Source organism: Camellia sinensis, chromosome 6, assembly GCF_055761805.1.
Source record: "Camellia sinensis isolate YWXY chromosome 6, ASM5576180v1, whole genome shotgun sequence".
NCBI lineage: Eukaryota > Viridiplantae > Streptophyta > Magnoliopsida > Ericales > Theaceae > Camellia > Camellia sinensis.
Window position 1 is genome coordinate 140,504,284 of NC_138966.1, and position 72,089 is coordinate 140,576,372.

At 35.4% G+C, this 72,089-nt stretch overlaps 2 protein-coding genes and 1 non-coding gene across 8 annotated transcripts; all 3 read left to right on the forward strand.

Annotated features, from left to right (window-relative positions):
* Nucleotides 1-10,277: 10,277 nt before the first annotated feature.
* On the forward strand, nt 10,278-21,547 carry LOC114283896 (putative disease resistance protein RGA1). Of its 4 annotated transcripts, XM_082874859.1 has the most exons (7): nt 10,278-15,431; nt 15,824-15,915; nt 16,165-16,278; nt 16,644-16,752; nt 18,473-18,610; nt 18,718-18,790; nt 21,130-21,547. In XM_082874859.1, the coding sequence occupies exon 1, from the start codon at nt 10,498-10,500 to the stop codon at nt 15,424-15,426; it is 4,929 nt and encodes a 1,642-aa protein (XP_082730985.1). In that variant the 5' UTR covers nt 10,278-10,497; the 3' UTR covers nt 15,427-15,431; nt 15,824-15,915; nt 16,165-16,278; nt 16,644-16,752; nt 18,473-18,610; nt 18,718-18,790; nt 21,130-21,547. The 4 variants fall into 4 exon arrangements, with proteins under 4 accessions (XP_082730985.1, XP_082730987.1, XP_082730986.1 ...); XM_082874861.1 differs by lacking the exon at nt 18,473-18,610; XM_082874860.1 differs by lacking the exons at nt 18,473-18,610; nt 18,718-18,790; nt 21,130-21,547 and adding an exon at nt 17,402-17,541.
* Nucleotides 15,827-18,327, forward strand: LOC145793633 (uncharacterized). Its single transcript, XM_082876498.1, has 4 exons — nt 15,827-15,915; nt 16,165-16,278; nt 17,370-17,963; nt 18,102-18,327. Exons 1-4 carry the CDS (start codon nt 15,827-15,829, stop codon nt 18,103-18,105), a joined length of 801 nt encoding a protein of 266 aa, XP_082732624.1. The 3' UTR covers nt 18,106-18,327.
* Nucleotides 21,548-23,344: 1,797 nt separating the features above from the next.
* LOC114282258 (uncharacterized) lies at nt 23,345-32,178 on the forward strand. 3 transcript variants are annotated; one of them, XR_014333152.1, is made up of 5 exons: nt 23,345-23,937; nt 26,349-26,398; nt 27,202-27,384; nt 28,268-29,260; nt 31,621-32,178. It is a non-coding gene; the product is annotated as an uncharacterized LOC114282258 (transcript). The 3 variants fall into 3 exon arrangements; XR_014333153.1 differs by lacking the exon at nt 31,621-32,178 and having other exon boundaries at nt 23,350-23,937; nt 28,268-28,310; nt 28,485-31,579; XR_014333151.1 differs by having other exon boundaries at nt 23,356-23,937; nt 28,268-28,310.
* Nucleotides 32,179-72,089: the final 39,911 nt, after the last annotated feature.

Consider the following 72,089-nt stretch of genomic DNA (forward strand, 5'->3'; position numbering starts at 1 on the left):
ATTCCCATCAACAACAAATATACCGCTAGTGACAACCGACTATAACATTTGAGTGAGTTTCCGAAAGGGTGATCACTGGGTCACCAGCGCTCCAACAGATGGGAACCTCGATGTAAGACACAAAAGGGTGCTCAACAAAACTGAGGCAAAACTATCGCCACTACGTCCCTTCCTGAACTGGATCACCTACAATATATATATATATATCAAAACGTGAGCTAGAGCGCAGTGAATAACAACTGTGTAAAGGAGTTCTAAATGATGATCATAATGTAAGGCAAATCACAAGCTGAACAGATTCTTATCTTATACAGAAAGCATAAAAGTATACGTGGTACATCCCATAACAAGCTGATACAGGCGGTCTAGAAGACCGAACAGGCTGTCATAAAGACCGGTATTTAGATATGATGGCCATCAACATAATAAATAGGAGTTCCAAGAATTGGAACTAACAGAGATCTTTGGAACAATACGGGCAGGTGCTAAGGACGCCACGAAATACAATGTAAGAAAATATAATCATCATTTGTTATGCATAAAAGAAACACGTCAGAACAGAAAATAACATAAAGTAGAAATGAGATACTTTAAATTTAAATATATCTTTACAACAGTGTTACTTACAGTTGGCGTCATGAATTACATGGCTGGAATGTGGCGTTTGACCTACACAAATAGATACAAGCATAGCACACTTAATAGGTTGCAACCAACTAACCGTTTTCATCGTTTAATGAGTGATTCTTTTTAAATGCTCATGCAATGCAAAAGAATGTCAACTGCATGTGAACACCATGTTAACGGAGGCCCGGAAGAGTGACAAATGTATTAGAAAAATGAAATCAGGACGCACGTGTGGAGTGCCCCGCCCGCATGTGCGGGACTCCTACCGCACGTGCGCTGCACGTGCCCCAGTAGGTGATTTTATTTCAGAATGCACTCATTTTCTCTCTTGTATTATATATAAAAAAAAAAGGATTTTTAACCCACAAGTCTTGTGGGAGCTCCAATATTCCAATCCTAATTTTCTAATTTTTTGATTTAAAAAAATAAATAACCTCAACATTTCTTGATTTCTCCCAACCCACAAATCTTTTTGACTTCTCTCATAGTTATTGCAGCACCATTTTAACTTCTCCCATACATTTTGGTTAATGATGAGATTGTTAAATTATTTTTATAAAAAATCTAAAAAAAATAATTTGTATATTAAAAAAATATCCAAAACAAATATAAATATCTATATTTATATATTATATAAGAAAAAAAGAATTTCTAATGAGAAGCTTCCTAAGAGTTCTAAATTCTCACTCAAAAATTATTGAACTTTCAATTTATAAAATAGATTATAAAAACCTATTGACTGATTTATTTATTTAACTATTTTAGAAATAATAATGGAAAGATAACAAAAATATTTCATAATCTCTCTCACCAATTTAAAAAATAAAATAAAAAAAATTAAAACTTGCAATCATTTTCTCTCCTCCAAAAAATCATATAATATTTTGCATCAAAGTTGTGGGTATCTGTCTATATCTTATATATTATATTATAACATAACAAAAAAAAAATTAAAAATCAGATATACAAACAGATAAAATTAATAAATTAGATTTTTATTTATTCAGTTAAAATATTTCTTTTGCCTCTTAATATCCAATTTTAAAAATCTATAAAGTCTATCTAAACAAATCTAATTTGAAAATATCTTTCACTATCGTACTTTAAATCAATAAACTCACATACCTATTACATATTTAACTCACATTATAACTTATCTAAATAATAATAATTAAAAACAAATAGAAACCAGAGATAAATTAAATAAAAACCCACAATTCCATCTAAAATAAATTGAAAAAAAAAAATCGAAACCACACAAAAATAAAGAAGATAAGAATTTAGATGTGGATCTCAAAAAGATATAACAATATCTAAATTTGAATTATGATTTAATAATATAATTATCTATTTTTTTATGTATATCTATCAAAATTTTAAATTACTTAATAGGACAAATTAATTAATTTTCTAAAATTATTAATTTTCCAATTTATAAAATAGATTTAAAAAAACTATTGACTGATTTATTTATTTAATTATTTTAGAAATAATAATTATCCTTTAATTTATGAATTTCAAATGGAAAGATATTAAAAATATTTCATAATCTCTCCATCCTAATCTCTCTCACCGATTTCCCAAAAAAATATTAAAACTTGTGTACCTTCTCTCTTTTCCAAAATGTAGCACTTGTGCCTTTTAAAACTTTTGGAAAATGTATTTGGACCCTTTATTCTATTTTGGGAACATTTAGTGTTGTTGTACTTTAGTTTTGGAGGAGTACGAATTGATTTAAACTTATTGGGTTTGGTTGTTCGCACTTATTCTCGTCAAAAGTTCCTTGGAGACTTAGAAATTCCATTCTAGGGTCGACACCAGCCTTCCTAGGGTCGACCCTTACCTGTTGATGAAGTTCTGGAAGTGTTGCTGGAACATAGGGTAGACACCAGACTGGGAGAGGGTCGACCCTCTTCTGTCTATGTGTTGGTTGCTGGAACATAGGGTAGACACCAGTCTGGGGTGGCGTCAACACCTGCAGTGCAGTCAAAGCTTTCCCAGATTTTTTTTCCTCTTTGGTGTCGACACCACTGTTGCAGGGGTCGACACCTGCGACTTTTTCCTAGATTTTTCCACCGGTTTGGGCCTACTTTTTGGGGATATTTTGACTAGATATTTTGGGTTGACTTTGGGGCTTATTTCTATTTTGACCTAGTACTATAAATAGGTTCCCACTTAACCCTTTTCTTTATTTCTTCTTCTCTTTTCTCCCTCTAAACCGTATCACTCTCTCTCCCTCTCCAAAATCACTTTTTGCTCAAAGATCTCTAGATCTACTCACCTAGAGTGATCTTTTCACCATGGTCCTTTGAGATGGATTGTAGATCTCGTCAAGGATTTCCTTTTGGTCCGAGTGGTTCGTGGTTTCGGCGCTGGTGATTTTTGGGTGGTTTTCTCTCCTAAGCTTGAAGTGGGGATTTCTTTAATCTTTTTCAATACTACTTTTATAGATAGACATGTGGTAGTTTTATTGCATAAAAACCATATTCACTATGGGTTTTTCTTGAAAAACATGAAAGGGGATCTAGGGTTTGATACTCATGATTGGTATTGTTAAGTTGTTTGTTGTTGAGTTATTTTGGAAATGATTTACTATATTTATGAAGAAAGGGAGGAAAGCCCTAGTTTGTTATTGTTGATATAATGGATTTAAAAAGGGAGGGAGTTGAATAATCTTTATATTTTGCTAATATGGGTTGGTTAATGGTGTTCATATCAAAAGAAAACAAAAGAGAAGTAATCACGGTGTTGGTATTGTTTCAGACTAATCACGTGATGTTGAGTTGAGTTATGATTTGGGTACTATGGAATTGATTTTGTAAAATAAAGGTGATGGATTTGGTTTTGGTTTTGTAAAATGACGAGAATGAATTTTTAGAAAATGGTTGAGGATGTGTGGTTCGGAAAATAACGAAAAGTGGTCTTTTGAAGGAAAATGAAATCATCACCCTTTGTAAATCGATAATGAACTTGAGGTTGGATTTTGGAATTCCTTCACATATTATTTTTACTATTGGACTGAAAGTCTAGTGAGAATTGGGTTTGTTTTCCTTTCGTGTGAAATGTGGATATGGATGGATATGAATTTAAATGGTGGAGTTGGATATTTGAAATCTCTCACATATGAAAATATGAATAGTTTATCTATTTGAAAATTACATATATATGTTTAGAAATATATGTTTTAGGCTATCGGTGGAGGATAATCATGATTGTTGTAGAAACTGCATGATGATTAGGTGAATTGAAACTAATCATTGAAATATGTCATTGAATATGACGGCTGGAATAATACAGCAAATGTATGTATTGATTGATCATTATATATGATAAATATTTAAATACATTATATATGTATATTGTTTGGGAGGAGATAAAGGGATGTACTCTATGGTTTGAGAGGAGATAGGGGATGGACTCTCAAACCTGCTTGGGAGGAGATAGGGGATGGACTCCACTAATACAACAAATTTGTGAATCACTTGAAATATGGAAGTGTTGAAGTGTTAATGATATGAGTTGTAGTCTCATTTTGAATTGATTATGATTGAAGTGTTAATAATATGAGTTGTAATCTCATTTTGAATTGATTTTGATTGAAGTGTTAATAATATGAGTAGTAATCTCATTTTGAATTGATTATGATTGAAGTGTTGATAATAGGAGTTGTAGTCTCATTTTGAAATGTTTAGATGATAATGAACTATATCCTTGAATTGGTGAGTTGTAGTCTCATTTTAAAATGTTTAGATGATAATGAACTATATCCTTGAATTAGAATTTTGTTATGAAAATGATGTATCCTTGACTTGGCATTTTGTTATGGGAAGGTGTATCGTTGACTTACCTTGCTTAAGGTAGATAGAACAAAATTTATTCATCATTATTGTCTCAGTGTTTCTGGGTATATCATGGGTTGTTATGATTATTGTCCTAGAAGGCCGTGTTGCCTAAATTGTTGAAGCAGATAGCTATTGATTGCTTATTGTTTTCCTTATTTATTAAAGGCATATTTGTATAGTTAAGAATGTGTTAGAACGGACGGAAGTATTGTATTGAGATTGTGAAAAAATGTGAAAGACTTTGAGTACTTGTGAACATGTTTTGAAAAGGCAAATCAAGTGTAAGTTTGGAAGAATGGAAGAAAACATAATGGGCTTGCGGAATCGTTTTCAGGAACTTGTCATTGTCATATGAATTTTGGGAAAACGAGTAACATGAAGAAAGAAAAGTAAATTGCTAATGTTGTTGAATGAAAAGAATATTTTTGAGAAAAGTTCCTGTATAAGTATATTATATAAATCGCCACATTATGTATATGATATAATTTGTAGGGGTGCAACTCGGGCGGGCTCAACCCGAGCAACCTGAGCCCAGCCCGAGTTTTTTTAGGGCTTGGGCAACTATATCTTGCAATCTGGACGGGCTTGGGCAAAATTTTGATGCCCGAATTGCAATTCGGGCCGGGCTTGGGCAGAACCAATGGCCAACCCGAGCAACCCGAACCCGAATTGAATATAATATATTATATAAATTATATAATATATATAAATTAAGTAAAAGAGTTAGTCTTAATTTTTATTTTTTATTTTTTTTTTGGTTAGTCTTCTATTAAGTAAAAGAGTTAGTCTTAATTTTTATTTTTTATTTTTTTTTTGTTAGTCTTCTACCATTAGATTAGCATCTCTTATGTCTACCCTTAGATCTATCTACAGGTTTCTGGACTCGGACAATTCGGGTAATTCGGGCAATTCGGGCTAACCCGAGCTCAAAATACAAAGCTCGGGCCGGGCTTGGGCAGCAATGCTCGGGTTCATGGTCGGGCTTGGGCGGGCTTGGGCACTGCCAAATACAATTCGGGTCGGGCTTGGGCAGACCCCCAACCCGCCCGAACCCGCCCGAGTTGCACCCCTAATAATTTGATGCATTCATGATCATAGTTATCTGTATGTTACTATTGTTTAGGATCATGCTGAGATCCCTACTGGACTTTATGTTCATCCCACGTTGCTAATCCTTTTTCAGGTGAACGTCGAGAGGTGTTTCAAGATTGAGGATCTTATTTATGTGTTAGCCACGGGGCCTTTTATTTGTAGGTGGAATGCCATTGATGTAAAAGGGTTGAACCCTTTCTTTTAGTGTTAAAGATGTAAACCTGCGGGCGATTTATTTAGTTATGTGCATGTTGCATTTTCGGATGAGAGAATCTTTATTTATTCTTACAAATGATGTAAAGGGTTTCCGCATGTTATCTTTGTAATTGAATAAGCTTAATGAATTTGGTAATTGATTCCGAGTAATAAAATGTGAGGCGTGACACAAAAAATCAGATAATATTTTTCATGAAAGTTGTGAATATCTATCTATATCTTATATATTATATTATAACATAATAAAAATAAATAAATAAAAATCAGATATACAAATAGATAAAATTAATAAATTTGATTTTTATTTATTCAGTTAAAATTTTTCTTTTACATCTTAATATCCAATTTTAAATTTTAAAAATCTTTAAAGTTTATCTAAACAAATCTAATTTGAAAATATCTCCTACCATCATAGTTTAAATCAATAAAACTCACATGTTTATCACATATCTAACTCACATCATAACTTACTTAAATACTAATAATTAAAAACAAATAGAAATCATAAATAAATTAAATTGGAAAAAAAAAATAGAAACCCACAATTCCATCTTAAATAAATTGAAAAAAAAAAACAAACAAACCACATACAAGCCACACAAAAATATGGGATTAATAATAGAAACATCATATTAATTATTGTTATTGTTGGACAATCTTCACTGTATGTGTGGTTGGGTTGGGCTTCTAATCTTTTTGGGCTAAAAACATTTGAATTTAATTTTATTTTTTATTAAAATAAAATCCAAAATTCAAATTAAATTGGTTTGGATTTTTTGTTCATCCAAACAGGGCCCTTCCCGTTTTCAAACAGAAATAAACTGTTTTGGAATTAGTGCACACCCAAACAGGGCCCTTCCCGTAATTGCTATCTGTTTGAAATGTTGAATCTGTTTGAAATTCAAAACCCAACAGGTATCATACCTGTTCAATTCAAAACCAAGAGCCACATACCTGTTCAATTCAAAACCAACAGCCACCTTCACATCTATAAATAGGACCACCCTCATTTGATGTTTTCCATTCGGAAATTTCGTATTTCACTTCTGCTAATTATGTTCTTTATCTTGCTGCATTTTATTTCCGAAAGAAAGAGTGTAAACACTTAGTGTGTTCGTAAGGCAAACAATTTGTAGTGCTGCTATTGTTTGTGGTAGATCATTTCATCCTGGGAGATAGACGTCCAAATTCTGAAAGCACCGTGGAGAGGACGAATCTGTCTTAAGGACACAGTGTTAAACACTGGACTTGATCAGAAAAGTTATTTAAATAAATTAACCAAGTAAGTTGTTTAATTTTATTCTGTTTTTTATTTGTTTATTTAATCAGATTTTAATTTTGTTTTTGTAACAAAATAAAATCTGTGGTTTTATTTATTTATTATTATTTCGAGTTTGATTTTTGTAATCAAACAAATTCTCTCCTTTTATCTATATCTTTTATTCTTGTTGTTGTTTTGTACACAACAGAATTTAATCTATTTAAATACAGTGAAGATTGTCCTACAGTTAAATATCACTTCACTTCACATTTAATAATAAAATTGTATATTTGTCTTAATTATAACTTTTAAATTTGTATATTTTCATAATAAGAAAAGGTATGTCATAACTCCTTTAATCTCATTTAACTTTTTTTAATACAAATTATCAAAATTGCACTAATTAGACTTATATATATATATATTTAATTTTTTTAAACTAATAATTAAAAAGTTATAAACATAAAAGTTAACCTATAAATTTTATATACACCACAAGACAAAATATTAAATCATTTCAAGATATTTATAAAATCTTGTGTATAGCACGGGTTACCACTAGTTCTTTTATTATAGTGAAAATCATAACAATTATGGATGTAATCTTAATTTTGGATTGAACAACGTAAATTATTATTTTTTATGTTTATGCGTGATTTATAATATAAAAAATAATTTTATAATAGTTTTAATATAAAATTAAAATAAATTTTAATCATTAATCGATGTGAGATTAAATGAGTTTAAATTAACAACAATTTATGACTTTCTTTTCTTGTTAGTTTGGAGTGTCAATTCCTCGCAGGCCGGAACAAACCCATCATTCTTTTTTATTTGAACACAACAAACCCATCATTCAAGTATCAAAGATTGAGGTTTCTCTTTCGGCTATGCTATGGCTGACTTTTTTATGCATTGTACATTTCTAAATATTTTATATTAGAGCGTGAGTGTCATTCATGTAGGGAAATTATTTGGAGTACCACCTGGTTAGGATGACGTGGTTGCCTTTGATTTTCTTTATCATGTAGGCAAAGATTTCCATCTTCCTTGTGGAGACTTTAAAAAAAAAAAAAAAAAAAAATTAATTTAAGGTAAACTTGTTCAAAAAATTATTACAATTTAAAAATAGCACTTGAAAGATTAAAAAAAAAAGAAGGTAAATTATAAATATATTTTTTGAAATTTACTTAAAATACAAATTTCATCTTATTATTTAGAAATTACAAATATCCATTGTTAAAAAAAATTATTTAAGTATTGAATCAGATTATTAAACTAAAAAAAATTTAAACTGAATATTTTTTTTATTATTATTATTAATTTTTTGGGGTAAATTTGAAATTTCACCAATGGTCTGTCTTATCCTTGTAAATTACTACCCCAAACAATCTTGTCCTGTTTATTTTTCCCAATAATCAACGAATTGTGAATAGAATATATCGAAACATAGATAGCACCAAACACCCCCATGTTCTCATCTTTCAATTATTTGAGAAATTACCATAAAATTCATGTTATGTATGAGATTAAATAAAAATTAATAATTTATTTAAAATTAAATAATAATTATAACTTGTAGGAGTTTATAAAAAAAGTTATCTTATTTAAAATATAATAATAATTATAACTCGTAGGAGTTTATAAAAAAGTTATTTAAAGATGGCGAGTTAAGCAACTTTGTACAATTCTATCCCTATTTCTCTTTATTTTAATATTTTAGTAAAAAAAGTCGAATTTGAAAGAAAATTAAAATTTTAGAGCTAGAAAGGGAGTTAATTTTTGCTGTAGTGAAAATTTGATATTGAAATTTTAATAGATTTCAGTTGTGGTGCGAATTTTACACGGTGGCAGTGGTGAATTTTGGTGCAAGGTAAGGTAGGTTCAAATTTTTAGTTAAGAAGATAAGTGAGATGTGGCCTAAACTTTAGTTTTTTTTTTTCTTTTCATTTTTCATTAAATTTCACACACACATATATATATATATATATATATATTTAATCTTTTAGTATTTAGAAGAATAAGTGACAAATATTAATGACATCATATTTAGAAGAATAAGTGACAAATATTAATGACATCATTAGTAAAATTTGGTTTATAAACTAAAAATACACTAATAAAATAGGATAAGTAAAAGTTAAATTTTGGTACAATAAGTTAGGTGCATTTTAAAAGTAAAAAAATTGATTAATATATTTAAAAATTTTACTAAAAATAAAAAAAATATGAAATTTAAAAATAACTCAATTAATAAAAAATTTGAATTAAAAAATTAGAACCAAACAAAGTGATTCTTATTTGAAAAATTATTAGATAATTTTAGATCACCCACAAAATGCCAATGCTAGCATCCTGCTATTTTCTGATGCACCAATACAAATAGTGACTTCCACCCTCTCAATTATGAGAAAAGTTAGGGATCATGAAAATTTTTTCATGAAAATGATCATGAAATATTTATGATCCTTAGATTACCTTGATTAGTGTGTGGTGATTTATTCTAAGTGTAATCCAATGGTCACAAAACTTTCATGATTATTTTCATGAAAAGTTTTTCATAATACCTAGCATTACTGCTCAATTATTAGCCATTGTTTGGAATGAGCTAATTTAGTTTGATTTTTTTAATTTTTTTTGATTATTTTAGACTAATTAAAAAAGTTTCGTTTGGAATAATATTTTGATTATTTTTTAATTTGAATGTGAGGATTGTAAAAGAAAAAATAAAATAATTATGATTTAATGTAATATTTTATCTTATTAACTAAATTAATCTATTTTATCTTAATTTAGTCCAATCATATTGCCAAACCACCCTAAATTAAAATTAAATACGAGTGTTGCTATTATCACTCCATTAATTATTTTAAACCTTCTATTTCTTTGGACCTCTACTTATAAGTTGTAAAACTCTTAAAATTTATTTTCTTCTCTCAAATAATATTGAAATTATTCTTGTAAAAATATTTTAGGCGTTCAAATACACATCCCACACCCCAAAAAGCCTCTAACCCACAACGAGATTTGCCAATTTATTTGATTTTTTTTTTCTATTACCTATCTTCATACACACAACACAATCTACTTTCATACTTCGCTAATTGATTTTATGTCATTCATCCATAACCCTATTGTACTTAAAATTATTATTATAATAATAAACATTAAAAATTAAAAGTCTAAAATAATTGACGAGGGCTAATTGCAGGAGTACTCCAAAAATTTACTCCCGTCGCTCACTTCACTCCACCAATCACAGACATTCTTTACACGCCACTTGACCTGACCGGAGGACCAACGAAGAAATAACTTCTCCTAGAAAAGGCACAGCCCAGCAGCAGAGCACTCAAAATCCATCTTTGTATTTGTTTCCGATTAAGCATCTCTCTTTGCTCCATCCATCAATCCATCTATCCATCGAAGCTTATTTCGGAATCATTATTAAGCAAAAGAAAGATGGCTGAGATATCTACCCTCATCTCCGATGCTGAGGGGATCATGGATTCCTTGATTTCACTATCGGCTGAAAAGATCGAACTGGTTTGGAGTTTTGGAAGGCTTGGAGGCAGGTTGGAATTGATCCAAGCTCTGTTACATGATGCTGAGAACCACCGAGGAGGAATAAGCCTGGAAACCATGCAAATTTGGCTGAAGAATCTCAACTCTGCTGTTTACAGTGCTAATAACCTGTTAAATGGTCTTGCGGCTGAATTCCTGTCACCAAAGGTGCAGGTGTGCAACTTCTTCTTCTTTTGTCTCTCAAATCCACTCCCATTTCGTCTCAAGGTGGTTCATAAGGTCAAGAATATCAATTTATTGTTGGACAATCTTTACAAAGAAGGAAATGGAATTGGTCTTAGATCAGCTGATCAGCCCTTAAATGCTGGTTCTGTTGGACCTAGAAGTTTCAATTTCAGGGTGACTCACCCCTTTGTAGATGATTCACAAGTTGTTGGAAGGGATGGTGATGTATCAACGGTGGTAGACATGTTACTTGCCTCCTATGACACTGGGGATGATTTATCAGTCATTGCCATTGTAGGAATGGGTGGGATGGGTAAGACAACCCTTGCTCAGTTAGTTTACAACAATGAGAAGGTTGTGGAGAATTTTGGTGACCAGAGAATGTGGATTTGCGTCTCTGCTGATGATTTCAAAGTTGAAAGGCTATTGAACGTGATGGTCGAGTCTCTCACTGGACATAAATCCGAGACAGAGAATGTTCAAGGAATAGTGAGGAAGCTTCGAGAAAAGCTAAATGGCAAAAAATATTTGCTTGTACTAGACGATGTTTGGAATGAAAATCCAGACAAATGGGAGCTCGTGAAAATTTCTTTGCTAGGAATTGGTGGCTCCAAGGGAAGCAAAATTCTAGTCACAACCCGTAATATGAACGTGGTATCTACCATGGGAACGGCTCCATCTCTCACTCATAATTTAAATGGACTATCAGAAAATGATTGTCGGACCCTGTTTAGAAAAATAGCATTTGCAAATGGTGGAACCAATGAAATATGGAGTTCAATTCAACCGACATCTGACCTCATCTCCACTGCTCAGGGGATCTGGCATTCCTTGATTCTACTAGCGGCTGAAAAGATCAACCTAGCTTGGGGTTTCAAGGACAACCTTCAAAGGCTTAAAGAGAGGTTGGTATTGATTCAAGCACTGTTGCGTGATGCTGAGAACCACCGACGAGAAAACCTAGAGACCATTCAAGTTTGGCTGAAGAAACTCGACTCTGCTGCTTGTAGTGCTGATGACGTGTTGGATGAACTTGCATTTGAAGTCCTTCGACAAAAGGTGGAGGTACAAAACCTATTAACAAGGAACAACAAGGTACGCAACTTCTTCTTCTATCTCTCAAATCCACGCCCATTTCGTCTCAAGATGGTTCATAAGGTCAAGAATGTCAATTTATTGTTAAACAATCTTTTCAAAGAAGCAAATGGCATTGGTCTTAGACCAGCTGATCAGCTCTTACATGCTAGTTCTGTTGGACCTAGAGATTTCAAGTTCAGGGTGACTCACCCCTTTGTAGATGATTCACAAGTTGTTGGAAGGGATGGTGATGTATCAACGGTGGTAGACATGTTACTTGCCTCCTATGACACGGGGGATGATTTATCAGTCATTGCCATTGTAGGAATGGGTGGGATGGGTAAGACAACCCTTGCTCAGCTAGTTTACAACAGTGGGAAGGTTGTGAAGAATTTTGGTGACCAGAGAATGTGGATTTGCGTCTCTGATGATTTCAAAGTTGAAAGGCTATTGAACGAGATGCTCGAGTCTCTCACTGGACATATATCCGAGACACAAAATATTGAAGGAATAGTGAAAAAGCTTGGAGAAAAATTAAATGGAAGGAAGTATTTGCTTGTACTAGACAATGTTTGGAATGAAAATCCAGACAAGTGGGAGCTCTTGAAATTTTCTTTGCTAGCAATTGGTGGCTCCAAGGGAAGCAGAATTATAGCCACAACCCGTAGTATGAACGTGGTATCTACCATGGGAATGGGACTGTCTCTCACTTATCATTTAAAAGTAATGTCAGAAAATGATAGTTGGACCATGTTTGCGAAAATAGCATTTGCAGATGGCGGACCAGCAGAAACTCAGAATTTGGTGGCTATTGGCAGAAGAATGGTTGAAAAGTGTAAGGGTTTGCCAATAGCGATAGAGTCACTGGCAGGTTTAATGTACTTGCAGCAGTTTGAACATCAATGGGTGTCAATTGAAAACAGTGAAATATGGAGTTCAACTGGAATAAAAAACGAAATTCTTCCGACATTAAGACTAAGTTTTGATCACTTACCATCATCATCTTTGAAACAATGTTTTGCGTATTGTTCTATGTTTCCAAAAGGTTTTGAATTTCAAAGGGATGAGTTGATTCAGCTTTGGATGAGTCAAGGATATCTTCAACCTTCTTCGGAGAGCAATTTGGAAATGGAAGATGTTGGTAATGATTATTTTAATATTTTGTTGCACAATTCTTTACTTCAAGATGTTAAATTGGATGAGTACAATAATATTACTAGTTGCAGAATGCATGACCTTGTGCATGATCTCGCAGTGGATGTCTCAAAGGGCAAATGTTTGACTTCGACTTCAACATATATTGTTCGTGACCTAATGTATCATCCTGAGCTTCAACATCTATCATTGGATTTTATGGAAAAAACAAATTTTGAAATCCCGAAAGAAAATGTTGGAAAATTAAGGACACTATTTTTAAAAGTAAATCTCCCTAAAAACATTGCAGAAGTCAAGTCTATACGTTCCCTGAATTTGGTACATTGTGATTTCAAAGAGTTGCCAAGATTGGTAGGGAAGTTCATGCACTTGAGATATCTTGATCTTTCAAGGTCATCTATTGGGACACTGCCAAATTTTATCTCCAAGCTTTACAATTTGCAAACATTGAGACTTCCATCTTTTAAGCATTTGGAAAAGCTTCCAAAAGAATTCTATAAGTTGGTTAGCTTGAGACATCTTTATATTGATGATACAAAAGAGAACAGGGAATTGATGCCAATGATGATAGGGAAGTTGAAGTCTTTGCAGACATTACCATTCTTTGTTGTTGGTGAGGACAAGGGCCATAAAATTGAAGAGCTGGGTAGCTTAAGCGAACTAAGAGGTAAATTAATGATTTACAATCTCCAACAGGTGAAAGGCAGGGAAGAAGCAGAAAAGGCAGATATGTTAGGAAAACCAAACATTCGTGAGTTGGGATTTCATTGGGATAGGGACAGCACAAAATCTGATATCAACGAGTTGCATCTTTCAACAGCTGACATTAACCACGAAGATGTGTTGGAAGGACTTGAACCTCACTCAAATCTCAAGGGTTTAATACTCAACAATTTTAAAGGACGAAGTTTTGCATCGTGGGTGATGAGTAGAGATGTGCAGTTGCTTCAAAATTTAGTGAAAATCAAATTAACAAACTGCACAAGATGTGAAGAAATCCCACCACTCGGACACCTTTGGCATCTTGAGGTTGTTGAATTGGTTGGATGGAATAACCTAAAATGTATTGGTCCTGAATTCTATGGTCACAGTGTCGTTGTTAATCAAGATAATGAAGGCATTGTCTCCGGTAGCTGTAGTGGAGCAGTAGTAGCAGCACGAGCACCAGCAGTCGTATTTCCAGCACTGAGAAAACTCTATCTAGATGATATGCCAAACCTAGAAGAATGGTCTGGTCCTCGGGGATCACCGTCATCATATTCATTGCCCAACGACACCACGATGTTCTTTCCTCGGCTTGAGGGGTTGTATATTGGGACTTGCCCTTGCTTGACTGCAATTCCAGGTCATTTGTTATCCCTGCAAGAATTGATTTTTGAAGGAGATATGCAGCGACAGTTTTGGGATGATGGAAAGACGTATAGCCCTTTCTTGAGTGTAGAGCTATCTTGGGATTCAGAATCGAAAAGTGATGTTTTATTGGTAGATTTGCTTGTAAAAAACATCAGAACAGTAAGAATGCTGACAGTGAAGGAATTCTATCAGCTATGTTATTTGGCAAATAACCTACAAAACCTTGAGTCTCTCAAGGGCTTAAAGATGGACCGTTGTCCTAATCTAACGTCTTTAATTAAAGAAACAGAAGTGTCCAATTCTAGCTGTTTAACATCTCTTCAATGGCTTTCAATTTCCCGTTGCTCAAATTTGACATGTTTACCAAAGGGGCTGCTACAACAAACCCTGGTAACATTAGAGATAGAACGGTGTCCGAATTTAATAATGGTCGATCCAGATGAATTATGCAGCCTCGCATCCCTTCAGAAGTTGATAATTCTAGAATGTCCAAGATTGGTGAATTGTTGGGATGAGAGGCCGCTCTGCTTAACAAGCCTTCAAAAGTTGGAGATAGGTGGCTTCTTAGAACAGCTTGAATATTTCCCCTGGCCCTCCACAAGTGCTGCTGTTACTTCTACTAGTACTACTACTACGACAGAGGTTGATGATGATATGAAGGACACCAAATATCACCCCCACCCCCAACATTACCCCTTCATCTCCTTGGTGTCTCTGACTTTGTCAGGGTGGGAAAAGCTCAAGTATCTGCCTCATCAACTTCAGCACCTCACTAACTTGGGAGACTTGTCAATTGAATTCTTTGATGGGTTGGAAGCTCTGCCGGAGTGGCTGGGTAACCTTTCATCTCTTCATTCTTTGGAGATTGAGTATTGTCAAAACCTAAAGAATCTTCCCACCCCAGAAGCAATGCAATGCCTTACCAATTTACGATCTTTGAAAATTAAAGGTTGTCCCCATCTACAGGAAAGATGTGCAAGGGAAAGCGGCCAAGAATGGTACAAGATTTCCCATATTCCATCCATCAACATATCCCACATTGAAGATTATCCCTGAGATCGGTAATTTATTTCTCCAATTGCCAATATTTGTGATTTCTTCTCTTCTCTTCTCCTCTCACCCCTATCCCCACAACCCCTTTTTGTTTGTTTCGTTTTAGTTTATTATTTACATTATTTTCTTCTTCTACAACTTTTTTTAATTAAAAAAAATCTTCTTACAATTTTATAAGTTATGGGCAATCTTATCAGTTGTAATTTCCTTCCCACCGCCCCTTTCTTTAATTCTCCATAAGATCTATTCTCACGATTTTAAAAATGATAAAATCATTCGACTGTTACTTTTATAATGCTCTACTGAACCATACTCTTTGTGTGTATGGATGTGTTAAAAAAGTAACATATTGAAATTGTTATGTAAAGTAATTCCATTGACATGATTTGTTGGGTTTCAGGTTATGAGACATTTGTGTGAGCTCAAGTGTAACAGTTTCCTCTGCAAATCTACTTCTTCAAGATCAAGCATGAAAAGTCTTCTGCCAATTATGTAATTTCTCTCTGTCTCTAACCAAACAAACAATTTAATTAACTCCTGAAAAAAAATTAGTTAACATCCTCTCTCTCTCTCTTTAAGGTCCATTAGCCATAATCCAGCTTTTTTGTATATTAAAATTATACATTTTATCTGATCTCAAGTATGTGATTTATGGTATCTTCACATGAGTATGTAATAATTTATAATATTTTTCTTATTCTTTGAATCTTTTACATTTATGTTTTCCTTTTCTGTTTCCAGGTTTAACTATATCTTTGTGCTCCCACAAATTGCTATGTTACTTGGTCATGGACTCCTATGCCTTCTTGGGAGAGGTCATCTTCCTAAGCCTCATAATAGAAAGCATTTTATATGGTAATGACTAATGAGAACACCAATATGATTTAATTTTGTTGAAATATCATCAAGTTTGTTTGATTTAGCATATCATTATTGAGTAGTTCTTCAAATGAAGTTACCGGATCCATAACTGTCTCTTCTAAACTCAGCATGTTCAGCTAAATCTCATAAAGTTTCTATATCCACAACTAACTTCTTCAACTCAGATTGAAAATTTTTAGATTTGAATTTTTATTTTAATAAGCACTGAACATGACATGCTAAAATATTTGCCATCAATAATTGCAGTTCCATATGCTTTAGTGTCTTTTATTCATTCTAATTCTAACTTCTAAGAGTGAGATTATAAATAGCCTTGTGACATTGTGTAACTTCTACAGAGTCTACAAGTAGTTCCAGTTATGCTTGAAGTGTAAGTGCTGGATTTATTGCCTGCCAGCAGTACAATCAATAAGTGCAAGCCATTAATAGTTGATGTAGGGAGAAGAGGTAATCATTGGTGCAAACTTCCTTGGTTGTTCCTTGAATGTTATTAGTCAGCTAAGTAATCTGTTTTAAAGAATCAGATCTATGTTATGCAAACTTCCTAGGTTGTTCCTTGAATGTTATTAGTCAGCTGAGTAATTTATTTTGTAATTTTCAAGCTTAATAGTTCCACTTGTCAGTTGAAAATTCTTTCATCAAGTGAAAAACTAAATAATTTTTTAATAAAATTTGTTCAAAACGATTTCCTGCTTAGCTTTGAGTCAAACTATGATTTTCTATGTTTGCGTTGCATCCATCTTTATGACACGAATGCTGTTATTATTGAAGACATATGAACTGAATGAGCTGATTTTTGGAAAATGGGGAGAGGAAAATGACTTCCTACATGTTGCAGTCAATTAGTTTTAGAGTTTGATTTTATACTTTGTTTTCAGAACATTATTATGTTATCTGCAATAGGCCAATTTTCGGTATTGTCAAATTTTAATTTTATGGATTTTTATCTATCCTAAAAAATCTTCTATATATTTTATTAAGATGGCTGCTACAACAAACCCTTGTAACATTTAAGATAGAATGGTGTCTGAATTAATAATGGACAATCCAGATGAATAATGCAGCCCCACATCCCTTCAGAACTTGACAATTGTAGGATGTCCAAGATTGGTGGGTTGTTGGGAGGAGAGGCTATTTTTCCTGACCAGCCTTCAAACATTGACAATAGGTTACTTCTCAAAGGTGCTCAAATATTTCCACTGGCCTTCCACCGTAAGTGCTGCATCTGCATCTGCATTTGCTTCCACTTCAGCTTCAGCTACTGCAACTGCAGAGGAGGTTGATGATACCAAATATCACCCAAACCCCAAACACTACCCCTTCATCTCCTTGGTGTCTCTGACTTTATGCGGGTGGGAAAGGCTCAAGTATTTGCCTGATCAACTTCAGCACCTCACTACCTTGAGACACTTGTCAACTGATTTTTTTCATGGACTGGAAACTCCGCCGGAGAGCCTGGTTACCCTTTCATCTCTTCATTCTTTGAAGCTTTACAGTTGCGAGAATCTGATGAATCTTCCCACCATGGAAGCAATGCAATGCCTCACCAATTTACGATCTTTGACAATTAGTGTTTGTCCCCTTCTAAAGGAAAGATGCGCGAGGGAAAGTGGCCAAGAATGGCACAAGATTGCCCATATTCCATCCATCCAGATCTGGTAGATTTTTATAGGAACTTATTTCTCCAATTGTTATCCAAATTCATGATTTCTTCTCTTCTCTTCTCTTCTCACCCCCACCTTCCCAATGCTGTTTGCTTGTTTCCTTTTATCTTACAACCCCTTTTTGGGTTTCAGGTGATGAGACATTTGTGTGAGCTCAACTGTAATGGTTTCCTCTACAAATGGCGAATCTTCTTTGGCAACTAGTAGTTTATTAAACAGAAGTCGATACAAAAGGAGTGCATTTGCTTTCTATTTTCAATTTTAAGTTCATTCGATCTTTTGGTGGTTGTTTTGTGAATTCCATTTTGCATTTACTGTAACATGTATATACAAACATGATGATGTTATTTCTCCTTTTTATGCTTTGTTGGTTGCTGAACCACAGGACAAAACCTGGGACAGATTAATATAAATATTCATTTCACCCAAGTGTGTTTTCTGTTCTTAATCCCTTGTTTCTTTCTTAATGAAAAACTGATGCATTCCCTATTATATATATGTAGTGGTTAAAACCAAAATGCTTGTCTGCAAGTATACTGAAAAATGTAAGATTCAGACTTTCCGAACTTAGATCTGGCCTATTGTTTGGCCACCTCTATCTAGAGCTACAAATGAACCGAGTTGTTCACGAGTTCGATTCGGTAAGGGCTCAATTTGGCTCAGTTCGTTAAGTAAGAGTCACCTGAGTTGAGTTGACATTTCCAATTATAACACTTTGGTTAATCATATTGATTTGTTACATGTGCAGAGGTAGTTTGAGCAGGAGGCAATTAATCTAACGATGAAGTTGCAACGACAATCTACTTGGAGGATTGAATCATGTATGTAGTTCTTGTTTGGAGTTCAAATTGTATGATTCAGTTCAATTCAATTTTAATTTTATCTGTTAATGCCTGCCTTTTTCTGCAAATGGGCTATATATGTCAGTTTCTTTGTTTTGAGACACTTCAATATATGATCTGTTACTTGGAGCATCTAACAAATTACCTATAGCATTCTGTCACCTTTTCTTTGTTTATTTTATTTATTTATTTATTTTTTGCTGTTTAATCTCCAAATCAAGTTTGGTTCATGTACAGAGTTAAATAACCCATCAAGTCATCTCTAACTCATCTGGAAATGTGTATTCATGTATCGATTATTTTGCATGTGAAGCCAAAAGAATAATTTTGTCTAAAGTTTTGGGTCACAAAGATCAAGTGCAGCACAAGATTTGCAGGTGGTATTCTCCCTCTATCCCTAATTGATTGACTATGGCATTTTTATAATTAGCAAACGCTAATCTTTCTTTATTGAAAGAATTGGCTTAATCACTATCTGATATTTGAATTGAATGAAGGTAGCTTGCTGGAAATGGGAGCCAATAAAACATATGAAAATTGCATATTTGATGCCTTGAATTTTGAATTATGTGGAGCTTACTCTAGGAATGGCAACGGGCGGGGCGGGGCCGGGAATCACCCTCCTCATCCCCGATCCCCGAGTGCCAAAATCTCCCCGGCCCCGACCCCGATCCCCGATGGGAAACTCATCACCTCCCCCGCCCCCATCCCCTAACGGGGATCGGGTTTTCCCGACCCCGAAATATCCCCAACAGTTCTCAACACACACACACACACACACACAAGAATTGTTCAGATCAACAACCATCACCAACAGCAATAGATACATATATATATATATATATAACAACAGATGTATATATATAACTTTAAAAAAAAAAAAATTGTTCATCAACAAGAGAGAGAGAGAGAGGGCTTCTGCAGATCGAACCACGGTCTGTCCAGATCCAGATTGTTAGCTTCAGATCGATCGGAGATGAGAGAGATCGTTCCATTGGTAGCTTCATATCACAGTCTGTCCAGCAGATCTGTCCATCTTCAAACTTGTCCTATATACGGGGCTGCGACACGGTGAGATGAGAGAGATGAGAAACATGAGTGAGGGAGAGAGAGACGAAAGAGATGAGAGGCGTGAGAACAGAAGCAGTGAGGGAGAGAGATATGGGAGAAGCAGTGAGATGAGAGAGATGAGAGACGTGAGTAAGGGAGAGAGAGACACAAGACATGAATGAGAGAGAGAGAGAGAGAGTAGATGAATCAAAGATAAAGTATATATATAATATATAAATCATTCGGGGGACAAACGGGGCCGGGCTCGGGGTCGGGGCCGGGGCGGGCCGGGACTGAAACATGTATCCCCGTCCCCGGCCTGAATATTATCGGGGATTTTTTTTTATCACCATCCCCGGCCTGTCGGGGGTATTTTTCGGGGAATAACCGTTATATTCGGGATCGGGGGGTCGGGTCCCCATTGGGCCGGTTTCAGATTGCCATCCCTAGCTTACTCTTGGGTTCTTAGTTTAAAGTGATTGGTCTAGGATACTTCATGCAAAAAGCATCAAAGTTTGTAGACACTTATAAATCAATTTGTGTCTTTAGGCAGTGTCCTAAACCAAGAACTTTAAAGTTTTTAGACATTGATAAATCTATTTGCAAATGGAGGAACAACAGAGACTCAGAATTTGTTGTGCTCATATTCTCCCAGTCAATTCCTGCCTTTTTCTGCAAATTGGCAATCCAGCATTCTGTTGCTTTTTCTTCTTTTTCTTCATTTCCTTATCAAGTTTGTGTATTAATGTGCAGAGAGTATCACATGTGAAGCAAAAAGAATAATTTTGTTTATAGTTGTGTCACAAAGATCAACTGCTGCTCAAGATTAAGTCGTATTCTCTCTCTCTCTCTCTCTCACATTTGATCTAGTTATCTCATCTTTGGCAAAATGCAGGCTAATAACCTAATGTTCATGATTGGCTATCTTATCCAAATTAAAAGAAATCAGGTGAAGAGAACTAAAAGAAATGAAAATTTCATTGCAATATAGAAGAGTTTTAAACTTTCAATTGTTTCGATGGTATTATGTTCTTTTCATTTATTCTGTACTTCAGTCTCTTTCAGAATCTAATTTTTGTGTTAACAAATAATTCTAATCTTACCATTTGAATCGGGAGCCAACATATGAAAATTGCTTACTTTAATGCCTTGATTTATGCAATTATAAGCCTACTCTTGGGTTCTTAGTTTAAAGTGCTTGGTCTTGGGTTCTCCACCCGATAAGCATCAAAGTTAGTAGACATTTATAAATTGCTTTGTGTCTTTAGGAAGTAGCTGCTTGATCAACTTCAGCGCCTCATTGCCTTAAAAGTGTTATCAATTGAAGATTTTGATTGATTAGAAGCTGTGCCGGAGTGTCTGGGTAACCTTTCATTTCTTTCATTCTTTGAAGCTTCAGAATTGCGAGAATCTGATGAATCTTCCTACACTGGAAACAATGCAACGCCTCACCAATTTATGATCTTTGCATACTCATAATTTCCATGATTTCAGACAACAGCAGCTGTCCTGACAGTGTCTTAATACAATTTGCTAATCATTCATCACAGTGGCAGCGCTAAAAAGATGCATCATTGAGCTGAGGTTTATGTTGACAAAGAAAATGACAGTACTATTAATAATTTGTAAACATTTATATATTATTAATTTGTGAACATTTATAATAATACTATTCTGTGAGTCATCTGAGGCCTCTAGATCCTATTGTGAAATCAATTCTATATATTTTTTTTAGTGACTTTAGTTTATGAGAAATGCTATGCATCCCTAAAAAGCTACTAAATTTTCTACACACTAGTCACATTTAGCACTGCTCATAATGGTCGTTACTTGTTGGCCGATTTCCTGTCATACAATTGATGTGAAATAAATAGGAAAAATGATTTATTTTTATTTTTTTTATTATTGTTATGCTTTTATTGACGTTGAATCACATTATATCAAAGTTTTTAACGGCGAATGCGTACCTCGAGGCATTTTACCCTTATGAGGCGAGACGTAAGCCTCAAGGCATTGAGGCGTAAGCATTTCAAATTTCAAATTTTAATATTTAGTGAATAAATTAAATATTTTAAAATAGTAAAAAAATAAAAACAAAATTAAATATAAAAGTGTAAATACTTTTCACTTTAATGCGTTGAACATTTTACTGCATAGAAGGAAGTTTTCCTTCACTGAAAGTGAAATTGATATTCTTAACTTCAATGATTGAGCTTCTCACTTGACCATTAACTATATTTTTTCTGAATTGATCATTTACTTAATTTTTCTTGTAAAATATAGTTGCAAAAAGGGATTTTTTTTATTTTTTTATATTTAAACAATCCAATAGACTAAGTTTAACAAAAGCCCAAGGCAACCTTTGCATGTGCATACTCCTCACATGTTTATACGCAAAAAGCGTACAAAGCGCACCTAATGCGCATGTCTCAAACTATGATGCGCAAGCCTTTGGGGAGTAATGCTTAAAAATCAAAGTCTTGATGCGTTTTACTTTAGCCTCAAGGCGAGGCGAGCCTCAGGAAAGCCTTTTAAAACTCTGCATTATATAATCAATTCTCTGTTGTTGATTATCCATGTTCTTGTACCAGGTTAAACAATTACATATATGCTTTTGTACCAATTTAAGTCATTATGCCTTGTTCTTGAGATGATAAAACTACATAACCATTCTAATTGTAATTTGGTGTGCTCATATTCTCCCAGTTAATGCTTGCCTTTTTCTGCAAATTTGCAAATATAGCATTTTGTTGCCTTCTATTTTGTCATTTCCTTATAAAGTCTGTGTATTCATGTCAGAGAGTATCACATGTGAAGCAGAAAGAATCATTCAGTTTATAGTTTTGTGTCACAAAGATTGAGCGCTGCTCAAGATTTGCATGTGGTGTTTATTTTCTCGCTCTCTCTTTCTCACACACATTGATCTAGTTATCTGCTCTTCAACAAAATGAGAGCTGATAACCTAACGTTCATAATTGGTTATCTCATCCAAATTAAAAGAAATCAGGTGAAGACAAAACTAGAAGAAAGGAAAATTTCATTGCAATATGGATGAGAGTTCTAAACTCTCAATTGTTTTGAAGGTAAGTTTTCTTCATGTGCTCCATGTACTTCAGCACCTCATGGCCATAAAGAGTGTTGTCAATTGAAGACTTTGATGGATTGGAAGCTCTGCCGGAATGTCTGGGTAACCTTTCATGTCTTCATTCTTTGAAGCTTCAGGATTGCAAGAATCTAATGAACCTTCCTACTCTGGAAACAATGCAACGTCTCACCAATTTATGATCTTTGCATACTTTATAATAATCTATACAACAAGAGAGGGAGGCTTTTGAATCTTGATAAGACTTTTGTCTATTTGTCAAAATATACACCATTAGATTGATTTAATCCAATGGTTGAAAATGTCTCTCTCCTTTGGACATTTTAATGGTTGAGATTAGTTTGGGTAAATATCAATGCTTGAGATCAGTTTGGGTAAATATCAATGCTTGGGTGAAAATGTCTCTCTCTCTCTCTCTCTCCCTCTCTATCTCTCTCCTTTTTTCTCACCCTTAGACGTCTTCACTGTTTCTCTCTCTGATTTTGATTTCAAAATTTGAAACTCTATTCTCTCTCTCTACAAGTTTGATCTCCCATGGTGCCAACACATCACATACCCATACCCAACAACACCACAACTCACCTCTCTCTCTCTCTCTCTCTCTCTCTCTCTTCACAAAACCCATTTTTTGGGTATCTTTCAATTCTATTTAAATTCTTTCATTTCTTGATTGGGGAGTTTTGCCATCTCTGTTTTTGAAGTTTATTGTGAAGTTTGTGAAGCGGTGGAGGATCTTCCTTTTTTTTTTTTTTTTGCAATCGATTTCTGGTTCCAGAATTTTCGGCGATTTCAGGCTTGATTTGGGTTTTCAACGGCTTTGATCGCTGTTTTTGTGTGATTGTAGTGAGAGAGAAAGAAATATGTTGGGTTTATCGAGGTTTATCGAGATATGTTAGGTTTATCGATGGCTGAAGGGGGATCTCATTGCTGCTCTAAAAAGAAGGACGATATTTGCGGTGATGGTTGCGATAAGGTATTATATATATATATATATATATATTGTTATTACTATTAATTGTTGTTATTGTTATTATATATATATTTTTTCCATGACATTGTTGGGATTTGTTACTGTCAACAATTTTTGTTGATTTTTGGGTTTTGGGTTAGTCATGGTTTGTTTGGCTGCTGAGAAAGTGTGCAAAAACAAAGGACTAGATGATTTTGACTTTCCAACTTTTTCCTTATTTGGTTCCCTCAAAAACCCAGAAAGAAAGATGAAAAAGAAAACTAACCCATTTTATTTTATATTTTTTGGAAAGCCTTCCGTGATTGTGTTGGTTGAACCCTAACTTTCAATTGAAATACTATTCACTTACATTCTAAGACACATGTACATTGATATATATCATATATATACATACTTACATACACATCTGTAAACCATGTCTTTCCAATTTATGTTTTCATGTAAAAGCTTAGAATCTGTTATTATATATGGAGAATGAGAACTCTTTTACATCTCAAAGAAATCCATCAAGAAATGCAAGGTACGGGTGAACAACATATACCCCTTTCAAAATTTCTGCATTGTGTTGTTTGCTTACTCAGATTACAAAATCCCCCCGAGTTTAATTTTCAATCTTGGGAATAGTTGCAACCAATGTCTCAATTTCGGTTGATTTGTGCTTTTGGGTCTGTCATGCGTCATTTGGTTGCTGAGAAAGTGCAAGGAAAGTCTAGATGATTTTGACTTTTCAACCTTTCCAAAACTATGCATTGTGTTGTTTGCATACCCTGATTACAAAATGCCTTCAAGTTGTATTCATATTTTTAAGTTAGTCCCTAATTTTTATACTACATTGATTATGGTGAAAAAGTTCATTGTCAAATTCAAAGCTCTGTACCAATCCAAAAAAAAAAAAAAAAAAATTCAAAGTTGTGTGTATTGTATTGACTTGGACAGTGTTTGAAGTATGTCTTAATAAGGGAGGAAGGTTTTTGAATCTTGGAAGGTTTTTGAAGTATGTCTTAAAAAAGATTTTTATGTCATTTGTTTCTCATTTGGGTTTGATTGTGTTTCTCATTTATATTATGTGATTTGTTTCTCATTTATATTGCCTCAATTAAAATTTTACACATTTCAACATGATACGTATAAATTACAATTATGTCATTTGTTTTTTTTGTTTGAAGCCACAGAGATCATCAATTGAAGAGTTGGTTGCACATATTTTTCTTTGTTTTTTTTCTTTGATTTTGAATAATTAATAACTGTTGATTTGTTGATTACAGTTTAACTGTTGATTACGGTTTGATTTTTCTTCGATTTTGAATAATTAATAACTGTTGATTACGGTTTGATTTGTGGAAATTTGTGGAAATTTTCAAGAATTGAAAACTGTTTTCATTCACCACCTTAAGAGAAAAACTTCATTCAAGAATTTAAAAATCAGCCACTCTTTATTTATTACCAAATACCTGTAAGTATAATAGTCTGATATGAATCATGATTATTAGTTGCCAACAAAAAAAAAAAAATCATGATTATTTGTTTTTTTTTTTTAAGCCTTATTTTTTGTCCTCTTACATTTTATTATTATTCATAAGGTTGTCAATATCAGCAAAAGTGCATGAAAAAGAAAAGATCATATGAATTCATCTAATATTCATCAACTCTTAATTTTTTCTTTGTTCAGCCACAGAGATCATATTTTTCTTTGTTTTTTTTTTCTTGAGTATTGTTTTTCTTTAATTCTGGGTGCACTTTTATGGGTTTTGTTAATTTTGGGTGCACTTTACTTTAATTTTGTGCAACTATTGTATTGAGTTACTCTATTGAATGGTTGTTACCAAAATGTTCGAAACCCATTCTTGGTATCTTCTCTCATATTGATTTAGTAGGAATTATTGGAAATAAGAAGAATGTTCTGCATTTTTTGATAATGCAGAACATTTCTGAGTGTTTATTCTTACTTGGACATGCATGTTGTTTATTCTTAATTTTTGATATTTTTCTTTTATACTATCTGTTTTCTGTTTTTAACCTGATGCATATGGATAGGTAGATGGAACTTACATAATATCGAAAATTTGGTTCACAAAGTATGTACACTAGCTTGGGACTCCACAGAATAACATGAAAAAAGCTGCTTGAGGGCATCAAGTTTGCAGTGCCTTTGATAGTTTGATTTATTTTTCATGGTGCAATTAGTGATCCAATTTTGTAAAAGAATTCTTCTACCAGATTTTGGAAATTTAATAGTTCAATTTATTTTTTGTGGTGCAAATTAGTGATCCAATTTTGTAAAAGAATTCCTTCGCTATATCCTTCGATTAAAATTGCATTTTCTACTTTATTTGTCTATTGTTTCCTTTCTATTTTTAGAAAAATAGACTTTCTAGATGTAATTCTATTTAATGATTAGCTTTTTCCCCTTGCAGGTGTGGTTTATGGCAGGGTTTTCACACATTTTTTTGTTGATTTTTATGAGGTCAGTCATTTTTTTCCCTGCATTACTTAAAGCTATCTGTTGGCTTGCTGAACTCAATAGGGTTTCTAAGAATCATTGTGGAGTTTCTGAGAATAGTCAATTAAATTTTTTACGAATTTTACTTCAACAACGTAAAACTTAATTACAATGGATTATTTTTATTTGGTAAATTACTTTTATAAGTTTTATTGCACAAAAACAACAAAGCAAGGCATACCCCATAGCAAACAAAGAAACAACAGTATCAAAGAACCTTAAAAGCAATCAAGACAAGAACACAAGTAGAAACCATCTAATCAAAGCAATAAAGACAAGCAGAACCTTAAAAGAAATTCCCATAAGTTACAATCATGCCTATTCATTCCTCCAAAAAATTCTGGAGTTCCTTTCAATCCAAACATGATATATAGGGGCAACAAACAATAATGTTCCCAAATGGGCCTTCATATTTGTTGTGTGTTATGCAACAAAGATGAGGAGAATCACTATTCATATTTGTTGTGTATTTCATGCATGGCTGATTTCATCTCATCAGGATAATTTACTTTTGTATATTATTTTGGCCTTTTTAAAAATAATAATAACAATAGAGATTGGCCCTAATTATGCTTTGCCAAATCTTTACAATTTACTCATGATTGTCCATACTGTCCTATGCATCTCTCACTCATGCTTATGTATGCCTTTAAATGTTTAGGTGTTCATGTCTTCTGTCATATTTACATGCTCTTCTGCAATTCACTTGCAGACTGAATATATGCATATTTATTTCCAATCATATTGATAAGTAGCTATTATTGCAGGTTATTGGAATTGATCTTTTGTCACAATCTCTATTGCTAGCTATAGTTGAACTTGCTGAGGATGGGCGTTGGAGGGTTCGACTTGCAATAATAGAGTACATACTTTTATTGGCAAGTCAATTAGGTGTGGGATTTTTTGATGATAAGCTTGGTGCTCTCTGTATGCAGTGGTTGCAGGATAAGGTCGGTGCTGTTGCCCACTCTCGACAGTTTTATCTATATATCAAACTCTATACTTTTGCCAACTGTCAATAACTTAAAGCAGTCAGAACAAACTTACTTTGACATAAAAACTGCCTATCAGTCAAAAGTGAGCTATTGGCTCAATATAATGTAATAGATTTGCTGCTCTATTTATTTGAAGTGATTACCTTTCAAGGGAGTCCATATTTTCTTTTCTTTGTTTGGTGATTATCATTGTTATGTTGGTAAAATTGAATGATAGAGATGCGATCAATCTGTTCTACAAATTGAGCATATGAGGGCTACATTCAATATTTATTCTTTTGGTCATTTATTTATTTTTTATTCTTTCAAATTAGTTTATTACAAAGTTTATCGAATTATTATTTTTTTGATATGCATGTAGGATAGGAGTATGATAGCTATGTGTTTGTGTCAAAGCCAATTTAATTACTTATTCCAGTAAATTAAAGGATTAGTTTTTTTCCATTTTACTTGAAGATGAAATATCATTTCTGATAAGCTAATTTAGTAAACGCATAACCAAACACATAACTCGAAACTCCATACTTACTTTATGCTTGAAGTAGTTTAAACCTGCTTTATACTTTTAATTAGATGATTACGCATAATGGTACCTCATAAGTGAAGAAGAAGGTGGTTTCACTTTCAACCCTTAATGTTTGTTTTCAACTATCCACTTCTGTATTTATTTTATTTTATTTTATTTGTGTTAAAAAAATAAAGTTATCTTAAAATGATCCTGTAGAAAATGATCATGTACAAACATTATGGTACTTTGATTAATTGTTTTATTTCTTTTGTTTTGATTGCTATATTTCTATAAATCAATTTCTAATATATGATTTCCCTCTTGCTGCAGTTCATGAATTTTTGACGCAGTTTATCAGTTTCTATAATGAAAGGTATTCAATTTTTTATTTATTTATTTCTCTCATAATATTTTTCATTAAAGTTTTGATAAATATGTCATTTCCTTTCTCCCTCTAATCATTAGTTTTTTCCCAAATTTTAGTTTGTTATTTTCTGCTATTTTCATATTGTGTTGTGTTTTTTTGCTGGTGGTCATCAATTTCTAGGTTCTCAATATAATCAAAGGTATAACTCTCTCACACAATTTTTCTTTATTACATCTCTTTCATTACTTATATAATTTTGATAAAAGTTAAATTGTTTGGTTTGTTACTTTTTTAGTTATGTTTTAAACAAAGCTCCCTTTCCATTTGCATAAAAGATAGGCAAAATGGGACTAATGAGCAGTAAACCACGATTAAAAAAAAAAATAGTATTACTCAAACTTTTTGCTTTTATTTGCTTTTTTCACTAGATTATTTTTCTTAATCTTTCTTTTTTCTTATGGAGCTTAGTAAAGGGTGTTGTAGTAGTCTTTGTAGCTTTTTTGTTAGTGGTTTTGGTGAATGTTAAAGTAGTGGAATGAAATTGAATGGATTAGTATAACCTATGCACTGTACACTAGATTTCTTTTCCCCCTATAAGAAAGTGTTGGCTTGGCCATTACATATTTTGGGGATTGTTGAGAGTGTGTTGAAAATTTAAACCAAAAAGAAAATGTGCATAATGAGGATTGAAAAATTGAAAAAAGAAAAGAAAATGGAAGATAAACATAGATAAATCTCTTTTCTTTTTTTTTGGTGAACACACAAACTAATCTTAGGTAACAAAATGCCTTTCTTAAGACAATATACGTTGGTAAATTTTGAGTTACTTTGGAAATAACTTTGTGCTTAGTTTTGGAATCCTCCATTGTCAAAATAAAAATTGATGTCTAATTGTCTTTTAAATTGGTTTTTCAGGATTTACAAATTTACATTTTATTTAAGAGAAAACTAAAGTTGTAGGTTCTTTTTTTCTCTCTATTTCTGTCTTCTCTTTTTTAACCTCTTGGAATATGAGGACAACAAAATCGTGGTGTAGAGTTTTTGTTGTCCCATTGTTCTTCTTGCCTGGTTTAGTTAGTAAAGGAAAACAAGTGTTTTCATTTTTTGTCAAGTACATAATAAATGTAGTAAAACTAGATAAGGAAATATGTGAAGAAAGCGAGTTGGACTGTGTGTGATGGCAAGTGGGGTTTGATAAATGATAGATGCTTTTGAGTAGTTAGAAAGTTTATTACATATTATGTGATGTTGATTTGAAAATACTGAACATTAGACATTTTTATTTTAATCCATCTAATCTAACTTTATTATTATTTTTCAAATTTAATTTTTATTTTTTTTTTAATTTCAGGTATCGATATTAGAATGGCTATTGAACGACTTTCAAATCCTTTTAACTTTGGCCAATTTTTAGGGCAACAATTTCATTTTTAAAATTGTCTTAGTTAATGTATTTGATGGCTTCTTACGAAAAGTACAAAATAAAGGAGAAATAATCTTGGGATTAATCTTCTCCTGTCCAATTTTATTACGGGTATACACTATCATCCCAACTTTAATCTTGGGATTAATCTTGGGACAAAATGTTTGGAGATATTGGGATTAATCTTGGGATTAATCCCAACATCAATTTTATAGCAATTGTCATCCCAACATTAATCTCAAAATGTTGTCATTTGGGTTTACCATCCCAACATAGATGGACATGAGTGATGACCCATCACTACTGATTGTCCTATATATAATGCAAAGGACTCCCAGATTGGGGACACACTAATAGACCTTTTTGAGACTCCTTTAGCTTTGCCATTCTATGTCAATAACTCAATTTTTTTTTTAATGTTTTTTAATTTCCCAACAGTGGCTTCAAGACCCATTGTTCAACACCAAAATAGAGATATTTTACATTGTCTATTGAATTTCCCTTTTTTTGCTCTTGATCGTTGTTGTTGGTTAATTATGTTGTTTGGATTTATTGTTTGAATTTTGAATCCTGAAGGATTTGTTGTTTGGATTTGTTGGTTGATAATTTTTGTATTATTTTTAAGATTTCATGTACAGGACACAGTGCTTCCCTTTTGCAATAGTCAGCCTTCTATTTGACATGTAACTTTATAGAGATATGTCCAATTTTGGAGTTAATAATAATGTATTTTGGAGTTGAGCACATCTCAAACAGTGGATGTTTTATTTCTAGGCTTTTAAGTCTGTAGAAAATTTGTCAAAAATTTACTAAATAGGTTTTTGTTTTCAAGCTTCTTTTTTCTCCTTCCTTGAAAGTTCAAACATTGAATTTGCATTTGCTTTGATTGTTGGAAAACTTTGTTCTTTACCTGCTCGCAAAACTTTTTGCTTTATTGTTGACTGTAAATGAAATAACATAACAGCAACTTAAAGATCGCATAAACACGTAATTAAAAAAAAATAAAACTATTTGGGCAATAATTGAATTTCATTTGAAAACTCACCTATGTTCTTACAAAGTTTAATTTTAAATCCCTTCATTTGATTGGAAACTTCCACAACTTCTGTGAACTTAGATAGATGTTTTCGAGTTTGTTTTATGGTGGGTCACCAAAGCTCAACAATGGTTGTTTGTCTATGCCATTTTCTTAGTATAGAAATAGGGATTTTCAGATGGAAGGCATAATTTTCTTGCCATTTTATTTTTAAGATAAGAAGGGTTGGGATTACAATTATATTAAATTAATAATTGATAATTGATAATCTATTAAATAGTATTGAGATTACAATTATATTCTAACCCTATCATTATTTACGCCGTGCCTTTAGACACGAGTATACGCTAGTGGAAAGATGTGCAAGGGAAAGTAGACAAGAAACCACCGTATGGATTTTTTATATTGAAATTTATCACGTGATGACTTTTGTATATGCTTACTTACTTTCATCATATATATGACATGCTTCATGGATAAACTATGTTCATCTCTCCCTGGGAGGAACTAAACAGATTGTATTTATTTATTTTAAATATTACTCCCTCCGTCCCAAAATAATGGTCCCTTTTGGGGAATCTAACTTTTTTTGATAGTACAATTATTGCATTTGAAAAAAGTTGATTTTCCAAAATTATCCTTTTGATAGTACATATTTTGGGAATATCAATGCATAATTGTACTTTTTATATTGTTTATTAATTTAAAAGAAGGGTAAAATAGGAAATTTATATTATTTTTGTACTTGATTTTTGAAGAGGGACTAATATTTTGGGACAATGAAAAATGAAATAAGGGACTAATATTTTGGGACGGAGGGAGTATAAAGAAACTGACAATGTACTCTAATTTTCCAGACTTCGGCGATTTTCTTTCCCATAATTTCAGACATCAGCAGCAGCCCCAACCATATCTTGATACAATTTGCTTATCATTCATCATAGTGGCATTGCTAGTAGTGGCAACAAACACATCATTGAGCTCTACTCTCAGAGGTTTATGTTGACAAAGAAAATGATACAAGTGCTTCAAAGATTTGGCTTTTATGCATTATAATTTTCTAAATATTTGTAGTAGACGTTGAGTCATCTGAGGCCTCTTGATTCTATTGTGGAATCATTACTTTTTTTAGTAGTAACTTTAGTTTATAAAACAAAAGTCATTGAAAAGGAGTGTGCGCTTTCTTTAGTTGAAGTCAGGATCATTCTTTTAAACAAAAGTAAAAGCATTCCTATTCAACACAACAGCGAAATACTCCAAAGAGATCCTACAAGTAGTGGTTGTTATTTGTTGCATCAATTGCGATTTTCCTGTTTTGCAATTTATGTGAGATAAATAGATTTTTTCTTTCCTTTTATGTCGCTGAATCAAATATATAATCCTGCCCAGATTAGCAAAGATGTTCATTTATCATAGATCATCACCTCTCATTTCTAATTTTGAAACGACAAATGGTGGTTGAAACCTAAGGCCTGTCATCAATCATTCTTTTATTACAAATTTGTCTTACCAACAAATTATAATTTTGTCCTCGTCCCTAACCACTGACCTCACCCCACTTCCATCACAGCCACCATTCTCTCCTACCATCCCAAGTTTTGGCGACCCTCCGCAATCTCATTTGCGCCTCCCCAACTCCTCCTTGTGACCCTCACCCCTACATTCCCCACCTCCCTCACCACTCCGTTGATGAGGAGGGGGGTCACCATTGGCCAGAGGTGAGGAACTGCTAGGATAGGAGTTGCATGGATGGGGATCCAAAAAAAGATAAATTATTATTATGGTGGATGTTTAAAAAAAAAATGATAGGAAGCAATTTTGGTGAGTGGAAGTCTATAAAGTAGGGATTTCAAAGAAATAAGATGGGTTACTAGTAGCACCCTAAAAAAATTGTTAACAAAATAATGTTTTCGCGTTTGCAATTATGTTAACAATTTTAGCAATTTTTTTTTTTGAAAAAGAATTAATAAGAGATTATTTACAAATATAAAGAGAATTAAATCTAAACAATTCTAATTGAACAACTATAGAAGTCCAACAATCGCCTAACAACGAGGCCGTGAAGAATAAACAAGCAATAATGTTACAAATCTCAACAACATTCTCAACAAAAAACACAATAATTTTGAAGAAAATTATCACTTTTTACCTTTTGGCAAGGATTAACCCTTTGAAGTATATAGAAAGGAAAATGATTTACAGCCCTAAAATCCCTCCCCCTAATCCCCCTAATTTCCTTTTCTGGAAACTGTTTTCTTTTTCTTTTCTTTTTTTCTTTTTTTTTTTTTTTACTTGAAATGGCATTTCGGGGGATTCGAGTTCCCCCGTTTTCGGGGGATGAATCACTGCCGATATAGAAATGGCCAATTGAGCTAATCAAATTGAATTTTTAACATCCCATTTGAAATTAGTTTAATTTGACTCAAATTTAAAAAATTTAAGATTAAATGGACAAAATTAAAATTTACAAATTCCATATTAATCCCTTACTAAAAAATCCGTGCAAATTCAATGATATTTCATACAACAATTCGATGCCCTTTCTTGGAATTAAAACATCAAAATCAACTTATTTTTTATTTTTTTAAAACAAAGACAAAATTTCAGTTGCAAAATATTGATTCAATATTTTCTCATGCTATTAGTAAAAAAAACTAATAATAATAAACAATCATGCTATGATATGACCTGTCACGCCCTCAAAATAAACCCATTATATACATATACAATTGACATGCATTATTTAAAGAAAACAATTTATTAATTCATTCATCAGAGTATTACAAAATAAAAGCATTACATGTAACATCGAATAAAATGCCCTACAGGCTTACATCTTTCCAAGCCAACCCTTGGATACAAAAAGATGAGTTATAACTCAATACAAGAAAAGCTCTAGGCTTGGATGTTTACATGTACTAATAAATAAAGACAATTAACTAAAGATAGTCTTCAAAATCCAAGTCCCTTCCAAGCTAAGTCCTTGGAGGTAGCTTATCACCTGAACCTGAAAATGATGTTCCCATATAGGGTGAGCCACAGCCCAGTAGAAATATACTAAACCACATATAAGCAATGAATAAAGCAATAGCATTCAACAGGTGGTTAACCAAGGTAACCAATTACTTCATTTTACAGTCTCATGACACTATTGTCTAAAACACGTTTTACTTTCCAATTTGATCAACATGGCTCAGAACCTGGCCAAACTTACAACACTGAATTACATATATCATATTCACATCCTTCCAATATCAACAAACAAATGAGACTCAAGCTCAAATCAAAACACTTCATACTTCCAGATTGATACACATTTTAGTGCTGTATCAATAAAACACTTCTATATAAATAAGCACACATAAAAGTGATGCTAATGGAGTCCATCCCCTATCTCCTCCCAAACAAAATCCGGTTTAGAGGTCCATCCCCTATCTTCCCCTAAACCGTGGAGTACATCCCCTATCTCCTCCCACACAAAACAATGTATGCAAATGCAATGCTCCATCAACACACATATTTTCTGTATCAATGCAATAGACAAAATTAATGACTTAACCAATGTGATTAGTTTCAGTTATTCCTAATCCGCATGCAATGTCTACAACAATTACGACTATCCTCCACCGATAGCCCAAAACAGTTATTTCTAAACTGAAAATAACTATGTCAACAATTCAATAGACAAATGTTTCAAATTATCCAACTACGCCATTTAATCCATAAATTCCCCAATTCCATGAATTTAACCATCTTTTCCCAATTCCATGAATTTACCCATACAAATTAATTTAATAATACAACCAGGGTTTTTCCCAAAATTTTCCAAAGTATCCCCAACATATCAAAATACCAAAACTTAGAACAAAACCTATAAAATGGAGTAGGAAATCCCTACCTCGAAGAAATAGCCCCAAAAGAGAAGATGGAGATGAAAGCCCAAACTCCAAAGTGCTCCAAACTACCAACAATTCAGATTAAATGGAATCCCTCGACTCACTCTATCTTTTTAATAAAGGATCTAAGGTAGAAACTCACTCTAAGTAGATCAATCCTAAGAGAGAAGGTGTGTAGAGGGAGAGAGAACTCGTACCTAGGGTTTTGGAATCTGAAAGGGAATGAAAAACTGATCTGAAACGCGTTGCTGCCTAATTAAACCTGACCGGCTCGCTCGAGCGAGGACTTGGTCGCTCGAGCGACCAGACACAGAAAAGCTACGCTCAAGCCAAGAAAACCTTGCTCGAGCCAACAACCCAAAAGCTCGCTCGAGCGAAAGAAAACTCGATCGAGCGAAGAACTCAAACCCTCAGGTCTGTAACCAAACACACGCTCGAGCGAAGGAACTATTGCTCGAGCGAAGAACAAACTAACTCGCTCGAGCGAAGAAAAGCTCGCTCGAGCCAAGAATGCACAGCTACAGGTCCAAATCAGACGCAACCTCTCGCTCGAGCTACCAAACCCCGGCTCGAGCGAAGAACCAAAAATAACAGCTCGCTCGAGCGACAAACTCCTAGCTCGAGCGAAGATCCAAAATTCTGGACAGCAACACTTGGTTTCTAAACCCAACCAACCTGAAACAAACCTGCCCAACACATCCTATAAATCCAAATGAGCAAATAAGGGACAACAACAACAATTATACAATGACAGAATCTACGGAACCTAAGTCCGGATACAATAATCAAATGGGAGAAGACCGGGGTCGCTATAACCTCCCCCCCTTCAAAGAATTTCGTCCCCGAAATTAAGCATAAGTTTTTGAAAACAGATTTTTTTTTTTTAACAATTCATTAATAAATATCTTGACCCAAAACTGGTCATTTCATCTCTTTATCAAGAGGCATCTCATATTAAATATATAACACAACATATATCTCAACCTGTATCATTATTATGCATTATTCCTTTCAATGTTAACAATTCCCATATCATATTCAATCGCATGATATATACAACCCATTCAACAATGAACTCAACAGATGCAATATTACACTAAACTTCTATAATGAAGCAAGTTTCAAGATACACCCATTTACCAATACAAACTCAATGTTTTACAACTTAAGACATATACAAAGCTCTTAAGTTCAATAATATAACAGAATCTAATTATAAGATTACAAATCAACAAACATGTCTGGATATTTCTGGCGGACTTCCAACTCACGTTCCCAAGTGGCTTCCTTCACTCCGTGGTGTTTCTACAAAACTTTGACCAAAGGGATGGTTTTGCCTCGCAAAACTTGATCCCGCCTATCCAAGACCCGAACCGGTCTCTCCTCATACGAAACATCCTCATCAATCACTAAATCAGTCCAATCCAACACATGTGATGGATCCGGCTCATACTTCCGAAGCATACTCACATGAAACACGTCATGTACTCCGGACAACTGCGGTGGTAAAGCTAAACGATAAGCAGCCTCGCCAATCCTTTCAAGGATCTCAAACGGACCAATGAACCGAGGGGACAACTTCCCGCTCTTCCCAAATCTCATCAAACCCCGTCTAGGTGATATCTTCAGAAAGACATGATCACCCACCTCAAACACCAAAGATCTCCTCCTACGGTCGGCATAAGATTTCTGACGACTCTGTGCTGTAACAAGTCTCTTACGGATAAGCTCAACTTTCTCCGTTGTTTCCCTCACCAACTCCGGACCCAATAGAGGTGCATCACCCATCTCGGCCCAACAAACAGGGGATCTACACGGTCGGCCATACAAGGCCTCAAACGGTGCCATACCGATACTAGACTGTAAACTGTTGTTGTAGGCAAACTCCACCAACGGCAAGTGCCTCTCCCACGACCCACTAAAGTCTAGAACACAACCCCGAAGCATATCCTCAAGGATCTGAATAGTACGCTCGAACTGCCCGTTAGTCTGAGGATGATAAGCCGTGCTAAAGGTCAACTTAGTGCCTAAGGCACTCTGCAAACTCTGCCACAACCTGGCAGTAAAACGAGGATCTCTATCTGAGACAATCGTCACTGGAACCCCGTGTAACCTCACTATGTCCCGAATGTACAAGTCGGCAAGATGATCTACCGAATCTCTCACGCGCATAGGAATGAAGTGCGCCGACTTAGTCAACCGGTCTACAACCACCCAAATAGCATCACTACCCCGCTGAGTCCTCGGAAGACCCACAACGACGTCCATAGTGACGTGTTCCCACTTCCACTCGGCAATAGGCAAGGGTTGCAACAAACCCGCTGGCCTCTGATGTTCGGCCTTCACTTGTTGACAAGTAAGACACTTAGATACGAAAGCTGCCACATTTCTCTTCATTCCCCGCCACCAGAACTGACGACCCAAATCCCGGTACATCTTAGTGCCCCCCGGATGCACCGCAAGACGCGAATGATGAAAATCTCGGAGTACCTCCTCTTGACAAGACTCTGGCACAAACAGACGGTCTCGGTATCTCACACTCAGGTCGGGATACACCGTCAAACCCTTCTCAACCTTCCCACCGGAAATCTTCTCACGAAGCGATTCTACCTCAAGATCACTCCTCTGAGCCTCTAACACTCGAGTCACAAGTGTAGGCTGTGCAACAACAGAAAACAAGGCCGCAGCCTCAACGGATTCGCCCAAAAGTAAATCAAACTCCCCAAGTGCACCCAACATCTCCCATTCTCGGATGGCTATACTAGCTATAACACCAACAGGTTTTCTGCTAAGGGCATCGGCCACCACATTGGCCTTTCCCGGATGATAATGCAACTCAAAGTCATAATCCTCTATGAACTCCATCCACCTCCTCTGCCTCAAGTTCAAGTCTTTCTGTGTAAACAAATATTTCAGACTCTTATGATCCGAGAATACCTCAAATTTCTCACCATAAAGATAATGCCTCCAAATCTTCAAGGCAAATATCACAGCTGCTAACTCTAGATCATGCGTAGGGTAATTTTGCTCGTGAATTTTCAACTGACGTGAGCCATAGGCAACTACTTTTCCTTCTTGCATCAACACACAACCCAGACCCTCTCGTGAGGCGTCACAATAGACTGCATAACCCAACCCTCACTCTGGAATAATCAATACTGGAGCGGTGGTCAGTCTAACTTTCAACTCCTGAAACGAATTTTCACAAGTCTCACTCCATACAATCCGAGTCAATCTAGTCAAAGGCGAAGCTAATCTGGAGAAATCTTTCACAAACCGACGGTAATACCCAGCTAATCCCAGAAAACTGCGGATCTCAAATACACTCTTAGGCTGTGCCCAATCCTGCACTGCCTCCACCTTGGATGTATCAACAGACACTCCATCCCCGGATACCACGTGGCCTAAGAATTTGACTTCCCTCAGCCAGAACTCACACTTCCCAAACTTGGCATACAGCCTATGGGCTCTAAGTAACTCAAGCACCACCCTCAAGTGTGACTCATGCTCCTCCTCAGAAGGCGAATAGATAAGGATGTCGTCCACAAAAACGACTACAAACCGATCTAAGAATTCCCAGAAGATCCGGTTCATCAAGTCCATAAAGACTGCCGGTGCATTGGTGAGCCCGAATGGCATCACCAGAAACTCATAATGGCCATACCGCGTACGGAATGCCGTCTTCGGAATATCCTCCTCTCTGACCCTTAACTGGTGGTAACCTGATCTCAAGTCTATCTTAGAGAAACAACGAGAACCCTTCAACTGGTCAAACAGATCATCTATACGAGGCATAGGGTACTTATTCTTGACCGTAGCCCGATTCAATTTCCGGTAATCTATACACAGTCTCAAAGCACCACCTTTCTTTTTAACAAAGAGGGCCGGTGCTCCCCACGGCGAAACACTAGGACGTATAAAACCCTTGTCTAGCAACTCCTGGAGCTGAATCTTCAACTCAACTAACTCGGCTGGGGCAAAACGATAAGGTGCCATAGAAATCGGCGCCGTGCCGGGCACCAGGTCAATAGAGAACTCAATTTCTCGATGTAGTGGCAAACCAACAAGATCCTCGGGAAAGACGTCCGAGTACTCACAAACCACCCTTGGCAACACAATCTGAGTCTCAACATCCTCACTAATCGAAAGGTTAGCAAGTAGACCACTAAGCTCACTCCGTCCTCGCGGAACATACCCCGGTGGCAACACATCACCAACCCGGTCCCCCAGAAAATGAAAATACTCTCCGCTCACGGTACAACAAGTGACCCTCTGGCGGTAGCAATCAATAACTGCCCGGTATGACGATAACCAGTCCATACCCAAAATAACATCGAAACCCCTCATAGGCATAACTACAAAGGAAAATGGGATTCTATGATAATCAACCTCTATATCACAACCCCTAACACCTTGTTTCAAGATCAATTCACCCCCAAGAGGTGACACTACACAAATAGGAGATGCTAACTGTGCTAACTCCAACTCCAAAATAGATGCAAATGCAGCAGACACAAAGGAATGAGATGCACCCGTATCAATCAAAACATTAGCAACCGAGTTGCAAAACAAAAAGGTACCTCTCACAACTGATGGTGCCGGCACAAGATCCTCTGATCAACCTGCTCACCCCTAGGAGCATAAGATTGCTGCACTGACTGGGACGATGAAGCCCCCTGATTGGCCCTCGAGGCCTGACCTGACTGAGCTGGCTGCTGACCCTGAATCGGCCTCAAACCAGATGTACCAGGTGTGCCACCCAACTGTGGGCAATACCTCTTCATATGCCCTGGCTGACCACACTGATAACACGAGAGTGGCTGGCCTCTACCCTGACTCTGGCTCTAAGATCGAGCCGAAGCTGATGCTGCTCTCTGCACTCCTCCCCTCTGAGGACAAACTGGAGACTTGTGGCCCAGCTGGCCACACTTGAAACAGGTAATGTCTCCCTGACTGCCTTTCCCCGAACTAGCACTAGGCACAGGAAAAGTCGATCTAGAAAAGCTACCCTGAGACTGCTGAGGATTAAAACCCTTCTGTCTCCTACCATCACTCTGACCATCCTGACTCCTCTTGGAGCCCTTCTGTCCTTCCTCCTCCTCCTGCATCATGATTTCCATGTGGGCTGCAGCATCAACCATACGCCCATAATCCCGAATCATAGTTCCCCCAACTCTCAGCTTGAGGCCACGCCTCAACTTCTTCTCAAACTCAATACAACGGCGTTCCTCAGACGCCACCAACTCAGGTGCAAACCTGGACAAACTAGTAAATGAAGCCTCAAACTCGGCCACTGAAGAACTCGACTGCTTAAGCTGACAAAACTGGTCTCGCAGCTTCTCCCTGACAGCTGGAGATAAGAACTTCTCCTGGAAAGCATTCACAAAAGCCTTCCACGTACCTCCTATACGCCCCTTAGTAAACTTCCACCACTGACCCGCATCCCCCTTCAACTGGAAAGATGCCAAGGTCACTTTCAACCCCTCGTCTTCGATGCCAAGCATCTCAAACGTCTTCGTTGTCTGTTCGAGCCATTCATCTGCCTTAAGCGGCTCTTTAGGATCACCCACAAATTCATCCGGATTAGACCGGAAGAACTCCCTCTTCAGAAAGGAAGGTCCTGCATCAGCAGCAACATCCCTAGCTTGATTCTCAGCTCTGAGAATGCCCACCGACTCCCTGAATGCCCCTGCTATCTCTCGAGCTAAAGCGCCCATAGCTTGCTGGCCTACTGGCTCGGCCACATTGGCCTGGCCAATTCCCTCCTGAACTGCCGGAATCTCCTCTGGCACAGACACCTCCTGCCTACCTGGCCTACCACGCCTACCGCGTCCTCGTCCTCGTCCTGACATCCTAATAAAGGAAACAAAGACATTAGCACATTAATAAATGTGCCGAAGCTAAACACTTGCGTCCTAATGCAATGGACAACAATAATTCATTCCACGTAAGCACATAATCACATAAGCACCTACGAATTTCATTCCCGAATGATGATTGTCCCAATGTGTTACTATAGTTCCGGTTGGAAACAGCAGTGATCAAGTGCCTTTCCAACAAGACTACTAGAAACTCAAGGGTCCAATCAACATCCTAGAAACTACATTCCATACCCACATAATCACATAAAACATATTATCACATAAGCATATAACATTACACTAAGTCTCTATCAAACGAGACGAACCCAATGTGATACTAATCACTTCCCACGTACCCAAAGTATTCAAACCCGGTACGCTCTGATACCAAGTTGTCACGCCCTCAAAATAAACCCATTATATACATATACAATTGACATGCATTATTTAAAGAAAACAATTTATTAATTCATTCATCAGAGTATTACAAAATAAAAGCATTACATGTAACATCGAATAAAATGCCCTACAGGCTTACATCTTTCCAAGCCAACCCTTGGATACAAAAAGATGAGTTATAACTCAATACAAGAAAAGCCCTAGGCTTGGATGTTTACATGTACTAATAAATAAAGACAATTAACTAAAGATAGTCTTCAAAATCCAAGTCCCTTCCAAGCTAAGTCCTTGGAGGTAGCTTATTACCTGAACCTGAAAATGATGTTCCCATATAGGGTGAGCCACAGCCCAGTAGAAATATACTAAACCACATATAAGCAATGAATAAAGCAATAGCATTCAACAGGTGGTTAACCAAGGTAACCAATTACTTCATTTTACAGTCTCATGACACTATTGTCTAAAACACGTTTTACTTTCCAATTTGATCAACATGGCTCAGAACCTGGCCAAACTTACAACACTGAATTACATATATCATATTCACATCCTTCCAATATCAACAAACAAATGAGACTCAAGCTCAAATCAAAACACTTCATACTTCCAGATTGATACACATTTTAGTGCTGTATCAATAAAACACTTCTATATAAATAAGCACACATAAAAGTGATGCTAATGGAGTCCATCCCCTATCTCCTCCCAAACAAAATCCGGTTTAGAGGTCCATCCCCTATCTTCCCCTAAACCGTGGAGTACATCCCCTATCTCCTCCCACACAAAACAATGTATGCAAATGCAATGCTCCATCAACACACATATTTTCTGTATCAATGCAATAGACAAAATTAATGACTTAACCAATGTGATTAGTTTCAGTTATTCCTAATCCGCATGCAATGTCTACAACAATTACGACTATCCTCCACCGATAGCCCAAAACAGTTATTTCTAAACTGAAAATAACTATGTCAACAATTCAATAGACAAATGTTTCAAATTATCCAACTACGCCATTTAATCCATAAATTCCCCAATTCCATGAATTTAACCATCTTTTCCCAATTCCATGAATTTACCCATACAAATTAATTTAATAATACAACCAGGGTTTTTCCCAAAATTTTCCAAAGTATCCCCAACATATCAAAATACCAAAACTTAGAACAAAACCTATAAAATGGAGTAGGAAATCCCTACCTCGAAGAAATAGCCCCAAAAGAGAAGATGGAGATGAAAGCCCAAACTCCAAAGTGCTCCAAACTACCAACAATTCAGATTAAATGGAAGCCCTCGACTCACTCTATCTTTTTAATAAAGGATCTAAGGTAGAAACTCACTCTAAGTAGATCAATCCTAAGAGAGAAGGTGTGTAGAGGGAGAGAGAACTCGTACCTAGGGTTTTGGAATCTGAAAGGGAATGAAAAACTGATCTGAAACGCGTTGCTGCCTAATTAAACCTGACCGGCTCGCTCGAGCGAGGACTTGGTCGCTCGAGCGACCAGACACAGAAAAGCTACGCTCAAGCCAAGAAAACCTTGCTCGAGCCAACAACCCAAAAGCTCGCTCGAGCGAAAGAAAACTCGATCGAGCGAAGAACTCAAACCCTCAGGTCTGTAACCAAACACAAGCTCGAGCGAAGGAACTATTGCTCGAGCGAAGAACAAACTAACTCGCTCGAGCGAAGAAAAGCTCGCTCGAGCCAAGAATGCACAGCTACAGGTCCAAATCAGACGCAACCTCTCGCTCGAGCTACCAAACCCCGGCTCGAGCGAAGAACCAAAAATAACAGCTCGCTCGAGCGACAAACTCCTAGCTCGAGCGAAGATCCAAAATTCTGGACAGCAACACTTGGTTTCTAAACCCAACCAACCTGAAACAAACCTGCCCAACACATCCTATAAATCCAAATGAGCAAATAAGGGACAACAACAACAATTATACAATGACAGAATCTACGGAACCTAAGTCCGGATACAATAATCAAATGGGAGAAGACCGGGGTCGCTATATGACCATTGACTGTCAATCAACTTAGAAAAGATGCATCAGTACCAGCAAGGGTCTTCAGGTGCTCAATAGATCATTATATTTTTTTTTTCTGAAAAATTCAAGATCTAATGTTATGTTTAGATTTTAAGTTTTTGAAATAATTTGTGAAGAAAAAAAGGAAACCAAAAGGAAATGTGGAAAGAAAAATTTACTTCCAATCAATGAGTTGACGTTTTGGCTTTTTTTGACTATTTTAGCAAGGGGTTAAAAGATTTCGTTTGGGATAAACATTTTTTTGAGAGAAAAAATAAAATGATTATGGTTTGGATGGGATGTTTTGTCTTATTTGACTAAAAAACATATTTTGTCCTTTTGTAACTATTTTAACCCAAACCCTATATGCCAAACAAAGCCTGATTGTGTACCTAACGAATAATAAGAACTAAATGAATATATAGTCTTAAATTAATAAAATAGTAAACAAATTATAAAACATCATTGAACAACATACAAAAAGGTGATAATTTGAACCAATTAAATAATTTTTGCCTTTTAGGAGAATATTTACGGCTAAATTATTTATAAGTCCTATTTAGAAGACTTATACAAGATATGGTCTTATAAAAAACTTATAACCCAAGGTCCTGTAATTTTCTTGTGGACACATTTACTCCCAATCTTAATTAATCAATAACTTGATTAATGATAATACCTTATATGAGAAATCTAATGTTATCATAAATTGTGATCATATCTATATGGTTAGAAATTTGAAATTCAAAGCAATCTAATTAATAACAATACCATATATGGGAAATTCAATGTTACCATAGATTGTAATCATATTTATATGGTTGGAAATTTGAAATTCAAAATGTAAATGTAACATGTGACATTCCAAACCCGATGTGACGTTCTCAAACCCAACGTGACGTTCTCATATGCTTCTGAAATTCAAAATAACTTGATTAATGGCATTACCATATATGAGAAATCTAATGTTATCATAGATTGTGATCATATCTGTATGTTTGGAAATTTGAAATTCAAAACATAAATGTAACATGTAACATCTCAAACCCAATATGCATTCCCAAACCCAACGTGACATACTCATATACTTCTCATCCCAAACCCAACGTAAATGTAAGGGGGACTTACCAGCCGGTCCCATAGAAACAGATTAATACCCACCAAGTCTTGCCCTATTTCAGTTTCCAATTTTACCCCTCAATGTCACACCACACGCGTGAAGCAAAGAAGATATCACGAGCTCTCCCCTGCGCATGTGACACACAGGCTCCTTCTCAATTGTTCTAATTTGGAAACTATTCTGAGGCGATTTGGAAACCATTCTGAGGCGATCTAAGATTTGGAAATCGAAACAAACAAAGGGATTTTCCTTGAATCTCCCATCGTTTCCAAAGAAATCACCTCTGTTTTGATCTATATTCTAATTCCAAATAGATCCCCAGCAAATCTTCCACCGTTTTGATCTATATTTTGATTCGGACATCTACTCTCCCTCTTTAGTTCATCTTCAACAAATATGCGAAGCAAACGTGAGTCATATTCATCTTCCGTTCTTCTTTCATAACTATAATTAAGTGATAAAATTCGACTTGAAGCTATTTTCAATGTGTATCATACAGTATTAATTTATGAGTGATATTCAACTTCATAATAATCACATCTTCATGTTCATTTGCTATACAATGGTGGATTTGCTTACTTTTGCTAATTTAGTGATTAATTTTGATATACAATAGCGGATTTGCTTATTTTTCCCAATTCAGTGAGAAAATTTGCTATAAGAATGATAGATTGCTTAATTTTCTAAATTGAGTGATAAAATTTGTTATAATGATAGATTTGCTTCCCTTCTTCTTTCATAACTATAATTGAGTTATAAAATTCGACTTGAAGCAATTTTCAATGTGTATCATACAGTGTTAATTTATAATTGATATTCAACTTCATAATTATCACATCTTCATGTTTATTTGCTATATAATGATGGATTTGCTTGCTTTTGCTAATTCAGTGATAAAATTTGATATACAATGACAGATTTGCTTACTTTACCCAATTCAGTGAGAAAATTTGCTATAAGAATGATAGGTTTGCTTAATTTTGCTAATTGAGTGACAAAATTTGTTATAATGATGGATTTGATTCTCTTTTTATTTCATAACTATGGATTTGCCTCCCTTCTTCTTTCATAACTATAATTGAGTAATAAAATTAGACTTGAAGCTATTTTCAATGTGTATTATACAATATTAATTTATGAGTGATATTCAACTTCATAATAACCACATCTTCATGTTTATTTGCTATACAATGATGGATTTGCTTAGTTTTGCTAATTCAGTGATAAAATTTGATACACAATGACAGATTTGCTTACTTTGCCCAATTTAGTGAGAAAATTCGCTATAAGAATGATAGGTTTGCTTAATTTTCCTAATTGAGTGATAAAATTTATTATAATGATAGATTTGCCTCCCTTCTTCTCTCATAACTATAATTGAGTGATACAATTCGACTTGAAGCTATTTTCAATCTGTGCCATACAGTATTAATTTATGAGTGATAGTCAACTTCATAATAATCACATCTTCATGTTCATTTCCTATGCAATGATGGATTTGCTTACTTTTGCTAATCCGGTGATAAAATTTGCTATACAATGCCAGATTTGTTTACTTTGCCCAAATCAGTGAGAAAATTTGCTATAAGAATTGTAGATTTGCTTAATTTTCCTAATTGAGTGATAAAATTTGTTATAACGATGGATTTGCTTCCCTTCTTCTTTCATAACTATAATTGAGTGATAAAATTCGACTTGAAGCTATTTTCAATCTGTACCATACAGTATTAATTTATGAGTGATATTCAACTTCATAATAATCGCATCTTCATGTTCATTTCCTATATAATGATGGATTTGCTTACTTTTGCTAATCCGGTGCCAGATTTGCTTACTTTGCCCAAAACCAATGAGAAAATTTTCTATAAGAATGATAGATTTGCTTAATTTTCCTAATTGAGTGATAAAATTTGTTATAACGATGGATTTGCTTCCCTTCTTCTTTCATAACTATAATTGAGTGATAAAATTCGACTTGAAGCTATTTTCAATCTGTACGATACAATATTAATTTATGAGTCATATTTAACTTCATAATAATCATATCTTTATGTTCATTTGCTCGATGTTTTTGTACAGATGTTCCCAGTCATCGTAAAAGATTACGTCGTCGAGAAACAAGTTTCTCAAAGAAGAAAAAGATTGAAAAAATTGAGTTTGTTATAGAGCCAACAACACATGAAAGTGAAAATCAACTAGAAGTTAAACTTGAATCTAACATTGACAATGAGGAACCCAAACAGCAGCAACTGAAACAAACTACATGTCACGACCCAAACCCGCCCCTAAGGGTTTAGCATCGTAACCAGCCAGTAATCCGTGATTACCAAAGGCCTGCTTAATAGTAACAACAATAGTACAGAGTAAGGGGCTGGCGGAAGCCAAACAGTAAATAAAAGGTGTCCAATGAGCTGTGTAAATCTGGATGAAAAAAGACTTTCATGGACTAGTCCACATCATAACCATAAACATATGTACATATCCGATACACGTAACATACAGGTTAGGGATCTAATCCCCTTACCATAACTGTACAGTCAAAAGTCTTAAGCGTTCATTACAAAACAGAGACAAAAGGATGAATCTGAGACACCCCAAAATAGCCTTAGCTTGAACGGACTCGGAACCTCGAAGTGAGGCACAATGGTTGGCTCGACAAAACATGAGCTTAACTCGACGCTCCTAGCTTAGGTCCGGTGCCTGGCCACCTACATACATACATAAACTGTGTAAAAGGGTTAAGAATGAATGTCCTTTCAATGATTAAAACAGTCATTTGTTTCCGTAGATCAGTTATTCAATCAGTGGCTCATATTTCATGCCATATCAGTCAATTAGAAATCATAGTAGTCATACGTGGTACATCCAATAGTAGAACAGTACAGTAGCTCTTAATAGACTGAACAGTCAGTTAATGGCCATCAAAACAGTAAATAGTAGTAGTTCCAAACATTGGAACAGACAGAGATCTTTGTAACAGTAGCAGTAACAGTAACAGTAACAATAAGTTACTATGGATGCCATGGTTACAGTTCATAAAACAGGACAAACATTCATTCAATAGACAATGTTTACTTCAGAAAGCAGTACAGTCGATCATTCAGAAAATAATTATAATTGAACAAATCTTTACAACATTGTTACTCACAGATTACTGGGCTACAGACAGGCTAATCAGCGTCCTTGGGTGCCAACCCTACACAGTTGCAGAACGAACACACACTAAGTTAGACACTTGGTATTAACAACTTAGCCCCTATTTGGCTTGGTGTGGTTCTATAACATTATCCTCATTAAGATTCCTTAAACATAGCCTAGGATCGCCTAGGATGGAACGAGGATGCAAAAATGTACTTTAGAACACTTTTCAAAATTTGTTGAAAACAAGGTCTTGCTCGAGCGTGGCTTTCTACACTCAAGTGGACATGCAGACAAAGAAACCCTACTCGAGCATGACTTCCTTCGCTCGAGCGGACTGTAAACTCATGAAAAAGTACTAGTTGTACGTTTTTCACACTCGACGAACGCTCGACCTCCGCTCGAGCGCGAGACTCAGATCCTCGCTCGAGCGTGAACTCCCCCGCTCGAGCGGACTGCAAAACACATGAACTTCTGGGCATATGCATTTCAAGCTCGACCGTGACTCTCTACGCTCGAGCGAAAGTGCATGTACTCAAAGTGTACGCTCGAGGGTGAAGTCCTCCGCTCGAGCGTGGATAAAAAATCTGGAATTTCCAGGTTAATCCTCAAGCACAAAAGCTTCAAACTCGATTTTTCTGGGCCAATTTTCTAGGATATACCTAGAAACCCATAATACAACATGTTTCGAAGATCATTTTATAAAATCAAGCCCAAAGGTGTGACAATTAAACACAATTTTGAATGAAACTTGAAGAACAATGCAAGAACATAACATGCATGAGTTCTCATAAACTCTAATGCTCCAAAACATGATCAAATGCAGGCTTGAACTCTAAAACATGGTGAATTCTTGGACCACAGCTAAGGTATGAACATGCATGTAAGAATTTCATGAAAAATAACTTCAAACTCTATGATATGGGCATGCATGCATGAATTCACTCTCAAATCAACACTTTAAGCTAACTCTTGACTCTATTCACCAATTGAACATAATTTCAATGAAACCTTCATGAATAATGCATGTAACAACTTAATTCATAATCAAGGGAATGAATTTCCTACTTGAAGTCTTGAATTCCAGTGTAGAAACCTAATCTCCCAAGCCTTCTTCAATTTCGCCTAAGTTTCAAGCCAATCCTTAGATGAATTCAATTTTCTTCCAATTCTCTCTCTCTCTCTCTCTCACGTTTTTGGGTCAAGAAGATGAAATGAAGAATGATGCCAAACAAGTGTAAAGTGTAAGAAGAAATGGCCTTGCATTAATCCACTTAGTGGCAAAAGTGTAAATAACCTATATTCCATTAATCTAGCATTATTTAATCTAATTTAATCATTCCAAATTGAATTTTAATTAAACCTACCATAAAATCCTACAATTCCTAATTGGCATAAAACACTAATCAATTTCTGAATCGGTTGCCGATAAGGCTTTCAATTCACAATTCGAAATTAAAACATGAACAGATCATTCAGTAACAAACAGATAGAAATGCATTCTAGACAACACACTCACACAAACAATTCAGGATTTCATCTTAATCAATTCCTTATCATGCTTGATCACAGTTTAACACTAATCAGAAGTGAGGGTTGTCACACTACAGAGCTCCACAAGGCAAGAGGGAAGAAAAAGATTGATGGAAGAAAAACTAGGACTGAACAGATACATGATAATGAAACAAAGTATGTCTACCGTTCTAACATTCAATCTCTTATCAAATTTTTCAAGACAACAAAACTCAGAGAGGAGCATTTGACACTATTGAGAAAGACTCCTTTTTCACTTCTAGTTGATACATTGAGTGAAAACAATGTTAAAAGAAGAGATTCAATTAAATATGATGATGTGGTTGCAAAAATTTTGCAAACTTACCAAATGGATGGAACCACATTTGAAATTATTGGGAAGAAGCTGAAGTTGAAAAGAAATGACTTCAAGTTAATTTTTGGGATTGCATGTGGATAGAAGAAGATGAATCTTGCATACGGAAAAAAAAAATGAGGTAGCTATGGTGCAAAGAAGGAAACTAACCGAGAGCAGAATGACAAGTGCTTCAACCCAAAAGTTGATAACGAAACTTTTGAGGAGCAACAACAATGAAGATATAGAAGATGTTGTTAGGCTTGTGTGCCTTCTGGTTTGTTTGCTTTTGTTGTATTCGGGTACTGGGACTACAATTGGTTGGGGGTTCATGAAATACCTTGAGGATATTGACAAAATGAAGTCTTATGATTGGTATGGTGTAGCAAAACAACATCTTACAAGATCAATAGCAAGTAACATTAACCAAATTGATAGAGTGTGCGGATGTGTGATCATCTTATTGGTAAGTAAATACCTCACTTACAACTTATAAACTATAATATTTACATTTACTAAATACTAATTTATAACATTTTTTTTTGTCCTCAACAGTATTGGATATGTGAGCATACAAAGATCATTAAACCAAATGACAAGAACTCAATCCCAGGATTTGCAAAATGGAACATCACACATTTGGGAGAACAATTGGCAAAGTCATCCTTGCATGACCTGAAACATATTGAGGTATCCATTGATTACCTTTGTTTTGTTTAAACAAATATTAGATTTTGTAATGCAGTGATAAATTTTAGGTCGACTGATAAATTCTTCTTAATCTTCATGGTGTCACATTTCTGGTAGAAAATTATTTAGGCATTTCATTTATGCTAGGAAATTATTCAAGAAACAAGTTTTATCAGTGCATAACCTTTATTTCTTTAATTGAGTGATGAATTTTGCTATGCAGCAATAAATTTTGATATGGACTGATAACTTTTTGCTCACAGTTATAAATTTGCTTAGTTAGCTTCATTGAGTGATAAATTTTGCTTAATGTTGCTAATTCACTGATAAAACTTGTTATCATGAACCAAATCACTAGTCTTATTATAAATTTGAATCACCGAATGATAAATTATTACTTAACTTTGCGTCATAGCATTCTTTTAAATAATTTTCATTCATGTAGGAGAGCAATTTGAAAGACACAATTGAAGAACATAACATATACAAACAATTGCAACCACAAACAGAAGATGAGCATGAAGATGAAGAACGTAACTATCAGGAACAAGAGTACATTGAATTATCTAAAAAGGAAGAAGAAACAATGATCAAAAAGATATACCAATACTTGTTACCGCAAATTGAAAAGGAGGATAAAGATGAAGAAGCTAACTTTGAGAAACAAGAGCAGATTGAAAAATTTCAAAAGAAAGAAGAACCAATTATCAAAAAGATATTCAGTCTCAATTCAGGAAGAAATTCACTGAATCCCAAGGATCAAACAAGTACTCGAAAAAAGAGGAAATCAACAACATTGCAATCAAAAAAGAATGCAAGAAGGAAAGCCAACTTTCAGCATGAAACTGAAGAAGGTGCGGTTCATGTGCAAAGAAAAGAGCTTTCTTTTGAGAAGCTAGAAAATGATGAGGAAGAAACAATGATCAAACAGAAAGTTGGTCCAATAACTTCACTGGGATTCAAGCATCAAACATCGGCTGAAAAGAGGAAAGCAAAAAGGAAACTTGCCTATGAAACAAATCTCTACCATGTCAAAATTAATGAACATACCTTTGAGAAATTAGAAAAGAATGTGTTGATAATCCAAAGGCTAGAAATGTAGAAGGCAAGAATCCAAGCAGAAAATGATAAGCTTTAGGACCAACTCATGAAGCTTAATAAACAAATAGAAGAGTAGAGCAAGAAAGCGAAGACACAGATAGAAGTGAAAGATGTGGAAATAGTGCTACTTAATGAGAGAATTGCAATGTTGGTTGAATCAAATGTCTACCTAGACAGTCAAGAAGAACAAATTATAGTTGAAGTTGAAGCCACCACTCCCAAAAAATTGCCTCTTGTAAGCTCAATGATAAAAAGGGTGAAAAATAGAGAAACAAGAAAAGAGCACAAAGATCTAGATTTTTGGTACATAACGAAAAGACAACCAAAGCAGAACAAGACAGTTGATGAAGTAGAAGCAATGCTTGAAGAAAGTGCAAAGACGAGAAAAGAAGAGCAGACACAACATCAACATCCAACAAAAGAAATTGACACTTCCTATCCAGTGTTTCACAAATTGCTAAAGAAATCAAGGATGAAACTCACTAGTCTTTCGGTAACGAAAACCAGCAGGTAAAAACATGATTCCGTCCTAAAATTTCCAAATTTGGAATCTAAATTTTAGTATATAGTCATGCATTTATCAATGTATAACCTTTGTTTACTTCATTCATTGATAAATTTTGATATACAGTGATAAAATTTGCTACATAATGATAAATTTTACTTAATTTGTTTGGTAGAGTGATATATATTGCTAATCTTCATGGTGTCTCATCTATGGTGTCAAATTATTTAGGCATTTTTGTTTATGTTATGTACTTCAGTTCATTGTTGGGATTTGATACATCAAGTAAAATTTGATGCTCAATTTGTTCCCATAACCTTTCTTTCATTAATTGAGCAATAAATTTTGGTATATAGTGATAAATTTTGTTTTCACATTTGCAGTTATCCAATCTTACAAGGAAAGGAAGTAGGCAGCTATTTGTACTTGGATGATATTGACAAAATAGTCAAATGCGAAGAACTTTCTGGAAATGTAAAATCAAATCCCTATTTGTCCATATATCAATTGTAATACCAAATAACAATTCTCTCATTAACCTTGTTTGTTTTTGTTTTTAAAACAGGTAATAAATGCCCACAAGGAAATCTTAATGAGAGAAGAGCAACCGAAACCAAAGTTCAGCCTGAGCTCGCAAGCGGGAACAACATATATATTTACTACATCATGCCATGTAAGTAAATTATATATATATATATATATATATATATTTCATTACGATGTCATCCATTCCCCTTGTCTATATCAAGTGCATAAGTTCTCATTCATCCAGTGTTATAGTGATAAAATTACCATTAGCGAATTACATTGTAATCAAAATTAATATATTTGCAAAACACAGTATTTGTTCACCACGAAGGATGAGGCAGAAACAAATCAATTGTTGAACAAAATAATGTTATAAGCTGTCAAGGAAAGATATCTTCTTTTCCCAATTTTCAATGAAAAGCATTGGACGCTGTTGGTACTTGATACTGAAAATGGCTCATGGAAGTTTTACAATTCAATGAGACCAAGCACAAAAATAGATAACCACTTAAATGAGGCAAACAAAGTGGTAAAACAACAATTAATTACAATATCATCCATTCCCCTTGTCTATATCAAATTTTAATATGCATTTATTTGCCAAACACCAATTAATTCTTAATATATTTTGCAGAGAAAGGTTATTGAAAAATACCTTCAACATCACAATCCCAAACTCATTGAAGGTAACAAGTTTCATGAAAAAACAAATATTGCAATGAATTGTCCCCAACAAGTTGATCTTTTGTAAGTTTCTGAAAACCAAAACACATTACATTGATAAAATTATCATTGATGACTATTAACTTTGTTTTTCCAATGTCATCGTAGACTTGATTGTGCCATCATAGTTTGTTACCTCATGAGAGAATATGTCTGTAACAAAGACATCTTTCCCAATTTAACAAAGGAGCAATGCCAGCAAATCAAAGCAAATATCATAGATGCTTTGTTGACTAACCACCAGACAGACACTCAGCAAATCATTGATGAGGCAATAGAAGCGGTGCTTGAAGACAAGCAGTTTTGGGACACAATAGACAATGACAACAATGCTTGAATAATTTGGGACAAAGATTATAATCATTTTGGTTCTTACTTGCTTGAATGAATATTACAATGCTTGGATGTTACAATGTCAATTTGCTTCAATGAAACATTCAGTCTTTTTTAACCATATTGTTACCAGATCTGGCTTTTGATATAGGTCTTGTTTTATGCAAATTTCATTCAAAAATTGATTATGATCTGATTATTTGTGTCAAATTTAAAGCTTAACAACAGGTTTGGAGTCACTATACTGATAAATTTATTTTTTTTATAGTGTTTTGTTTACACTGATAAATTTATCACTGTTTCAACAAATTTATCACTGTGAACACTGATAAATTTATCATTGTTCAAACAAAAAAACCAACACCTCTCTCTCTCTCTCTCATTCTTTTTTCCCAACTCAATTAAACAAAGCACTACAAAAAATAATAAAAAATTTACCTAAATTGGAAATTAAAACACAAACACTATTACATTATTTTGATAATTTTGGTTCTTAATTTGCTTCAATGAAACATTCAGTTTTTTTTATCCATATTGTTACCAAATCTGGCTTTTGATATCAGTCTTGTCACTATGAAAACTGATAAATTTATCACTGTTCAAATAAAAAAACCACCATCTCTCTCTCTCTCTCTCTCTCTCTCTCTCTCTCTCTCTCTCTCATTCTTTTTTCCCAACTCAAGTAAACAAAACACTATAAAAAATAATAAAAAATTTACCTAAATTGAAAATTAAAACACAAACACTATTAGGTCTTGTTTTATGTAAGTTTCATTAAAAAAATTGATTATAATTTGATTATTTGTGTCAAATTTAAAGGTTAATAACAGGTTTGGAATCACTATACTGAAAAATTTATTTTTTATAGTGTTTTGTTTACACTGATAAATTTATTATTGTTTCAACAAATTTATCACTGTGAACACTGATAAATTTATCACTGTTCAAACAAAAAAACCAACATCCCTCTCTCTCTCTCTCTCTCTCTCTCTCTCTCACTCATTCCTTTTTCCCAACTCAATTAAACAAAGCACTATAAGAAATAATAAAAAATTTACCTAAATTGAAAATTAAAACACAAATACTATTACATTGTTTTGATCATTGTAAAATTTTAAAAAATAAGATATAAGTATAGTTAGAATAAATTTGTAAAAAAAAATTATTTGTAGTTTGTTACACATGAGCTCAAGAATGTTGAAAAATCATATTATAATTTTACAATGCAAAATACTAATATTTAAGAATCAGGTATTATAAATATGCTCAAGAATGCTCAAGAATGTTCTCATGTTTATAAAATGCTCAAGAATGCTCAAGAGTGTTCTCATGTTTATAAAATGCTCAAGAATGCTCAAGAATGTTCTCATGTATATAAAATGTTCAAGAATGCTTAAGAATGTTTTCATGTATTATATTTCATCTAAACATGAGAACACTGAAGCATTTCCTAGACTGAAATTTTGAACAATTTAAACTGAAAATGAATTACAAAACTCAAAATATTTTGCTATTGTAGCAAGATATTTGCCACTGATAAAAAAAAGAGAAAAAGCACTATTGCACAATCTCTTTCTCTCTGTCTATCTCTCTCTCTCATTCTTTTTTCCCAATTCAAGTAAACAAAACACTATGAAAAATTAAAAAAAAAATTGTCTAAATTGAAAATTAAAACACAAACAGTATTACATTGTTTTGATCATTTTAGTTCTTAATTTGCTTCAATGAAACATTTGGTCTTTTTTAGCCATATTGTTACCAGATCTAGCTTTTGATATCAGTCTTGTTTTATGCAAATTTCATTCAAAAAATTGATTATAATTTGATTATTATTAATTTTAAGTTGATAGCTAATTTAATTTTTTTTTATTTTTTTAATAAGTTTTACAAATATTTTTATTTCAATACCAAATATAATATGTTTATATTTCATCTCAATGTGAATATGAGAACGATGAAGCATTTTCTAAACTGAAATATTGAACAATTTAAATTGAAAATAAATTGCAAAACCTAAAATATCTTGCTATTGTACCAAGATATTTGCCATTGATAAAATTATCACTGATAAAAAAAAAATAAAAAAAAGGTACTATTGTAGCACAATATATTTGCCAGACACGGGAAACAAAAACGTAAGTCAAGCGATTGAAGCCCTGTCTTTCTCATTCTCCACCGTCGGCAAAACCCTTCCATTCTCAAGCGGAACAACGAACACAACTCAGGCGATTCGAACACCAAATCAGCCGATTCAAACAAAAATTCCGATGAAACATGCCTATAAAACGTAAGCAACTCAAACCCTTATTTCTCTCCCTAGTCAAACACATTTTCAAAAACCCTAGATATGCTTCAATTACAACTTGCAAATTTCAACAATATTAGGGCATTTTCGAAAAATAAAGCCTGTGAATATGTGTAATGTTTGTTGATCAAGTGATAAGGGTCTTGGCTTTCAAGTTCAAAATTAGGTTCATTTTTAAAATATATATATTTTTTCATTTTTGATATAAAAAAATTCAGTTAACAAAAAAGGAGGGAGTCGGTTCAAGAGATTAAAGTAGGGAGTGCGTTCAAGAGATTAAAGTGAGTTGTTCACATACATAATAGTAACTAGAAGGGTGCACACACTACATGTGTGTAATTTTTTATAGATTAAATTTTGTGTGACTTTTGTATAGCGACCCCGGTCTTTTCCCATTTGATTATTGTATCCGGACTTAGGTTCCGTAGATTCCGTCATTTTATAATTGTTGTTGTCATTCATTATTTTCTTATTTTGAGTCTTGGGTTGTGTTGGGAAGATTTGGAGCAGGTTGGTTGAGCTTAGGAACCAAGTCTAGTTGCCCAGATTTTGGCTTGTCCGCTCGAGCGGGGGTTTGGACGCTCGAGTGGGGAATACACCCATCCAGTATGTCCTGTGTAGTGTTGGCCGCTCGAGCGGGGGATTGGACGCTCGAGCGGGAAGTCGTGAGTGACGCTCGAGTGGGGAGTTGGGCGCTCGAACGGGGACCTGTCTGCAAAAACTTCTGGGAGTGTGCATTCGCCGCTCGAGCGGGTGTTTGGTCGCTCGAGCGGGAGTCTGTGAGTGGCGCTCGAGCGGGGGTTTCCACGCTCGAGCAGGGCGACTGGTATAAAAATCCGAGATCTGACTTTCTGGATCATTTTTCATCTCCTTTTTGTTTTTAAAACCCTAGAACCGTCTTCTCCCTCTCCCTACACACCTTCTCTCTTAGGTTTGATCTACTTAGAGTGTATTTCTACCCTAAGTCCTTTGTTAAAAAGATAGAGTGGGTCGAGGGCTTCCGTTTAATCTGAACAATCTTGGGTTTGGAGCACTTTGGTTTTCGTCATCTTCTCCATTCGAATTCTTCGCTTCAAGGTAGGGATTTCCTACTCCATCCTATAAGTTTTGTCCTAAGTTTTGGTATTTTGATATGTTGGGAGTACTTTGGTAATTTTGGGAAAAACCCTAGTTGTATTAATAAATTAATTATAGGAAATTTGGGAAATTGGTTAAATGCACGAAATTGAGGAATTCATTGATTAAATGGTGTAGTTGGATAATTAAAATCACTAGCCTATTGAATTGTTGATATATTTATTTCCAGTCTAGAAATAACTGTTTTGGGCTATCGGTAGAGGATAGTCGTGTTTGTTGTAGACATTGCATGTGGATTAGGAATAATTGAAACTAATCACATTGGTTAAGTCATTAATGTTGACTATTGCTTTAATATAGAAAATACGTGTATTGATTGAGCATTGCATTTGCATATATTGTTTTGTGTGGGAGGAGATAGGGGATGTACTCCACGGTTTAGGGGAAGATAGGGGATGGACCTCTAAACCGGATTTTGTTTGGGAGGAGATAGGGGATGGACTCCATTAGCATCACTTTTATGTGTGCTTATTTATATTGAAGTGTTTTATTTGATACAGCACTAAAATGTGTATCAAACTGGAAGTATGAAGTGTTTGATTTGAGCTTGAGTCTCATCTGTTTGTTGACATTGGAAGAATGTGAATATAATATATATAGTTCACTGTTGTAAGTTTGGCCAGGTTCTGAGCCATATTGATAAAGTTGGAAAGTAAAAAGTGTCTTAGACAATATTGTCATGAGACTGTAAAATGATGTAATTGATTATCTTGGTTAACCATCTATTGAATGCTAATGCTTTATTCAATGCTTATATTTGGTTTAGTATTTTTCTACTGGGCTGTGGCTCACCCTTTATGGGAACATCATTTTCAGGTTCAGGTGATAAGCTACCTCCAAGGACTTAGCTTGGAAGGATTTAGCTTTTGGATTCTGAAGACCATCTTTAGTTTTATTTGTATTTGAGTTAGAACTCATAATTTGTGTCCAAGTGTTGGCTTGGAAAAATGTAAGCCCGTAGGGCATTTAATTTGGTATTACATGTAATGTTTTTATTTAATAATACTCTGATGAATGGGATAATGAATTGTTTTCTTTTATTATTGCATGTCAATGATGTATATATAATGGGTTTATTTTGAGGGCGTTACAACTTGGTATCAGAGCGTACCGGGTTTGAATACTTTGGGTACGTGGGAAGTGATTAGTATCACAATGGGTTCTGTAATGTTATATGCTTACATGATAACATGTTTATGTGACTATGTGGGTATGGAATGTAGTTTCTAGGATGTTGATTGGACCCTTGAGTTTCTAGTAGTCTTGTTGGAAAGGCACTTGATCACTGCTGCTTCCAACCGGAACTATAGCAACGCATTGGGACTATTATTATCTAGGAATGAAATTCGTAGGTGCTTATGTGATTATGTGCTTACGTGGAATGAATTATTGTTGTCCAATGCATTAGGACGCGAGTGTTTAGTTTCGGCACATTTATTAATGTGCTAACGTCTTTGTTTCCTTTATTAGGATGTCAGGACGAGGACGAGGACGCGGTAGGCGTGGTAGGCCGGGTAGGCAGGAGGTGCCTGTGCCAGAGGAGATTCCGGCAGTTCAGGAGGGAATTGGCCAGGCCAATGTGGCCGAGCCAGTAGGCCAGCAGGCTATGGGCGCTCTAGCCCGAGAGATAGCAGGGGCATTCAGGGAGTCAGTAGGCATTCTCAGAGCTGAGAATCAAGCTCGGGTTGTTGTTGCGGATGCAGGACCTTCCTTTCTGAAGAGGGAGTTCTTCCGGTCTAACTCGGATGAATTTGTGGGTGATCCTAAAGAGCCGCTTAAGGCAGATGAATGGCTCGAACAGACAACGAAGACGTTTGAGATGCTTGGCATCGAAGACGAGGGGTTGAAAGTGACCTTGGCATCTTTCCAGCTGAAGGGAGATGCGGGTCAGTGGTGGAAGTTCACTAAGGGTCGTATAGGAGGTACATGGGAGGCTTTTGTGAATGCTTTCCAGGAGAGGTTCTTATCTCCAGCAGTTAGGGAGAAGCTGAGAGACCAGTTCTGCCAGCTTAAGCAGTCGAGTTCTTCAGTGGCCGAGTTTGAGGCTGCATTTACTAGTTTGTCCAGGTTTGCACCTGAGTTGGTGGCGTCTGAGGAACGCCGTTGTATCGAGTTTGAGAAAAAGTTGAGGCGTGGACTCAAGCTGCGAGTTGGGGGAACTATGATTCGGGATTATGGGCGTATGGTTGATGCTGCAGCTCACATGGAAATCATGATGCAGGAGGAGGAGGAAGGACAGAAGGGCTCCAAGAGGAGTCAGGATGGTCAGGGTGATGGTAGGAGATAGAAGGGTTTTAATCCTCAACAGTCTCAGGGTAGCTTTTCTAGATCGACTTTTCCTGTGCCGAGTGCTAGTTCGGGGAAAGGCAGTCAGGGAGACATTACCTGTTTCAAGTGTGGCCAGCTGGGCCACAAGTCTCCAGTTTGTCCTCAGAGGGGAGGAGTGCAGAGAGCAGCATCATCTTCGGCTCGATCTTAGAGCCAGAGTCAGGGTAGAGGCCAGCCACTCTCGTGTTATCAGTGTGGTCAGCCGGGGCATATGAAGAGGTATTGCCCGCAGTTGGGTGGCACACCTGGTGCATCTGGTTTGAGGCCGATTCAGGGTCAGCAGCCAGCTCAGTCGGGTCAGGCCTCGAGGGCCAATCAGGGGGCTTCATCGTCCCAATCGGTGCAGCAATCTTATGCTCCTAGGGGTGAGCAGGTTGATCAGAGGTCGTCTGGGCGCGTGTATGCTGTTACCGCGCAGGATCTTGTGCCGGCACCATCAGTTGTGAGAGGTACCTTCTTGTTTTGCAACTCGGTTGCTAATGTTTTGATTGATACGGGTGCATCCCATTCCTTTGTGTCTGCTGCATTTGCATCTGTTTTGGAGTTGGAGTTAGCACAGTTAGCATCTCCTATTTGTGTAGTGTCACCTCTTGGGGGTGAATTGATTTTGAAACAAGGTGTTAGGAGTTGTGATATAGAGGTTGATTACCATAGAATCCCATTTTCCTTTGTAGTTATGCCTATGAGGGGTTTTGATGTTATTTTGGGTATGGACTGGTTATCGTCATACCGGGCAGTTATTGATTGCTACCGCCAGAGGGTCACTTGTTGTACCGTGAGTGGAGAGTATTTTCATTTTCTGGGGGACCGGGTTGGTAATGTGTTGCCACCGGGGTATGTTCCGCGAGGGCGAAGTGAGCTTAGTGGTCTACTTGCTAACCTTTCGATTAGTGAGGATGATGAGACTCAGATTGTGTTGCCAAGGGTGGTTTGTGAGTACTCGGACGTCTTTCCCGAGGATCTTGTTGGTTTGCCACCGCATCGAGAGATTGAATTCTCTATTGACCTAGTGCCCAGCACGGCGCCGATTTCTATGGCACCTTATCGTTTTGCCCCAGCCGAGTTAGTTGAGTTGAAGATTCAGCTCCAGGAGTTGCTAGATAAGGGCTTTATACGTCCTAGTGTTTCACCGTGGGGAGCACCGGCTCTCTTTGTTAAAAAGAAAGGTGGTGATTTGAGACTTTGTATAGATTATCGGAAATTGAATCGGGCTACGGTTAAGAATAAGTACCCTATGCCTCGTATAGATGATCTGTTCGATCAGTTGAAGGGTTCCCGTTGTTTCTCGAAGATAGACTTGAGATCGGGTTATCATCAGTTAAGAGTCCGGGAGGAGGATATTCCGAAGACGGCATTCCGTACACGGTATGGCCACTATGAATTTCTGGTGATGCCATTTGGGCTCACCAATGCACCAGCAGTGTTTATGGATTTGATGAACCGGATATTCCGGGAATTTCTAGACCGTTTTGTAGTCGTCTTCGTGGACGACATCCTTATCTATTCACCTTCGGAGGAGAAGCACAAGGAACACTTGAGAGTGGTGCTTGAGTTACTTAGAGCCCATAAGCTTTATGCTAAGTTTGGGAAGTGTGAATTCTGGCTAGAAGAGGTGAAGTTCTTAGGCCATGTAGTTTCTGGGGAAGGAGTGTCTGTTGATACATCCAAGACGGAGACAGTGCAGGATTGGGCACAGCCTAAGAGTGTGTTTGAGATCTGCAGTTTTCTGGGATTAGCCGGGTATTATCGTCGGTTTGTGAAGGATTTCTCCAGGTTAGCTTCGCCTTTGACTAGATTGACTCGGAAGGGAGTCAAATTTGTATGGAGTGAGACTTGTGAAAAGTCGTTCCAGGAGTTGAAAGTTAGACTGACCACCGCTCCAGTCTTGATTATTCCAGAGAGAGGGGTGGGTTATGCAGTCTATTGTGACGCCTCACGAGAGGGTCTGGGTTGTGTGTTGATGCAGGAGGGGAAAGTGATTGCCTATGACTCACGTCAGTTGAAAATTCACGAGCAGAATTACCCTACGCATGATCTAGAGTTAGCAGCTGTGATATTTGCCTTGAAGATTTGGAGGCATTATCTTTATGGTGAGAGATTCGAGGTATTCTCGGATCATAAGAGTCTGAAATATTTGTTTACACAGAAAGACTTGAACTTGAGGCAGAGGAGGTGGATGAAATTCATAGTGGATTATGACTTTGAGTTGCATTATCATCCGGGAAAGGCCAATGTGGTGGCCGATGCCCTTAGCAGGAAACCTGTTGGTGACATAGCTAGTATAGCCATCCGAGAATGGGAGATGTTGGGTGCACTTGGGGAGTTTAATTTCCTTCTGGGCGAATCCGTTAAGGCTGCGGCTTTGTTTTCTGTTGTTGTACAGCCTACACTGGTGACTCGAGTGTTAGAGGCTCAGGGGGGTGACCTTGAGGTAGAATCCCTCCGTGAGAAGATTTCTAGTGGGAAGGTTGAGAAGGGTTTGACGGTGTATCCCGACCTCAGTGTGAGATACCGAGACCGTCTGTTTGTGCCGGAGTCTTGTCGAGAGGAGGTACTCCGAGAGTTCCATCATTCATGCCTTGCGGTGCATCCGGGAGGCACTAAGATGTATTGGGATTTGGGTCGCCAATTCTGGTGGCGGGGTATGAAGAGAGATGTGGCAGCTTTCGTATCTAAGTGCCTTACTTGTCAGCAAGTGAAGGCCGAACATCAGAGGCCAGCGGGTTTGTTGTAACCCTTGCCTATTGCCGAGTGGAAGTGGGAACATGTCACTATGGACTTCGTTGTGGGTCTTCCGAGGACTCAGCGGGGTAGTGATGCTATTTGGGTGGTTGTAGACCGGTTGACTAAGTCGGCGCACTTCATTCCTATGCGCGTGAGAGATTCGGTAGATCATCTTGCCGACTTGTACATTCAGGACATAGCGAGGTTACACGGGGTTCCAGTGACGATCGTCTCAGATAGAGATCCTCGTTTTACTGCCAGGATGTGGCAGAGTTTGCAGAGTGCCTTAGGCACTAAGTTGACCTTTAGCACGGCTTATCATCCTCAGACTGACGGGCAGTCCGAGCGTACTATTCAGATCCTTGAGGATATGCTGCGGGGTTGTGTTCTAGACTTTAGTGGGTCGTGGGAGAGGCACTTGCCGTTGGTGGAGTTTGCCTACAACAACAATTTCCAGTCTAGTATCGGTATGGCACCGTTTGAGGCCTTGTATGGCCGACCGTGTAGATCTCCTGTTTGTTGGGCCGAGGTGGGTGATGCACCTCTGTTGGGTCCGGAGTTGGTGAGGGAAACGACGGAGAAAGTTGAGCTTATCCGTAAGAGACTTGTTACAGCACAGAGTCGTCAGAAATCTTATGCCGACCGTAGGAGGAGATCTTTGGTGTTTGAGGCGGGTGATCATGTCTTTCTGAAGATATCACCTAGACGGGATTTGATGAGATTTGGGAAGAGCGGGAAGTTGTCCCCTCGGTTCATTGGTCCTTTTGAGATCCTGGAGAGGATTGGCGAGGCTGCCTATCGTCTAGCTTTGCCACCGCAGTTGTCCGGAGTACATGACGTGTTTCATGTGAGTATGCTTCGGAAGTATGAGCCGGATCCATCACATGTGTTGGATTGGACCGATTTAGTGGTTGATGAGGATGTTTCATATGAGGAGAGACCGGTTCGGGTCTTGGATAGGCGGGATCAAGTTTTGCGAGGCAAAACCATCCCTTTGGTCAAAGTTTTGTGGAAACATCACGGAGTGGAGGAAGCCACTTGGGAACGTGAGTTGGAAGTCCGCGAAAAATACCCGGACATGTTTGTCGATTTGTAATCTAGTATTTAGATTCTGTAATATTGTTAAACTTAAGAGCTTTACATATGTCTTAAGTTGTAAAACGTGAGTATGTTTTGATAAATGGGTGAATCTTGAAACTTGCTTCATTGTAGAAGTTTAGTGTAACATTGCATCTGTTGAGTACATCGTTGAATGTGTTGTTTATATCATGCGATTGAATATGATATGGGAATTGTTAACATTAAAAGGAATAATCCATAATAATGATACAGGTTGAAATATATGTTGTTTTATATATATATATTGTGAGATACCCCTTGATAAAGAGATGAAGTGACCAGTATTGGGTCAAGATGTTTATTGTTGTTATACAATATCTTTGAGAATTGAGAAAAACTTGTTTTTATTTACAAACTTATGCTTAATTTCGGGGACGAAATTCTTTTAAGGGGGGAAGGTTATAGCGACCCCGGTCTTTTCCCATTTGATTATTGTATCCGGACTTAGGTTCCGTAGATTCCGTCATTTTATAATTGTTGTTGTCATTCATTATTTTCTTATTTTGAGTCTTGGGTTGTGTTGGGAAGATTTGGAGCAGGTTGGTTGAGCTTAGGAACCAAGTCTAGTTGCCCAGATTTTGGCTTGTCCGCTCGAGCGGGGGTTTGGACGCTCGAGCGGGGAATACACCCATCCAGTATGTCCTGTGTAGTGTTGGCCGCTCGAGCGGGGGATTGGACGCTCGAGCGGGAAGTCGTGAGTGACGGTCGAGCGGGGAGTTGGGCGCTCGAGCGGGGACCTGTCTGCAAAAACTTCTGGGAGTGTGCATTCGCCGCTCGAGCGGGTGTTTGGCCGCTCGAGCGGGAGTCTGTGAGTGGCGCTCGAGCGGGGGTTTCCACGCTCGAGCGGGGCGACTGGTATAAAAATCCGAGATCCGACTTTCTGGATCATTTTTCATCTCCTTTTTGTTTTTAAAACCCTAGAACCGTCTTCTCCCTCTCCCTACACACCTTCTCTCTTAGGTTTGATCTACTTAGAGTGTATTTCTACCCTAAGTCCTTTGTTAAAAAGATAGAGTGGGTCGAGGGCTTCCGTTTAATCTGAACAATCTTGGGTTTGGAGCACTTTGGTTTTCGTCATCTTCTCCATTCGAATTCTTCGCTTCAAGGTAGAGATTTCCTACTCCATCCTATAAGTTTTGTCCTAAGTTTTGGTATTTTGATATGTTGGGAGTACTTTGGTAATTTTGGGAAAAACCCTAGTTGTATTAATAAATTAATTTGTATAATTAATTTAAGGAAATTTGGGAAATTGGTTAAATGCACGAAATTGAGGAATTCATTGATTAAATGGTGTAGTTGGATAATTAAAATCACTAGCCTATTGAATTGTTGATATATTTATTTCCAGTCTAGAAATAACTGTTTTGGGCTATCGGTAGAGGATAGTCGTGTTTGTTGTAGACATTGTATGTGGATTAGGAATAACTGAAACTAATCACATTGGTTAAGTCATTAATGTTGACTATTGCATTAATATAGAAAATACGTGTATTGATTGAGCATTGCATTTGCATATATTGTTTTGTGTGGGAGGAGATAGGGGATGTACTCCACGGTTTAGGGGAAGATAGGGGATGGACCTCTAAACCGGACTTTGTTTGGGAGGAGATAGGGGATGGACTCCATTAGCATCACTTTTATGTGTGCTTATTTATATTGAAATGTTTTATTTGATACAGCACTAAAATGTGTATCACACTGGAAGTATGAAGTGTTTGATTTGAGCCTGAGTCTCATCTGTTTGTTGACATTGGAAGAATGTGAATATAATATATATAGTTCACTGTTGTAAGTTTGGCCAGGTTCTGAGCCATATTGATAAAGTTGGAAAGTAAAAAGTGTCTTAGACAATATTGTCATGAGACTGTAAAATGATGTAATTGATTATCTTGGTTAACCATCTATTGAATGCTAATGCTTTATTCAATGCTTATATTTGGTTTAGTATTTTTCTACTGGGCTGTGGCTCACCCTTTATGGGAACATCATTTTCAGGTTCAGGTGATAAGCTACCTCCAAGGACTTAGCTTGGAAGGATTTAGCTTTTGGATTCTGAAGACCATCTTTAGTTATTTGTTTTTATTTGATTTATAATCAAGCCTAGGACTTTATTTGTATTTGAGTTAGAACTCATAATTTGTGTCCAAGTGTTGGCTTGGAAAAATGTAAGCCCGTAGGGCATTTAATTTGGTATTACATGTAATGTTTTTATTTAATAATACTCTGATGAATGGGATAATGAATTGTTTTCTTTTATTATTGCATGTCAATGATGTATATATAATGGGTTTATTTTGAGGGCGTTACATTTGTTTAATAGTTGATTGATAATAACTTGCATCCTTCTTTTGATATATTTTATTTTATTTTTTATTTGGTTATTTCACTATGTCTAATTTCTAAAAAAATTGCAAATTTTTTACACCTTATGGATTAATTTTTTGTGTGATTTTTGTTTAATATTTGATCGATTATAAACTACACCCCTCTTTTGGTAACATTTTTATAATTGATATTATTTTTTTTTCTTTTTTATTGGATAATGGTTGTTTGAGCAAATTTTCATACTAAAATTCCACTAAAACAAATAGCTTAAAATGTATACAGATGTACTAACAATTGAAAAACCAATTCTAAATAGAAAAAAATAACTCAATGATCTTTATCAAACTTAAATATACAAATCATGCTGTTGATGTAGCCTATAAATAGAAGCCTTGCAATACTTTTGGCTTATAGTAGAAGTGCATCAAATCAACCCTTGATAAACCTTTTTTTTGTTGTAGAACTCAAACCAATTTATAGATTTGATAATTAAACCATACGATTGGGTGTGGTTCTGTAACTGTTTGTTCCTATAAGAGAGTAACTAACATCAAGTAAAATTTGAGTAGTTTTTTTTTTTTTTTTAAATTATGCAAATGCCACTTGGAAAAAGCTTCAACAAACCAATATAGGGGCTCACATAATATGATAGGATAGATAGTATAGATAATAGTAACAATAGATACATAAATAAATATACAACTGATAAGTTTATCAAACCAACTAGTAAGTCTGGTTCACATACCAAACCAACTGATAAGTTTATTACTTACACATTCATCTCCATTTCTATGTAGGGATACATTTGCAAAAATTTGATATAGGTAGAAGATGATTGACATAATAGTCAATAGACTCACCAACTTAAACAAATTTGATCTCTTTTGGGGAAGAATTTGCCTCAGTCTATTTTTCTTCTTTTTCTTTTTTATCGCCGAATTTGCCTCAGTAATAAATTTGTTTAATTTTCATAATTCTTCTTATTCTTATTTGATTGTTTGAATTATTTTGTTTTCTAACTAACAAAATGAATCCAGAGGAATTATGAATATATTCAAGTTTTATCAGTGTTTCTTTGCTTAATTAAATAATAAATTTTGTCGTATATCCATAAATTTTGCAAGGTTTGCCTAATTCATTGATATACCTTTTTCATATAGATATTGCGAGTTCTCGTAAGAGATTATCTAGACTAGAAACAAGATCTTATACTGCAAAAAGACAAAAGCAAGAAAAGGAAGACAACAATGAGACAAAAAAGCAACAAGATAACAAAAAGGAAATCGCAAGAACAGAAACAACAAGCAAGTAGCAAGAAAGGAACAAAAGACAGACACAAAAGAAGCATGAACCTGCAACTGAAGTTGAAAAACAAGTAGAAGCAAAAGAAACAACAAGGAAACAGCAACAATGCATTAAAGGCAAAACACAATAGCGACTTATATAGATGTCACACGTGAATTGGTGCAATGAATTCCTTCCCAACTGTTGCCACATGCATCTGACCCAACCCAATTGAGTGATCTGTTTTGCTGGTCATTATTACAACTCTTTACTATATAAGCTTTGTTTGCTTAATTACGTAATAAATTTTGTCATAATTCTTTTTATTCTTCTTTGATTGTTTGAATTATTTTGTTTGCTAGCTAACAAAATGAATACAAAGGAATTATGAATATATTCAAGTTTTATCAGTGTAAAACTTTCTTTGCTTAATTAAATGATAAATTTTGTCATATATCTATAAATTTTGCATGGTTTTCCTACCTCATTGATATCCTTCTTTCATATAGATGTTATGAGCTCTCTTATGAGATTATCTATGCTAGAAAGAAGATCTTTAACTGCAAAAACACAGAAGCAAGAAAAGGAAGACAATAACAAGACAAAAAAGGAACAACGAGACAAAAAAACAACAAGATAACAAAAAGGAAACCGCAAGAACAGAAACAACAAGCAAACAGCAAGAAAGGAACAAAAGACAGAGACAGCAGAAGCATGAACCTACAAATGAGGCTGAAAAACAAGCAGAAGCAAAAGAAAGAATAAGCAAACAGCAACAATGCATTAAAGGTAAAACACAATAGCGACTTATATAAATGTCACACATGAATTGGTGCAATGAATTCCTTCCCAACTGTTGCCACATGCATCTGACCCAACCCAATTGAGTGGTTTGTTTTGCTGGTCATTATTACAACTCTTCACTGTGTAAGCTTTGTTTGTTTAATTACGTAATAAATTTTGTCATAATTCTTCTTATTCTTCTTTGATTGTTTGAATTATTTTGTTTACTAGCTAACAAAATGAATACAGAGGAATTATGAATATATTCAAGTTTTATCAGTGTATAAACTTTCTTTGCTTAATTCAATGATAAATTTTGTCGTATATCCATAAATTTTGCATGCTTTGCCTACTTCATTGATATCCTTTTTTCATATAGATGTTGTGAGCTCTCTTATGAGATTATCTATACCAGAAAGAAGATCTTTAACTGCAAAAACATAAAAGCAAGAAAATGAAGACAACAACGAGACAAAAAAGCAACAAGATAACAAAAAGGAAACCGCAATAACAGAAACAACAAGCAAACAGCAAGAAAGGAACAAAAGACAGAGACAGTAGAAGCATGAACCTACAAATAAAGCTGAAAAACAAGCAGAAGCAAAAGAAAGAATAAGCAAACAGCAACAATGCATTAAAGGTAAAACACAATAGCGACTTATATAGATGTCACACGTGAATTGGTGCAATGAATTCCTTCCCAACTGTTGCTACATGCATTTGACCCAACCAAATTGAGTGGTCTGTTTTGCTGGTCATTATTACAACTCTTCACTGTATAAGCTTTGTTTGCTTAATTACGTAATAAATTTTGTCATAATTCTTCTTATTTTTCTTTGATTGTTTGAATTATTTTGTTTGCTAGCTAACAAAATGAATATAGAGGAATTATGAATATATTCAAGTTTTATCAGTGTATGAACTTTCTTTGCTTAATTAAATGATAAATTATATCCATAAATTTTGCATGCTTTGTCTACTTCATTGATATCCATCTTTCATATAGATGTTGTGAGCTCTCTTATGAGATTATCTATGCCAGAAAGAAGATCTTTAATTGCAAAAACATAAAAGCAAGAAAAGGAAGACAACAACGAGACAACAAAGTAACAAGATAACAAAAAGAAAACCGCAATAACAGAAACAACAAGCAAACAGCAAGAAAAGAACAAAAAGACAGAGACAGTAGAAGCATGAACCTGCAAATGAAGCTGAAAAACAAGTAGAAGCAAAAGAAAGAATAAGCAAATAGCAACAATGTATTAAAGGTAAAACACAATAGCGACTTATATAGATGTCACACGTGAATTGGTGCAGTGAATTCCTTTCCAACTATTGCCACATGCATCTGAACCAACCCAATTGAGTGGTCTGTTTTGCTGATCATTATTACAACTCTTCCCTGTATAAGCTTTGTTTGCTTAATTACGTAATAAATTTTGTCATAATTTTTCTTATTCTTCTTTGATTGTTTGAATTATTTTGTTTGCTAGCTAACAAAATGAATGCAGAGGAATTATGAATATATTCAAGTTTTATCAGTATATAAACTTTCTTTGCTTAATTAAATGATAAATTTTGTCGTATATCCATAAATTTTGCATGTTTTGCCGACTTCATTGATATCTTTCTTTATATAGATGTTGTGAGCTCTCTTATGAGATTATCTATGCCAAAAAGAAGATCTTTAATTGCAAAAAGACAAAAGCAAGAAAAGGAAGACAACAACAAGACAAAAAAGCAACAAGATAACAAAAAGGAAACCGCAAGAACAGAAACAACAAGCAAACAACAAGAAAAGAAAAAAAAGACATAGACAGCAGAAGCATGAACCTGCAAATGAAGCTGAAAAACAAGCAAAAGCGAAAGAAAGAATAAACAAACAGCAACAATGCATTAAAGGCAAAACACAATAGCGACTTATACAGATGTCACAAGTGAATTGGTAAAATGAATTCCTTTCTAACTGTTGCCACATGCATCTGACCCAACCTAGTTGAGTGGTCTGCTTTGCTGGTCATTATTACAACTCTTCACTGTATACGCTTTGTTTGCTTAATTACGTAATAAATTTTCTCATAATGCTTCTTATTCTTCTTTGATTGTTTGAATTATTTTGTTGTGAGCTCTCTTATAAGATTATCTATGCCAGAAAGAAGATCTTTAACTGCAAAAAGACAAAAGCAAGAAAATCAAGACAACAACGAGACAAAAAAGCAACAAGACAACAAAAAAGAAACCGCAAGAACAGAAACAAGAAGCAAATAGCAACAAAGGAAGAAAAGACAGAGATAGCAAAAGGATGAATATGCAAATGAAGCTAAAAAACAAGCGGAACAAAAAGAAAGAATAACCGAACAGCAACAACAGAAACAAGCAGAAACAAGAACCAAACCCCAACAAAACAAACAAGAACCAAGCAGCACAAACCAAAAGGTAAGAAGAAAATAGAGGGAATAAAAACAAGAAATGATCAAATTCATGACCATGTAGCAAAGTATGTGTACCGCTCAAACATGCTATCTCTCATCAGATTCTTCAATGCAACGAAACTTGAAAAGGAGCATTTCCAAATATTGAAAAAGACTCCCTTCTTCCTTCTAGTTGACATTTTGTCAAAGAAGAAGGTGCAAAAAGCAGATTCAATGAAATACGATGATATGGTTGCAAAAATCTTGCAAACATACCAAATGAATGGAACCACATTTGAAATTGGTGGGAAGAAGCTGAAGTTGAAAAGAAATGACTTCAAGTTAATTTTTGGGATTGCATGTGGACAAAAGAAGACGAATCTTGTATATGGAAGAAAAGATGACATAGATTTGGTGAAAAGTAGAAAAATAAGAGAGAGTAGAATGACAAATGCTTCAATCCAAAAGTTGATGACCAAACTTTTGAGAAGCAACAAGAAGGAAGATAGAGAAGATGTTATGAGGCTTGTGTGCCTCTTGATTTGCTTGATGTTGTTATATCTTGGTACTGGCACTACAATTGGTTGGGGGTTCATGAAATATCTTGAGGATATTGACAAAATAAAGTCTTATGATTGGTGCGACGCCGCAAAGCAACAGCTCACAAAATCAGTAGAAAGAAACATCAACCAAATTGATAAAGTGTCCGGATGTGTGATGGTCGTATTGGTAAGTAAATACCTCACTTATAACGTATGAACTATAATATTTACGTTTACTAAATATTTGTTTATAACAATTTTTTTGTCTTCAACAGTATTGGATATGCGAACACACAAGCACCATCAAACCCAATGCCAATAATGCAATCCCAAGATTTGCAAAATGGAACATCACACGTTTGGGACAACAATTAGCAAGTTCATCCTTGCAAGATCTAAAAGATATTGTGGTATGCAATGCTAACCTTTGTTTTGTTTAAACAAATGATAGATTTTCTTATGCAGTGATAATTTTTGTTCACACTGATAAATTTATTTAATTTGCCTAATTGAGTGACAAATTTCCCTTAGTATACCTAATTGAGTGATAAATTCTTTTATGCAGTGAATGTTTTTCTATTTGTCTACTGTGCATGAGTTTTGTTTCATATTTACTTTATTTGTGTTACTTTATATTCAACTAGAATTGATTAAGTTTCCGTATTGATAAATTTATCTGTAAAAATGAATTGAATTAGAAATTTTGTCTTATATTTACTTTATTTGCTTACTTTTGCTAATTCAGTGATAAAATTTGCTATACGATGACAGATTTGCTTACTATGCCTAGTTCAGTGATAAAATTTGCTATAACAATCATAGATTTGTTTAATTTTCCTAATTGAGTGATAAAATTTGCTATGAGAAATTTATCTCTGAAATTTGTATCATATCATTCATTTTTTTAATTTTAATCTATGTAGGAGAACCATTTGAAGCACATAGATGAAGAGAAAAAAATATACCGAATGCTTCTAGGAGAAATTGAGGATAAAGATGAAGATGCTGATTTTCAACAACAAAATCAGACTGAAAATTCTGAAAAAGAAGAACAAACATTGATTGAAGACAAATCCAAACAGGAAACATGGGAACCAATACCACACAAAATATGCCCTGAAAAGAAAAAGAAAACAGTACCCTTTGAATCACAAAAGAGTAAAGGAAACGAAGTTCACAAAGAGCCTGAAGTGGATCCAAATCTGGTAGAAGTACTTGTTTTTCAGAAGATAGAAGACGATATGCTCAAAATGGAAAGGTTACAAATGGAAAGGGACATCTTTCAAATTGCAAATGATAACCTGCAGTAGTAACTCAAGAAGCTGAACAAACAAATGCGAGATCAGCAGAAAACTACAAAAAATCAAATCCAAAGGAAAGATGAAGAAATCAAGATACTCCATGAGAGAATTGCAATCTTGGCTGAGGCAAACAAGTGCTCAGAAGAATAGCACACACAAGAGTAGCCTGCAATGAAGAAATTGAAAACTTCAAACGAAATTTTCAACATCCTACCAAAAAAATCAAGGCAAAATCTCATTGCACATTGGGCGAATACAAAGAAAAAGTAACAATCTTCTCTCTTGACTCCTGTAGTTTACTTTTGCCGACTGTTTATCATTAACTCATATTGAATTTATAAGTATCAAATATTCCAAAAATATTAATAAATTTATTATTCCAACACTAATAATCCTTTTTTCAGGGATCAGCCAGTGTGGCAAGGAGCTAACCATGCAACCTATGTCTACTTAAATGACATTGACAAAATATTGAAGGGTCAAGATTTAGCAGGCATTGTAAGTTGAATTTGTAACTTATTAACATAACATTTTAGTGTTTGATTTATATTAATTCCTTGTTTTGTTTTTTGTTTTCAACACAGGTAATAGACGCATACACAGAGCACTTGCTTGCACAAAAACAAGAAACAACACCATTTATATTTATTTCAAGTTGCCATGTAAGTAACTAGTTTGCTTAACTGAGGAACAACACTTGTTTTGTTTTTTATCAGTGTATAACCTCTGTTTGCTTAACTGAGTAACTAGTTTCAAACATATGACACTACCTTCCCTCTTTAATTGACCCTATTCCCTCTTCACTGTTATATATTTTGACCTTGTTATTGTGGCACCACAGTATGAGTAAATCCCAGTCTTTGATTACAAATTCTGGG

Bases quoted from the DNA above. Each gene is read 5' to 3' on its own strand.
- LOC114283896 (XM_082874859.1), top strand. From the start codon at position 10,498: ATGGCTGAGATATCTACCCTCATCTCCGATGCTGAGGGGATCATGGAT.
- LOC145793633 (XM_082876498.1), top strand. From the start codon at position 15,827: ATGAGACATTTGTGTGAGCTCAAGTGTAACAGTTTCCTCTGCAAATCT. The intron at 15,916-16,164 runs GTAATTTCTCTC...TTCTGTTTCCAG, and splicing joins AAAAGTCTTCTGCCAATTAT to GTTTAACTATATCTTTGTGC. The intron at 16,279-17,369 runs GTAATGACTAAT...TGAATAATGCAG, and splicing joins AATAGAAAGCATTTTATATG to CCCCACATCCCTTCAGAACT.